General features: G+C 41.4%; 1 non-coding gene across 1 annotated transcript; it reads left to right on the top strand.

The window, feature by feature from the left end:
* The first annotated feature begins 41,100 nt into the window (after nucleotides 1-41,100).
* On the top strand, nucleotides 41,101-41,206 carry LOC115030109 (U6 spliceosomal RNA). The gene has a single exon (XR_003835737.1). It is a non-coding gene; the product is annotated as a U6 spliceosomal RNA (small nuclear RNA).
* The last annotated feature ends 30,883 nt before the right edge of the window (nucleotides 41,207-72,089 follow it).

Raw genomic sequence — 72,089 nt, 5'->3', positions numbered from 1 at the left:
ATCTAGGAATGTGAGTTTCCATTTAATAGCAAGTTGTGAATTGTTTCAGACAATCTGCAGATGGGCTAAAAGATTACATTATTTGGTAAATGAATTTGCATGGCTATCAAGTATATTTGTAGAATCAGAGAGGCAGCTGAAATTGCAACTGATCTATTGTAGCAATAAAGGCTGCAATGCCTAGGATGATCTCACCTATAAATTCCTTAGGTCATAACAGGGAAATAGTAGCCTGTTCCAATGCAAACATAGCAGAAGCTTTACACCAAGGCTGTTAAAAATCTAACAGAGAGCACAAACATAAAGTAGCCAACATACAATGAAGAAAAATAGTGGAGTTCATACAATTCATCAAATAGCATTCTGATAAATGTTATATATAGACCCATATTCAGCAATATTTATATCCCTTGTATCCCCTGGGTATAGAACAACATAAAATTAGAATACAATTAGGTGCATCAGGAACCATGTCCCCAGTGTCTTCTTTTTATGGGGTATCTGACACAGGTGTAGTGCCTGCAGATGTTGGTGGATGTAGTGGGCATGAAGGAAGTGACAGGTCTAGATGTCTCTGCCATGGCATCTATTGAATCCTGTGGAAATATACAAATAGAGATTCTCCTGGAATAAAACATCCAGTATTTTTTATTAACTAAGAAGTAGGTCTTTTATTTTATTAGAGGCTTGAAACATTCAAAAAGGAGGCTTATAATCTGTTCTGTAAAATATGATAAGGAGATGGATAACTATAATTTATTTTGTAATTTAGATGTCTATGTCTTCAAGGTGTGATAGGCTCATTCCATAATAACATGTTTCTGTGAACTATAGGGAATATCAGTGGAGTGTGAGATATTAAAAGTCATCTATCCACTTTTAAAAGCTTCTGAACTACACACAAGAATATTGTCTGTTATTAAAGCCCTTTGTATTTACAAATTTATACTAAAATAAAATAAGTACTATATCATATATTTGAAAGCTTTCCCAGGCATAAATAACAATGAGAAATAAGTGTCCACACAAACAAGAATAAAGGCTAACTTTCCAAAGGACAGGATGTGTGTAACATCTGTCTGCCTTAAATCACAAGGATATAGACTATCAGAGGTTAATTCCCATGAGGAGCCAGCAGTTCTAAAGGAATTCAAGAGCATCTTTGAAAGAGTGCATCAGTGATTTGCATGGCTCGGCTGAGCAGTCTTCATAGAAAAAGCTACAACTTTTGCAAGGTATCAAACTTACCCTTACTTTCATGTAAAGGACCAGGAAGTATAGAATGAACACAAACATGTCCCATAGAAAAAAAAAAATGCAGTTTCCAGTTTGAAGCCGGAGGTGTAACTCTGAAAATGGATCTATGATAGTGGATTAGCTACAAAACAGTGAAGCAGTTTGAAGAGGAGTTGTCTTAGTTTCTAAGAGACAGTAACTGTTGTTATAAACTCTATTTGTTATGTAGAGATTCCTTGTGTGAGGAAAACTTTCTTTGTGGACTTTAATTCTTAAGGTATCCTGTCTGAGTCATAGGCAAATACTGTTGTGAAGGCTGAAACAAGACTAGGTCCTGCACTGCCTGGGGTTGCCAGTTGCAGATGCTGGATATCCCTTCCTTGACAAATGGATTGGTTGTCTCAGGCTGTTGAATTACCCCCATTGTTTACCCCCAGTCCCTCACCCAGTTTCTTTGGGATGGCAGGGTGCTTACAAAATTGGGGTGCAGTAGCATCAGATAAAAGAGTGCCATTTCTATGAAAAGGAGAGTGGCATTCCTTTTGTCAGTGGTATCCTCTAACCTCTTAGTAGGGGCAAAATGAGCAAAGCCTGTTTCAATTTAGACTTTGAGTGGAACTCCCACAGCGATAAGCACACACACACTCACACACACACACACACACACACACACACACACACACACAGAGAGAGAGAGAGAGAGAGAGAGATAGACAGAGACAGAGAGAGACAGAGAGACACAGATATAGACAGACATAGACAGACACAGAGACAGAGAGAATCATTCACATGCTAACTTGTCAGTATAGGCTCAGGAGAAGGAATGGCCTTTCACACACACACACACACACACACACACACACACACACACACACACACACACTGACTTTGTCTTTAACAACACAAGTACACTGTAAGCACAGAATGAGGATAGGAGCATGGGATGGAGGGAACAAATCCAATGCCTCAGAAGGAGGAGATGGAGGAAAGATTGGCCAAGGGAGGAAAAAGGGAAAGAAAGATTGACAGATTTGTAAAATATTTGTGGATTTTCTGGGAATCCCCAAACCCATGAAGAGGGCTTCAAATTCTAAAAGCAGTGTCGGATTCCAGGAAATGGGGGCTGGTTTAGATGAGGGTTCAAAAAGTAATCATGAATACAAGGACCCTGTTGTGCTTATATCTACTTGGGCTGTCTCTGCTTCTGGATGGTGGTAGGAGGATCTGTGGTAGGAGGAACCACAACCAGGTTGCCCACATATCTGCACCACAGCAGCTCACTGCTATCAGAGAGCTCGTCCTCATCCTGACACACATGGCTGCCATAGGAAATACAAGTGTGCACTTTGTGTGTCAGATGTATGTCAGGACGCAGCTCTAGTAGTTACAGGTTTAGCAGAAGAGGAAAAAGAAAGTTACAACTCAGAAGGATGTGAAGTCCTTTAGATAAAGAAAATAAAAAAAATATTCAGTAACCATGAAGGGATGGGATGGGGAGAAGTATTGAATTAAAACAGATCAGGAGTTCCTAATGGGTGCTGAGCAATCCCAAGGAGATCCTTTTGGGTCAGTATCCAGGTCCCAACAGACAGGGAGAAGCAGAGATGCAGTGTTTTTCTTATGATACTTTTCTCTCAAGATAAGGACCATGCATAACCTGTCATTTCAACACATATTTATTGGGGATGTTCCCAGCTGTGCCGTGAGCAAACTTTGAAAGATGGCCTTCAGCTGACATTATGAATCATGTGTAAGTTACATGATGGCAGAGATTGTGGTCTGTGGACAAGATGAACAAAGAGTTTGGGCAATGAATGTCCTCTCTCCTAAGAATCTGAACTCTGAACTGAGAAATTTAAGGCTTCAGAAGTATACACAATGGGATATGTTTTCCTGTATGCCCACCTGGGACCTGCCTTCCACAAGGTTTGGAGCAATTTCTCAGCCTTGGCCTTGAATAATGCAAGTTTCTGTCTCTACATGCATGCCTTTTTCCTTGGCCAGTGATTTCTAAGAACTTGGTTGGGTAGTGGAACCATAGTGTTACCACAATGCTGATAAAATGCCTGCCTTGGGACTTAACTTTTCCTTGGGGTCAACATGATAGCTGAGAGTCCTGGGCCAATGTCCAAATTAGGATGTTTTCATTTCCTGATGAAGCACAATGGAGCTATAGCCCTGCTTCCAGTGTCAATGGTTTTGTTTCTGAGGCTTTTATGCAGGCATTTCAAATCTCTCTGTCCAGAGGAGACCTGCCTTCAGCAAGGTTTGAAGCCATTCCTTGGACTAAGCCCTGATTGATGCAGGTACATGTGTCTGCAGTGGCAGCTTCCTACCTTCTTCTATATGCAGCTTGTTTATAACACAGCTCCATGGTGTCAGCATAACCTTGATAAGACCTGTGGGTCTACCTTGCTGCTGTCAAGACAACAGCCAAAGGTGCTACACCAATCAGGATATTGATGTTGCATAGTGAGAGAAGTGGGCTCAGTATTCATGGTTTTGTGTCTGAGGCATTTGTCCATTCTTTAAACTAAGAGTGATGTTCCTTTTGTTTTATATATATATATTTTCTATGCCTTCATAGTGTCATCACATAACTGCAGTGTCTCAGCCCAGTGGAAATGTGAGCCCAGTGTGGTCTTCAACCTAAAGACCCTGACTCAGTCTGGGAGATACACCTCTGGCCTGAAATGCCTAAAACAGTAGGTTGTCACCGGGATGCCTGGAGGTAGACAACTATTTGGGATGTTTTGCTGAGCCTGGCGGCAGGCAACTATTTGGGATGTTTTGCTGACCCTGGTGGCAGGCAACTATTTGGGATGTTTTGCTGAGCAGAGGGTCCAGGACTGAAGTACAGGGTAGCTTGGCATTCTAGGTGAAATACTACCCGGAAGCATAATTATCTTGAGGAGGCCCTTAATATTTTGCTTTGCTTTCTTTACTATGGCTTGAGAGTGGTAGAGTCTGTGTTCTCTGTTTGGGGCAGGACAAAAGATTCCATCAGTCTTTGAAGTCCAGAGGGAGAGGTAGCTAAGGCCCTACTGACTCTGGCAGCTTGAGCCAGTGCAATCTCCTAAAGCAGACAGGGCTCCGGGGTCTTGGCCTACTAGACACAGGAAGCAGAGTCTCTCAGGTTCATTGGCAGCCATGTGTGGCAGGGAGAGCAAACTCTAGCTGTACAGACATTTATACATGGGACTGGGATTTGAGAATCGGTTGTAGGAAACTTGCTGTGCCTTCCATTCAGTCTTCACAGTAGAAAACAGTGTCTAAGTACACAGAGCTTCGCATAGGATCCCTAACAGCTTCTGGTTTCCCCACTCCCAGCAAAGCTCATTTCTTAGAGCTACAAGCTGGGTATTCCAGTCTCTGCACATGGGATTAGGGAGACAGACCTTCCTCCAAAGATTCCGTTTTTAATTAATTAATTTGTATCAAACACTGACCGCTTCCCATTCCCCCTACACACAGAGACCCTCTGGCCACCCACCCTTCTTTGAGAGGATGGAGTACACCTCTTGTTATCCTTCAAACATGGAACATCAAGTCTTGGTGGAGCTAGGTTGACCCTCTCCCAATGAAGCCAAATAAGGCAGTCCTATTGGGTAAAGGATAACACAGTCAGACTACAGCTTTAAGGAAAGTCTTTGCTCTCCTAGAGTTTTTTTGTTTGTTATTCTTTTGTTGTTGGTTGGGGTTGGTTTTCTGGTTATTTCTTGTTTGTTGTTTTTGTTTTTTGTTTGTTTGCTTGCTTCTAGAGACAGCAATATACTGTGTAACCTTGGCTGCCCTAGAACTCACTCTGTAGAAGAGGCTGGCCTCAAACTTGGAGATCCATTTGCCTCTGTCCCCACATCCTAGGATTAAAGGCATGTGCCACTACAGTCCAGTGTAAAGCTTAATATTTTATTGATGTGTTTATTTATTCAATTTCTATGTAGAAGGCAGCCCTATCCCTCCTCTCTTTCCAGTCCCACCCTTACATATCACTCCCCCATTAAACCCTCCCCTCCTAAGAGAAGCAGAACCTACTCCTTGGGTACCACCACGCTCTGGGACAGCTAGTCCCAGAGGACTAAGCACATCCTCTCCTACTGAGTCCCAACCAAGCAGTCCAGATAGAGGAAAGTGATTTGTTTCAATTTTTGAGATTATGATATAATTATAATGTTTCTCCCTTCTCTTTTCTCCCTTCCCTGCCCTGCCCCCATATATTCTTCCTTGCTCACCAATATGATAGTTTAATCATGATATGAACAAGAGCAAGATATATGGCAAAGTGGACACAGAAAGTCCATGAGGCCTCAGAGCCTACACACACACACACACACACACACATACACACACACACACACACACACAAAACCTACAAGCAACTATGGAGTGCCAAGTAAGAGTGGGAGTAATATCTTTCCCAGGGCTTCCGGTTTCCATCTGCAGGAGGAGCTGATCCTGTGCTCCATACCCAAATATCGGCAGGAGAGAGCTGGTCTCCCAGGAGTGCTGACATGCATGTGAGCACAAGTAAGACCACCACTTCTGCTCTGAGGGACCTGCAGGGAGCCCTCAGGATACAGGAACTGAGGAGCAGCCTGGGACAGGATTCTTCCAATTTCACTCTGCTCTCCAGAGCTGACACTGTGTCACAGCTCTCTATACCAAAATTACTCCTAGGAAGAACTGGTATCCTAGGAGTACTGACACACAGGTTTGCAGGAGGGACAAGCCACAGTCAGAGACAGCAAGACCAGATAACACCAGAGATAACCAGATAGCCAAGAGGCAAGGGCAAGAACACAAGCAACAGAATCCAAGGCTACTTGGCATCTTCAGAACCCAGTTCTTCCACCACAGTGAGGCCTGGATACCCAAACACACAAGAAAAACATGACTCTGATTTAAAATTGCATTTCATGATGATGATAGAGGACTTTAAGAAGGACATAAATAACTCCCTTAAAGAAATCCAGGAGAACAAGGTTAAACAGGTAGAAGCCCTTAAAGTAGGAACACAAAAATTCCTTAAAAGATTACAGGAAAACACAACCAAACAGGTGAAGGAATTGAATAAAACCATCAAGGATCTAAAAGTGGAATAGAAACAATAAAGAAATCACAAAGGGAGACAACCCTGGTGATAGAAAACCTAGGAAAGAGATCAGGAGTCATAGACACAAATATCACCAAGAGACTTACAAGAGATAGAAGAGAGAATCTCAGGTGCAGAAGATATCACGGAAAACATTGACACAACAGTCAACGGGAATGCAAAATGCAAAAAGATGCTAACTCAAAACATCTGAAAAATCCACAAAACAATGAGAAGACCAAACCTAAGGATTATAAGTGTAGAAGAGAGTGAAGATTCCCAACTTAGAGGACCAGAAAATATCTTCAACAAAATTATAGAAGAAAATTTCACTAACCTAAAGAAAGAGGTGCTCACAAACATACAAGGAGCCTACAGAACTCCAAATAGATTGGACCAGAAAAGAAATTCCTCCTGTCATGTATAGTCAAAACACCAAATGCAGAAAACAAATAAAGAGAATTAAAAGCAGGAAGGGATAAAGGTCAAGTAACAAATAAAGGCAGATTTATCAGGATTACACCATACTTCTCACCAGAGACTATAAAAGCAAGAAGATCCTGGGCAGATTTCATATAGAACCTAAGAGAACACAAATGCCAGCCCAGGCTACTATACCCAGCAAAACTCTCAATTACCATAGATGGAGAAACAAAGATATTCCATGACAAAAACAAATTAGCACAATATCTTTCCACAAATCCAGCCCTACAAAGGATAATATATGGGAAAAGCCAACACAAGGAGGAAAACTATATCCTGGAAAAGGCAAGAAAGTAGTCTACTTTCAACAAATCCAAAAAAAGATAGCCACAAAAACATAACAATAACATCAAAAGTAACAGGAAGCAACAATCACTCTTCCTTAATATCTATTAACATCTATGGACTCAATTCCCCAATAAAAAGACATGGACTAAGAGACTGGATATGTAAACAGGATCCAGCATTTTGCTGCATATAGGAAACACACCTCAGGGACAAAGACAGAGACTGCCTCAGAATAAAGGGCAGGAAAACAATTTTCCAAGCAAATGGTCCCAACAAACAAGCTGGAGTAGCCATCATAATATCGAATAAAATCAACTTTCGACCAAAAGTTATCAAAAAGGATAAGGAAGGACACTTATCAAAGGAAAAAAAATCAACAAGATAACCCTCAGTTCTGAACATCTATGCTCCAAATGCAAGGACACTCACATTCATAAAAGAAACTTTACTAAAGCTCAAAGCGCATATTGCACCTCACACAATAATAGTAGGAGACTTCAATACCCCTCTCTCTTCAATGGGCAGATCATGGAAACACAAACAAAACAGAGACACATTGAAATTAACTGAAGTTATGGACCAAATGGATTTAACAGATATCTATAGAACATTTCATCTTAAAACAAAAGAATATACCCTCTTCTCAGCATCTCATGGTACCTTCTCCAAAACTGACCATGTAATCTAATCGGTCACAAAACAGGCCTCAGCAGACACAAAAATTTTGAAATAATCCCATGCATCCTATCAGATCACCAGGGACTAAGGCTGTTCTTCAATTGCAACAAAAACAACAGAAAGCTCACATACAAATGGAAGTTGAACAAAGCCCTAATCAATGATTACTTGATCAAGAGAGAAATAAAGAAAGAAATTAAATACTTTGTAGAATCCAATGAACATAAAGGCACAACATATCCAAATTTATAGGATGCAATGAAAGCAGTGCTAAGAGGAAAATCCATAACTCTGAGTGCCTCCAAAAAGAAACTGGAGAGAGCATTCACTAGCAGATTAACAGCACACCTGAAAGCTCTAGAACAAAAAGAAGCAAATATACACAAGAGGAGTAGATATCAGCAAGTAATCAAACTCAGGGTCTGAAATCAACCAAGTAGAAACAAAAAGATCTATCCAAAGAACCAATAAACCCAGGAGCTGTATCTTTGAGAAAATCAACAAGATAGATAAACCTTTATCCAGGGACACAAGTGGCACAGAGACAGTATCCAAATTAACAAAATCAGAAATGAAAAGGGAGACATAATAATAGAAACTTAGGAAATTTTTAAAAAATCATCAGCTCATACTACAAAAGTCTATATTCAACAACACTGGAAAATCTTGGTGAAATGGACAATTTTCTAGACAGATACCAAATATCTAAGTTAAATCAGGATCAGAAAAATCATCTAAACAGTCCCGTAACCCCTAAAGAAATAGAATCAGGCATTGAAAGTCTCCCAACCAAAAAAAGCCTAGGACCAGATAGTTCTAATGCAGAATTCTATCAAACCTTCAGAGAAGACAAAATTCATTACAGCATTTTCATACATGTGCTTTTAATTGGTTTATTTTATGTGTTTGTGTGTGTAATGGAAATGACCATTGTTGTCTAGGTGATTGCCAAGTTTATTCCCTGGCATGAACACACAACTGGATGCCATGGAAAGACAGAAGACCAAGCCTCATTGAAGATGGCCTAGTCCGCCATCACTGGGAAGAAATGTGGTATTTCTTGGTATTGCAAGGCCCCTTGGTATTGCAAACTTTATATGCCCCAGAACAGGGGAATGCCAGGGCCAAGAAGTGGGAGTGGGTGGGTAAGGGAGCAGGGCAGAGGGAGGGTATAGGGAACTTTCGGGATAGCATTTGAAATGTATATAAAGGAAATATCTAATTAAAAGAAAAAGAAAACCAAATTAATAACATTATGCATTCGGGATGCGAGAAGCTTGCAGCTGGAAGTCAGTTAATTAGTGCCCCAACCTGCAGGACTAAACAGCAAGGGTTTCTAGGGACGAGTGTGAATGGAAGGGAAAGGAGATGCAAAGAATGGGGACAAGACAAAGTCTCATTTATTCTTGGGAAACATAAGGCTTATAAAGCTACAAACCACAAATATGAACATGTGTGAGCATGTGCATTTAGAGTCCACATGTTAATGCTGGTGTCTTTGAATATTCTACACTTTAATTCCTGAAGAAGCGTTTTGAAGTGAAAACTTCTGGTTTCTTTGGAAAGTCAGCTATATCAAATGATGTTTTGCTGAGGCCCACAGATGTAAGGATGTTTTGCTACAGTGGACACATGAAATAATATTTTCCTGAAGCAGACACAGGTGAAAATGTTTTGCTAAAGCAAACACATGAAAAGATGCATGATGTTCAGAAGGAATATAAATATGACCCCATAGACAGTGGGAGCTATTGCACTGGTTTGCTTTGCTCCACCTCACTATTCTTCACTAACAACATGCATGCATGCCTTCACCTTACATTAAATTGCTGAGCTGCCCTTTTGGTGACTCCATAGAGAGAAACTAGCTAAAGAACTTGTTGTGAGGTTCCTGCAGATTCTTGTGTTATTGGGCCAGTTGCTGATTCTGGAGGTTTCTTATGGATTGAAATGCCCTTGTTGGTTCATGTGTGGTGACTGCCAAGTCGACCGTACTGTAGTTGCTAATTCATATTTGCTGTTTTCTACTAGCCTAAGCTGCTGATGTCCTGTTAATGAAGCTTGGACTCACCCCATAAGAATTATTTCAAAACATGTCTACTTCTCCCATGTCCTAGTAACTTTTCTCTTCCACTACCTCTGTTTGATGGTGGGCTAGAGGAGAAGTTGAACCCTTATTAAAGTAGGTTGAAAAAAAATTATGCCTACAGAGTTTGGCTTGTCCAGCTAGTCAGCTTGTCCCTATGATGCCAAGTTCCCCACAGTAGAATCCTAGTCTCCATCTGTCCAGAGTATAGGTGAGCAGGTCCATTTACACACCATTGGGTACTGGAGATCTGAACTCTTGTCCTCACATTTGTGTGGCAAGTGCTTTACCCAGTGAACTATCTCTCAGCCCCTATTATTTTTCTTTAAAAACTCTTATAGGAATTGGCTTTTATTTCCTTTATTTCTTTCTCAGCAAGTTCATTGTTGGTATATAGAAAATCAACTGAATTTAAATGTTGATTTTGTATCATTCAACTTTGCTGAAGGTATTTGTATTTGAGTTTTCTGCTGAAGATTTTTAAGCACAGGATTATATTTTCTGCAAATAGGGATACTTAGACTTCTTCATTTCCTATTCGTGTCCCTGGTTGGATGTAAACTGGCACAGCACTGTGTAAATCAGTACATAGTTTTGGAAAATTTAGATTTATTATATGGCCTAGCTGTCACACTCTTGGACAAACACTCAAAAGCCCCTAAGTCCTGCTACTGACATACTTGCAATTCATGTTTATTGCTGCTATATTCACAATATCTAAGAAATGGAAGCATTTTTCCATTATGAGCTGAATAGATTTTGGAAAAAGAAAATTAACATAGATGTATTGGCTAGTTTTGTGTCAACTTGACACAGCTGGAGTTATCACAGAGAAAGGAGCTTCAGTTGAGGAAATGCCTCCATGAGATACAACTGTCAGGCATTTTCTCAATTAGTGATCAAGGGGGAAAGGCCCCTTGTGGGTGGGACCATCTCTGGGCTGGTAGTCTTGGTTCTATAAGAGAGCAGGCTGAGCAAGCCAGGGAAGGCAAGCCAGTAAAGAACATCCCTCCATGGCCTCTGCATCAGCTCCTGCTTTCTGACCTGCTTGAGTTCCAGTCCTGACTCCCTTTGGTGATGAACAGCAGTATGGAAGTGTAAGCCGAATAAACCCTTTCCTCCCCAACTTGCTTCTTGGTCATGATATTTGTGCAGGAATAGAAACCCCGACTAAGACAATAGATTTTCCCTCCAATGTAGATTTTAATTTTTATATATTTGCATGCATGTGTGTGGTTGGGTCGAGGTAGCTCATTAAACTAGAAAATGAAGCATGAGAGAAGAAAAGAAATCTTCAGGGGAAAAATAGAAAAGCATGATAGAATACATATCATATAAAACATAAAGGAGTGTGTAGCATTTACTGTATTATTGATGAGATAAACCACCATTACCACGGCAACTGATAAAAGGGTGGATTTATTTGGCTTATAACTCTAGAGGGATAAGACTTCATCATGGTAAGGATGTGCCTACGGCAGTGAGCAGCAGGCATGGTCCTCTGAACTCACATCTCAAATGGCAAGCAGGAAGCTGAGAGAGAACACTTGAAATGCTGGAGTCTTATAGCTTTCAAAACATGTTCCTAATGGGCATGCTTCCTTTAGCAAGGCCATACCTCCTAAGATTCCCACAAACAGCCACCAACTGGGAACCAAGTACTAATATGCCTGAGAATAAGGGAGACATCTAATTCAAACCACCACTGGATAACTACTGAAGGAAGAAAAAAAGCCAGTAGGTAGAAATCATGGGATCTGGGATGCTAATACAAGAGGATGAATAGTATGGAAAAAGGGAGGCTCGAGAAATGGCTTAGTAGTTAAAGGAACTGGCTGCTGTTCCAGAGACCTGTGTTCAATTTCCAGATCCACATGCTGTATGCCTAAATTTTTGCAACATACTTTTAATAAGGATTCAACCTTTCCTCTAGCCCACCACCTAGCAGAGGCTGTGGAAGAGAAAAGTTATTAGGATAGAGGGGAAGCAGACCTGTTCAGCAATAGTTCTTTGGAGGGCAAGCTCAATGTTTTGGGGGCAGCAGTTCAGCCCCGTAGTAAACACGGTACTGTTTGCCAAATGTTATTCAACAGCTTCAGACCAGTTCTTTAGGCAGGCAGACACCAGGTATGAACTGGCACCTACAGTCCAGTCCTTTAAGCAAGCAGACAGCAGGCAGCTATAGTTCAATCCTGAGTAAATTGCCAGGCTCACGAACTGGTCTGAGGCAAGGCTGCAGAAGAGGTAAGCTGCCTCAGGAACCATACCAGCAGTTCTTGAACTAGTTTCTCTCAATGTCAGAGCTATCACAAGTTGAGCTAGAAAATGTTATGTAAGGCAAACCATACATGCCTGTTGGTAGCAAAATGTGAAGCGATGCAAACAAAACCAAGACTCATCTCTCATTGTCAATGGGGTCATATTTATATTGCTTCATCAGGTGTCCTTTCACATGTTTTCTATATCCAAACATCCTTTCATCTGTGTCTGCTTCAGGAAAATATTCACTCCTGTGTCTGCTCCAGTAAAACATCTTTTCACCTGTGTCAGCTTCAGAAAAATATTACTTCACCTGCATGCCCCAGCAAAAGATCATTTGGCGAAACTAACTTTCCAAAGAACTAAAATATTCTACTTCAACATAGCTAAGAACTATATGTAACTCCCATCCCAGTGGGAACTGACATCCTCTTCTAAATTTCGTAGGTACAAGGCATATATTTGGTGCACAGATATATGTGCAGGCAGAATACTCCTACACATATAAATAAGTAAATAAGTAAGGAAAGGGGGTGAATTAAAATGGCATAGTGAATCTCTTTGTCATTTTTTGCTAAATTTTAAGCCTAGTGAAGTATATATAATAATCAGTATCTGCATATTTGTGTAGACTCTGTGCTTTTTCTCTTAGTGATTTCTGTTTTTATTCTACTGTAATTCATAAAATAAACTGTTTATTGTTTTGTACCTGTTAAGACTTAATTTGCAAAATCAAATGTATATTTCAGAAGGGATTCCATGGGGTGCCAAGAAGAATATGTATTTCATATCTATTAATAAAATATTCTGTAGGAATCTGTTAAGTCCATTCTATATATGGTCTAGTCTAGCTCTGACGTTTCTTTGTTAGATTTTATTGGATGATGTGATGTTTTATGTGTATTGTCAAAAGGACCCGTAACCTTGAAAGAAAGGATCCTGTGGACATGCCTGAGGGATTATCTAGATTAGGTTAGCCTCTGGATGTGTCTGTTAGGAATTATTTTTCTCTTTTCATTGGTTTAACTGAGGTAGTCAAACTCACCCTAAAAGTTGGAGGCACATTTTATGACCCAGGTTCCTGGACTGAATTAAAGAGGGAAAGGGAGCCCGAAAAGCAACATTGATCTCCCTCTGCTATCTGATTGTAGATGCAGAATTACTAGCTGCCTGAAGCTCCTACTGCAGTGACTTTCTGCTGTGATGAACCATACTCTGGAATGGTGAGTCAATATAAGCTCTTAATATTTTATGTTGCTTTTACCAGGGTACCTTAGTACTGAAATCAAACAAGCAACCAAAAAAAGGGTAACCTAGCTTATGATTAGACATTATTATTACTGATGTTGAATTTACTGATTATTATTATACCAGCACCTACATGACTTTTTCTATAGTGTTTATTATATGAAATTCAGAGCCAAGATACTTAATATCTTTATGTTCATAAAGGTTATATGTTCTTGATAGATTAGCAAAATTTTCTTTTACTAAAATTTAGCTACTCTATGTATTTTCACTAATTTTGATTGGAAGTCTACTTTATCACATATCACAATAGTTATATTGGCTTGTGTTCCATACACACTCACTTGTTAGTCTTCCATCCTTTCACTCTTTGTCTATAAGTGGCTGTGCCAGTCAGTTTTGTTTCTTTCAGACACCAGGACCATTGCTCCTATTTTCAGCCCTGTGAGCTAGTCTTCCTTCCTTCCTTCCTTCCTTCCTTCCTTCCTTCCTTCCTTCCTTCCTTCCTTCCTTCCTTCCTTCCTTCCTTCCTCTCTCTCTCTCTCTCTCTCTCTCTCTCTCTCTCTCTCTCTCTCTCTCTCTTTCTCTCTCTCTCTCTTTCTTTCTTTTTTTGTTTTTTTTTTCGAGACAGGGTTTTTCTGTATAGCCTTGGCTGTCTGGAACTCACTCTGTAGACCAGGCTGGCCTCAAACTCAGAAATCTGCCTGCCTCTGCCTCCCAAGTGCTGGCATTAAAGGTGTGCACCACCACTACCTGGCTTAGTCTTCATTTCTTTACTTGTAAGTAGAAATCATTTGTAAAAGACATCCCAGATTCATGGAGCAGAAGACTTAACTTGGTAGTACTGTTAGACTGGTGCATTTAACTACCAGCACTTGGGAGGCAGAGATAGGTGAATAGCTTGAGTTTGAGATTTTGCCTGGTCTACAAATCAATTTCCAGAACAGCCAAGGTTACACAGAAAAATCCTATCTTAAAAAACAAAACAATCAAGAGAAAAATAAACAACTGTTTGGTTTCAATCCAATCCCTTCAATATCATGTTTGTTTGCTTCCCCATCCCCACCCCCCAGACCATGACAACCTGATTTCATTATTCAGATAGAAATTTAACAAAATAACACATCTTGGGAAAACTGGAGAATTCACCCCTTCTGATTCCTGATTACTGCAAAGCTGTACAAATTAAATATGTTATACTGATGTAAGGGTAGATATGTAGATAAATGAGTTAGACAGAATCGAGTCTAGAAATGTACCATCACGTTTATGGTCAATTGCATTTTTGGCCAGTATGAAGACAGTAATGGGGAAACAAGTCTCAATAAATACTTCTGGAATTTTTTTAAAAAGATGCCATTTATGTTTAAAATTATCATTAAGATATGTTTAAATTATTTTGTGATTTTGTTGATTCTTCTTTACTTTTTTTAGATTATGGTTTGGTGTTTATTTAATCTTTACTGGTATTGCGGGTTTGCAGTTTATCTGTGTTGGACTTAAAGGATTGCTTCATGGTTCTCTGTTCACACAATCCTCCAATGAAACTTAATCTTCTTGTGCTTTCATGACTAAAACTGTCATACTTTGCGCATGTGTCTTGAAATATCATTAATACTTAGGAAATAATAAAGGATATCTCTGTTGGATATTGCAATGATTGTTAATACTCACTCACTTTTAGAACTTTAAAGATGATGTTCTGTGCTTTTCTAGCTATAAGGGGTTCCAGTTAGAGATTTCATGTTACTGTGTTGTTTCTGGCTTGGTATGTCACTATTTTGTCTCACTGCCCTAAATCTCCTATTCTTTCTTTGATTGTGTGTTTGAAATTTTGAGTATACTATACAATGGAAAGTTTCTTCTATATAGAATGCTAAATATCTCTTGACATTTGTATTCAGTTGTCAGGGCCTGGCCAGGAATCATGGGACCTTTCTAATACTGGTGAGTTGACTGGACACAGACTGCTTAGGTTACAGATGTTGCTTGTAAATATTTGCTTTAGTGACCCCACACCATTAGATTGAACCAATGTCCACCCTGTTTACATGCACATCTAATATGATCCTTCTCTGGGGAAAGGAGTTAAGTGTTTTGCCCACTTTGAAAGAGGAAGTAGAAGATCTAAGGCCACATTCCTCAGAGAAACAAGAGATCAGGTAGTATAAGGAGAAGAACCCATCTAGGCAACAATAAATATTCCAAGTTAACCTGTGCAGAGGAGGAATGTATGGGAAATAACACTCCTTTGTTGTTATTATTATTATTATTAATCATTGAATGTTTATATTTCAATTATTATATCCCTTCCCAGTCTCCACTCAATGAATCCTCCAACTTCATCCCCCTCCTCTTTGTCTCAAAGAGGATGATCCCCCAATCCACCTGCTCACAATTGCCTCACCCCTCTAGCATCTCCCTTTTCTGTGGAGTCAAGCATCCACAGGACCCATTCCTTCCACTGATGTCAAAGATGGCAGTCCTCTGCTACATATATGTAGTGACACTGGCCTATGTATATGTGGTTTGTGGTTTAGACTTCTGCATCTCTGAGGGGTCCAGGTTAGTTGATGATGTTGTTCTTCTTCTGGGATTATAGTCCCCTTCAGCTCCTTCCCCTATGTCTTCCATTAGGGTCTCAAAATTCTGTCCAATGGTCAGCTGTGAGCACCTGCATCTGTCTTAGGCTGGTGATGACAGAGCCTTTCAGAGGATAGCCATACCAGACTCCTGTCTACAAGCACATCTCTGCATCAGCAGTAGTGTCAGGTTTGATGTCTGCATATGGAATGGATCACAGAGTGGGGGATATCCTAGTTGGCCTTTCCTTCAGCTTCTGCTTTCTTTTTACCTCTGCATTTCTTTTAGACAGGAACAATTCTTACCCCTACCCTACAATTTCACTTACATTTATCTTAGAAAAGGTTAGATTTATTTTGATAGCTTTTCTTTTTTCTTTTTTTAATTTAATTTTATTTGTAATTCATTTTTATACCCCATATTCCATTGCCTGCCCCTCCCCATCCACCCTCTGACTGCTCCACATCCCACATCTCCACCCCACCCTACCCTTTCTCCATGTGGATGCCCCCACCACCCCACCCCACCTGACCTCTAACCTCCTTGGGACCTCCAGTCTCTTGAGGGTTAGGTGCTTCATCTCTGAATGAACAAAGACCTGGAAGTCCTCTACTGTATGTGTGTTGAGGGCCTCATATCAGCTGGTCTGTTTGGTGGTCTAGTGTTTGAAAGATCTCGAGAGTCCAGATAAATTAAGACTGCTGGTTCTCCTACAAAAGCACGCTTCTCCTCAGCTTCTTTCAGCCTTGCCTAATTCAACAACAGGGGCAGCTGCTTCAGTCCATTGGTTGGGTGCAAATAACTGCATCTGATTCTTTCAGCTGCTTGTTGGGTCTTTCAGGAGGACAGTCATGATAGGTCCTTTTTGTGAGTGTTTCATAGCCTCAGTAATAGTGTCAGGCCTTGGGACCTCCCCTTGAGCTGGATCCCATTTTGGGCCTGTTGGTGGACCTTCTTTTCCTCAGGATCCTCTCCATTTCTATCCCTGTAATTCTTTCAGACAGAAACAATTATGGGTCAGAGGTGTGACTGTAAGATTGCACCCCCATTCCTCTTTTGATGTTCTGTCTTCCTGCTGGAGGTGGGTTCTATAAGTTCCCTCTCCCGACTATGACTCTCAGGCATTTCATCAAAGGTCCCTTTGAGTCCTACGAGTTTCTCACCTCCCAGGTCTCTGGTGCATTCTGGTGTGTGTGTGTGTGTGTGTGTGTAATTGGGAGGTTGCCTGTTTCCATTCTTTCTGCTGGCCCTCAGGGATTCAGCCCCTTTCCCTCATCCAATACCAGATCAGATTCCCCTCTACCCCCCACTACCCGCCACCCTGTCCACTTTCCCTCTCATGTCCCTCTATTCCTCCACATTTGTGATTGCTTTCTTCTCTCTCCCAAGTGGGACTGAGCCTTCCTCACTTGGGCATTCCAGCTTGTTGAGCGTTTCAAATTCTGTGGACTGTATTTTGTGTATTCTGTATGTTTTTTTTCTCTTTTCTTCTTTTTCTTTTTGACTAATATCAACTTATTAGTGAGTACATACCATGCACGTCCTTTTGTGTCTGAGTTACCTCACTCAGGATGATATTTTCTAGTTCCATCCATTTGCCTGCAAAAGTCAGGATGTCCTCATTCTTAATAGCTGAGTAGTATTCCATTGTATAAATGAACCACATTGTCTGTATCCATTCTTCTGTCATGGGATATCTAGGTTGTTTCCAGCTTCTGGCTATCACAAATAATGCCACTATGAACATAGTGGAACAGGTTCCCCTGTGGCATGTGGGGACATCTTTTGGGTATATTTCCAAGAGTTGTATAACTGGGTCTTCAGGAAGCTCTATTTCTGGTTTCTGAGGAAGCTCCAGAATGATTTCCAGAGTGGTTGTACCAGTTTGCAATCCCACCAACAATGGAAAAGTGTTCCTCTTTCACTATATCCTCTCAAACATGTGTTGTCACCTGAGGTTTTGATCTTAGCCATTCTGATTGGCATAAGGTGGAACCTCGGGGTCGTTTTGATTTGCATTTCTCTGATCACTAAGGACTTTGAACATTTCTTTTTTTTTTTTTTTTGTTTTTGTTTTTTTGTTTTTCGAGACAGGGTTTCTCTGTGTAGCCCTGGCTGTCCTGGCACTCACTTTGTAGACCAGGCTGGCCTCGAACTCAGAAATCCACCTGCCTCTGCCTCCCGAGTGCTGGGATTAAAGGCGTGCGCCACCACGCCCGGCTGAACATTTCTTTAGGTGCTTCTCAGCCATTTGACATGCCTCTGTTGTGTATTCTTGGTTTAATTCTATACCCCATTTTTTTGATTGGGTTGTTTGGTTTCTTTGGTGATTAACTTTTTGAGTTCTTTATATATTTTGGATATTAGCCCTCTGTCGGATGTGGGGTTAGTGAAGATTTTTTCCCAATCAGTAGGTTGCCGATTTATCTTATTGACTATGTCCTTTGCCTTACAGAAGCTTTTTAGTTTTATGAGGTGCCATTTATCAATTCTTGATCTTAGAGCATGAGCCATCAGAGTTCTGTTTAGGAAATTTACCCCTGTGCCAATGAGTTCAAGGCTCTTTCCCACTTCCTCTTCTAATAGATTCAGTGTATCTAGTTTTATGTGGAGGTCCTCGATCTACTTGGACTTGAGCTTTGTACAAGGTAACAAATATGGGTCTATTTTCATTCTTCTACATATAAACAGCCAATCAGACCAGCACCATTTCTTTTCTTCCATTGTATATTTTTGGCGTCTTTGTCAAAGATCAAGTGAAATTAAGTGTGTGGTTTTATTTCTGGGTCTTCAATTCTATTCCAGTGATCAACATGTCTGTCTCCGTACCAATACCATGGAGTTTTTATCACTATTGTTCTATAGTAAAGCTTGAGGTCAGGGATGGTGATTCCCCAAGCTGTTCTTTTATTGTTAATAATTGTTTTCACTATTCTTTTTTTTTTTTCCTTTCCAGATAAATCTGAGAATTGCTCTTTCTATGTCTTTGAAGAATTCTATTGAGATTTTGATGGGGATTGCATTGAATCTATAGATTGCCTTTGGAAGGATGGCCATTTTTACCGTTAATTCTGCCAATCCATGAGCATGGGAGATCTCTCCATTTTCTGAGATCTTCTTTGATTTCTTTCTTGAGAGACTTGACGTTCTTGTCATACAGATCTTTCTCTTGTTTTGTTAGAGTTACCCCAAAATATTTTATGCTATTTTGTAGCTATTGTGAAGAGAATTGTTTCCATAATTTCTTTTTCAGCCTGTTTATCCTTTGTATAAAGGAAGGCTACTGATTTGAGTTAATTTTATATCCAGCCACTTTGCTGAAGTTGTTTATCAGCTGGAGAAATTCTCTGGTAGTTTTTTTTTAGGGGGTAGCTTATGCATACTATTATATCATCTGCAAATAGTGATACCTTTATTTCTTCTTTACCAATTTGTACCTCTTGATCTCTTTTTGTTGTCATATTGTTCTAGCTAAAACTTGGAGTGCTATATTGAATAGATATGGGGAGAGTGGGCATCTTTGCCTTGTCCCAGATTTCAGTGGGATTGCTTTAAGTATGTCTCCACTTAATTTGAAATTGGCTGTTGGTTTGTAGTATATTGCTTTTATTATGCTTAGGTACGGGCCTTGAACTCCCGATCTTTCCAATACTTTTAATATGAGGGGGTGTTGTATTTTGTTAAATGCTTTTTCAACATCTAAGGAGATGATCATGTGATTTTTTTCTCTGAGTTTGTTTATATAGTAGATTAGGTTAATAGATTTTCATATATTAACCCAACCTTGTATCCCTGGGATGAAGCCGACTTGATTGTGGTGAATGGTGGTTTTGATGTGTTCTTGAATTCAGGTTGCAAGAATTTTACTGAGTATTTTTGCATTAATGTTCATAAGTGAGATTGGTCTGAAGATCTCTTTTTTTGGTTGGGTCCTTGTGTGGTTTAGGTATCAGAGTAATTGCGGCTTCATAGAATGAGTTAGGTAGTGTTCCTTCTGTTTCTACTTTATGGAATAGTTTGTGGAAAATTGGTTTCAGGTTGTCTTTGAAGGTCTGGTAGAATTCTGCACTAAATCCATCTGTACCTGGGCTTTTTTGGATCGGGTGGTTGACTGCTTCTATTTCCTTGTGTGATATGGGCCTGTTTAGATAGTTTACCTGCTCTTGATTTAACTTTGGTATGTGGCATCTGTCTAGAAAACTATTCATTTCATGTAGATTTTCAATTTTTTAATTTTTTTTTTGAGTATAGGCTTTTATGGTAGGATATGATGATTTTTTGAATTTCCTCCATTTCTGTTGTTATGTCTCCCTTTTCATTTCTGATTTTATATATTTGGATACTGCCTCTTTACCAGTTAGTTAGTTTCACTAGGGATTTATCTGTCTCGTTGATTCTCTCAAAGAACCAGATTTTGGTTTTGCTGATTCTTTATATTGTTTTCTTTGTTTCTATTTGATTGATTTCATCCCTGAAATTGACTATTGCCTGCCTTCTACTCCTCTTGGGTGAGTTTGCTTCTTTTTGTTCTAGGGCTCTCAGGTGTGCTGTTAAGTTGTTAGTGTAAGATCTCTCCAGTTTCTTTTCCAGGGCACTTAGAGTTATGAACTTTCCTCTTAGCACTGCTTTCATTGAGTCCCATAATTTTGGGTATGATGTGTCAACACTTTCATTAAATTCCAGGCAGTCTTTAATTTCTTTCTTTATTTCTTCCCTGACCAAGTTATCACTGAGTAAAGAGTTGGTCAGTTTCCATGTGTATGTGGGCTTTCTGTAGTTTTTGCTATTATTAACGATCAGCCTTAGGCCATGGTGGTCTGATAGGATGTATGCTATTATTTAAATCTTCTTGTATCTGTTGAGGGTTGTTTTGTGACCAATTATATAGTTGATTTTGGAGAAGGTACCATGAGGTGCTGAGAAGAATGATATTCTTTTCTTTTTGGGTGAAATGTTCTGTAGATATCTGTTAAATATATTTGGTTCATAGCCTCTCTTAGTTTTGCTGTGTCTCTGTTTAGTTTCTGTTTCAATGACCTGTCCATTGGTGAGAGTGGGGTGTTAAAATCTCCCGGTATTATTGTGTGGGGTTCAATGTGAGTTTTAAGTTTTAGTAAAGTTTCTTTTATGAATTTGAGCACTCTTGCATTTGGGGCATAGATGTTCAGAATTGAGACTTTCTCTTGGTGGATTTTTCCCTTGATGAATATGAAGTGTCCTTCTTCATCAAGCTTAATAATTTTTTTTGTTGAAAGTCTATTTTATTGGATATTAGGATGACAACTCCTGCTTGTTTCCTTAGACCATTTGCTTGGAAGACATTTTTCCATCCTTTTACTCTGAAATAGTACCTTAGACAGGGTAATTGTGAGTTAAAAAGTTGAGATTGGTAGGTGGCCCCATCCCTTTACCTGGGGTCATGTCTATCTTCTCGAAGAGCTCTCTTTATGTTATATCTATCTCCTGGCTGTTGGATATTTTGGCCAATGTGACCCCCCATTAGGTTCTGGGAGCCACTTACATCTTTGGCATTTGGAGTTTTCTAGTGGTTACCCCCATACACTACTACAATTTGAGTTTCCTAGGTTGAGAATTCTTTGTTTAGCTCTGTATTCCATTTTTTATTGGATTTTCTAGAGTCTAACTTCTTAAGTTCTTTGGATATTTTGGTATTAACCCTCTACCAGATATAAGGTTAGTAAAGATCTTTTCCCAATCTGTAGGTTGCTGTCTGTAATGATGAACATCAACGAAGAAGTGTAAGCCAAATAAGTCCTATCCTCTACAAGGTGCGTTTTGATCATAGGCTTTTGTGACAGCAATAGAAACACGAAGACATTTGACATTAAATAAGTGATGAGCAGTCTACAATCTGCAGATCCACAGAAGTTAGATAAAGATGGAAGGACTAGGGTGGACACATGGAGCCCAATGTATGGTGAAATAGAATAGATTTTAGTGGTGGACCAAAGTGGACAAGAATGAGAAGATCAGGTGGCATGGTGCAGGGAGATGGGGTGGAGGGAGGGAATGCAGGGAGAGATAGTTGGAATAAAGGGGCATTTGATGGATGATATGAAAACTTAGTACAGTGGCCATTTCCTAAATATATTAAGGTGATCCTAAAGAAGTCTCCTAATAACAAGTGAGACTGCATGTCAACTAGCCACCTATAACCTCCTTCAGCCTTGAAGCAGGCCGATCCAGACTTTGACCTAGCTGCCACTAAGAAGGAGATTACCTAGGGTAGAGCCTTCTGACCTTGATGGCTCTATTTGCTCTTCTACAAGACTCTGCTTCTTGCTGAAAGGTCCTTGAGACATTCTGGAGACACACCCTGTAGATCGCCTATGGGCTAGCTCCGGGCACCAAGAATGGGCTGGTGGGGGATGGGCCTACACTCTTTATAAGCACAGACTCTCAGTAAACTTCAGAGGCTTTGAAGAGAAAGGTTTGTCTTGGCCTCATTCTTGGCCGTCTGATCTCTTTCAGCTCCAGCCCTCCTTTCGTGTGGCTACAGGCAGCTACAGCCATCTTTTACGAAATAACACTTTCACTACAGGTACAGATTGTCTTTTTTTTTTTTTTTTTTTTTTTTTTTTTGAGTTTTGGGGCAAAGGAATGCCATAGAAATCCCCAAACAACCAAGCCCATTGCTGAGATAAAGAGTTTCCCTCTATAAACTGACTCTGGAGCTCCACTGCTGAGAAAAATATCAACACAAATCATTAAACATGTAGAAATCAAGCTGGTGCCCACACAGAGCCTTCACACTTACAGTCTAGTTTTCTGAGGCAGGAAGTTAATTTTGAAGCAAACAAAAGATAAATGTAAACATTAACCCAGCCACAAAACCTTTGACATGAATCTGTTCTGCCCTCAAGATATGCTAGGTTAAGGGTGGCAGAGAACTTGTGGGAGTAACCAAGCAGTAACTGATTTCACCCATGGCTCACTCTCGAGATGGAACCCATTATCAAGACTGCTTTGGTGACCAAGAACCTGAAACTAGATAGCCCAGGGACCTAAAGTACAATCAAATAATACTGGTATGAAAAAGAAAAGAACTGTTGTAATGAAATGACTCCTAATGATATTCTCCTATACTCACAGATCATTACCTTATTCAGCCATCATCCCCTTAGAGTTCAGGGAACCCTGGACAATATCAGGCAGAAAGAGTATAAGAACCAGACAAGGATTGAGGCCATCAGGAGAAAAGACCCTGTAAATCTACCAAACTAGGCTCTTATAAACTCAGAGAGACTGAAGTATCAAGCACATGGATTACTCAAGCTATAGTAAGTCCTCTGAATATATATTATAACTTCTAGCTTTAGATTTTTATGAGATTGAGTGTGTGAATGAGTGGGTTTCTGAATCTTGTGCTTGCTCTTGGGGGTCTTTGCCTTCTGTTGGCCTTCCTGGTCCAGCTTCATTGTGATGATTTATCTCTTTTATACTTTATTCTGTCATATTTGGTTGTTGTCTGTTAGAAGCCTGCTCTTCCCTGAGTAATGGATCTGGAGGGTAGGAGAGGTGGGGAAAGATCTGTGAGGAGTATAAGTTGAAGGGATGGTAAGCAGGGTCTATTATATGATAAATTAATTTATTTTCAATTTTACTAGAAAGAAAAATAAGTTAAACATGGTAGAGGGGCTCCCAGGACTGTACATTTACTTCTAAACTACTGGGCTTTGATGGATACTTGGTGAAGTGAGCCATTGAAGTGCACACATTCCATGGGTAACAGGGGCAATAGTGATGATATCATGTACATTTGGGAATACGAGTTTATATAATCCTTTAAGTCAGCATTACAACACAGTATTGGGACTGGTTAGATATATAAGTGGTAACTGTAGCTATGCCAGCTAATCTGTGTTTGATCCTAGAGATGTGTATGGTATAAGGAAAGATAAGGCATTATGACATGTACTTCTGAATTCCATATGTATGTTATACACCTTGCAGTAACATTTTAGATAGATAGATGTTCGGTGCTGTGCAAGAGGAACAGCAAAACCATTAGAATTTATGGAATGTGGCCCAGCACTTAGGCCAAGCACAGTGGGAGTGCCTGAGAGAGGCAGAGCCCCGAGGACTGTATCCTGAGGACTTCATGCTGTTGTGGAGTTTCACTCTGCTTGCTAACCTCACATCACATCCCTCAAAATCTATGGGTTGTAAGGAAACTCTAAGGTGTGGAGAGCCGTGCCACGAGCAATCACCATTATAAGATGGTGCTGGCCTCCACTGTGCCTAACTAGTAAACAAGCCTTGTATGCAGGTGCAAGAGTGAACTCACGCCTAGTCACTGCCTATCTTGGGGCATAGTAATGGGGTTATGGGGAGCAACAAATCAGGAGCTGACATGCCACATCAGGTGCTGAAACGCCATGACTGAGGGCTATATAAGCAATGCCATTTTCTGGGGTCTGGGTCTTCCCTCTTGAAAAAGCAATAAAGCTTTTGCTGCAGAAGAATTCAGTTGTCCAAGTGTGTTCTTGCCAGCAAGAACCATAGCTCGGGTCAAGTGGCGCCGAGGAACCCAGGAACTTTATACCATCACACCCGTGCAAGGGATATCCACCGTTCGCGGGTCAGAATCAGAACTGCAGGACACTAAGGCTCTGTAAGGTATGTACAGTCTTGAAATTTCTCCAGAGTTAGACGCCCTTTTGATTGGTTTCACGGCGATTGTTCCTTCCCTTTCGGTTTCGTTTTGCTTCCACAGCTGGAACTGCTGACTGGTTCTCAGTAGCGGTCAGGCCTGGACAGCGACCAGTATTGCTGACTGGTTCTCAGTAGTGGTCAGGCTTGGACAGCGACCAGTATGGGAATCTCCCACTCTGTAGTAATGGTCTTACGGTTGATCTTGAAGCAGTGTGGCCTGAAAATCGTCACTAAGATTATAGAGGAATTTGTCAGGGAGATAGACCGTGTGGCACCATGGTATGCTTGCTCAGGGTCATTAACTGTCGCCTCATGGAACAAACTGAAAGGAGATCTAGTTAGGGAACAGCAGAACGGCAAATTTAAAGCAGGGATCTTGCCGTTGTGGAAACTGTTAAGATCGTGCTTAACAGACGAGGATTGTCAGCAAATGGTTGAAGCAGGGCAGAAAGTTTTGGATGAAATTCAAGACAGTCTCTCAGAGACAGAGTGGGGAGAGAGATTAAGAGTTGAGAGGAAACAAGGTGCACTGAAGAATAAAGGCCTTTCCACGGGCCTTGAGCCTGAGGAAATGAAATATAAGGGAAAAAATGCCCTGGAAGAGCTTAGAAAAAGGGATGGAATGGGAGAAAAAAAGAGAGATCGAGCTGGGGAGGCACATAAGGAAAGGAGCCTCTACCCACCATTAGATGTGTTCAATGCACTAGCTGTCAGTAGCTCAGAATCGGATAAGGAACTTAGCTCCTCTGAGGAAACAGACTTAGAGGAAGAAGCGGCACGCTATGAGGGAGAAAGATACCAGCCAGACGAAAGGCAAGCTTATCAGTCACAGAATAACATAGAGAAAGCAAAAGCAGCTAGAGACAAATGTCAAATCGCTGTGCAGTCTCCGGGCCCTCGACCTCTGGGTCCTAGTGCACCTCTGCCCTATGAGCAGAGGTATCATTCAGACTGATTCATTTCAAAAGAGGAACAGAGAAAAGTGCAGTAAGCGTTCCCAGTCTTTGAAGGTGCTGATGGCGGACGCGTTCACGCCCCAGTGGAGTATATATAGATTAAAGAACTTGTGCAGTCAGTCCGTAACTATGGAGTCAACACCAATTTTACTTTTTGATTTGCCATAAAAATTCACAGTTATTGCAAGATGCATACCCTATATTAATAAAAACGTTAGGACAATGAGAATTGCAGGTGGCCACCAAAAAGGTGCAAGTTGCTCGAATGGGAGCCTTCCTAGGGTCACTCATTTATCCTGACAAAATTGTTCCTCAAAAATTAGAGATTCGAAAAGATCAACTACATACCTTGAATGATTTCCAAAAATTGCTAGGAGATATTAATTGGCTAAGACCATTTTTGAAAATTCCATCAGCAGAATTAAAGCGCTTATTTGACATATTAGAGGGAGATACCCACATCTCCTCCCACAGAGTACTTACCTCAGCTGCATGTCAAGCTTTACAAACGATAGAAACGGCCTTACAAGATGCTCAATTACAACGCATTGACGAGTCAGAGTCATTTGAATTGTGCATATTAAAAACTGCACAGTTACCAACAGCAGTCTTGTGGCAAAATGGACCCTTATTGTGGGTTCATCCTAACGCTTCTCCTGCAAAAATCATTGAGTGGTATCCTAATGCAGTTGCTCAACTTGCTCTTCGGGGGGATAAAAGCAGCCATTACTCATTTTGGGAAAGAACCTCATATGCTAATTATACCTTATACTTCTGCTCAAGTTCAAACCCTGGCAGCGATAACTAACAATTGGGCAGTCTTGGTTGCCTCCTATTCAGGACAAATTGATAATCATTATCCAAAGCATCCAATTTTACAGTTCGCCTTAAGCCAAGCCATAGTGTTTCCAGTAATAACAGCCAAACACCCACTTCCGGATGGGGTAGTAGTGTATACAGATGGATCCAAATCTGGCATAGGTGCATATGTAGTAAATGACCAAGTAACATCTAAACAATATAATGAGACATCACCCCAGGTTGTAGAGTGTTTGGTAGTTCTAGAGGTCCTTGAAACTTTTCCGGGACTGCTCAATATTGTATCTGATTCCTTATATGTGATTAATGCAGTTAATACACTTGAAGTTGCTGGCTTAATTATACCCTCTAGCAAGCTTGCTCACATTTTTTAGCAAATTCAGTCAACCCTGTTACATAGAAGACATCTTGTGTATATTACTCATGTTAGGGCTCATTCTGGCCTTCCTGGCTCCATGTCTCATGGAAATGACTTGGCAGACAAAGCCACTAGAATCGTGGCTGCTGCTCTGTTCTCGCAGGCAGAGGCTCCAAGGGAGTTTCATAAACGCTTCCACATGACGGCTGAAACATTACGCCGCCGTTTCACTTTAACCAGGAAGGAAGCTCGAAACATTGCCACCCAATGTCAACACTGTTGTCAATTTCTGCCTACTCCTCATATAGGGGTAAACCCCCGAGGCATCAGGCCATTACAGGTCTGGCAAATGGATGTCACTCATATTTCCTCCTTTGGAAGAAATCAATATTTACATGTTTCCATTGACACCTGCTCTGGTGTTATGTTTGCTACACCTTTAATAGGTGAGAAAGCCTCTCATGTTATACAGCACTGTTTAGAAGCATGGAGTGCTTGGGGCAAGCCCACAATTCTTAAAACTGATAATGGGCCAGCATATACCTCTAATAAATTTCAGCAATTTTGTCATCAAATGGATGTCACTCACCTGACTGGCCTTCCTTATAATCCTCAAGGACAAGGCATTGTGGAACGTGCCCATCGTACACTCACATCTTATTTTATAAAACAAAAGGGGGGAGTTGATGAGACTCTGCCCTCAGTGCCAAGAGTAGCTGTATCCATGGCACTCTTTACACTTAATTTTTTGAATCTTGACGAGCAAGGTCACTCTGCAGCTGATCGACATAGCTCAGACCCTGATAGACCAAAAGAAATGGTGAAATGGAAGGATGTCTTAACTGGTCTGTGGAAAGGCCTGGATCCTACTTCGATAAGATCCAGGGGAGCTGTTTGTGTTTTTCCACTGAGTGAAGACAACCCATTTTGGCCATAGTGGCCCGGATCCCACGTTGGATCCCTGTTCCGGTGGAAACACCATCCACCTTATCCCTGTTTCGACAAAAAAGAGATTTTGGCATTACTGCTGCCGTGATCATAGCAATTTCAGCCAGTGCAGCTGCTGCTACAGGTGCAGGGTACACTATGGCTAGTACGGTTCAATTAGGCACAAAATTAAATCAGCTTTCAGCAGATCTGACTGATGCCATCACTATCCAAACTTCTGCTAGTACCAAGTTAAAGGGAGGGCTGATGATTTTGAATCAGCACCTTGACCTGGTGGAGAAACAGATAGGCGTCCTATACCAGATGGCCCAGTTGGGTTGTGAAAGAAAATTGGGCGCTCTGTGTATTACCAGTGTCCAATATGAAAATTTTACTCATGCAGCTAATCTGTCTAGACAGCTTTCCTTTTATCTTGCAGGAAATTGGTTTGAGGGATTCGATGAGACTCTTGAGGCCCTGAGGGTGGCAATTCTAAAGATCAACTCAACACGAGTGTACCTGTCATTGACAGAGGGCCTCTCCTCCTGGATTTCATCTGCATTTTCTTATTTTAAGGAATGGGTGGGGTAGGTTTATTTGGTGTTGCCACCTGCTGTGGACTTGTGTTCATGCTCTGGTTGGTTTGCAAGCTCAGAACCCAACAAACAAATGACAAGGTTGTGATAGCTCAAGCACCTGCTGCCATTGAGCAAGGGGCCTCCCCTGAAATCTGGCTATTTATGCTCAAGAATTAGTTGACATTGGTGGCTGGCCTCTTTTGTAGAGTTCGCCCTAGGTCATTTAGTAGTTACTGTCACATAGCACTGCGGTATCCAGGGACGTGCAACTTTCCTCATGCACAGATCAACCTAAGACATGGGGCCCAGTGGCGATAGGGTTACCCTATGACAGGAAAGGCTCAGACATTAGAAACGACCTAAGACAGGAGCCACAGCAGATGGACATAATTACACAGACCTAGTCCAGCCTCATTTTAATAAAATAAAATGGGGGAGATGTGGAGAGCTGTGACGTGAGCAATCGCCATTATAAGATGGCACTGGCCTCCGCTGTGCCTAACTAGTAAACAAGCCTTGTACGCAGGTGCAAGAGTGAACTCACGCCTAGTCACTGCTCATCTCGGGGCGTAGTAATGGTGTGATGGGTGAGCAACAAATCAGGAGCTGACATGTCACATCAGGTGCTGAAACTCCATGGCTGAGGGCTATATAAGCAATGCCATTTTCCGGGATCTGGGTCTTCCCTCTTGAAAAAGCAATAAAGCTTTTGCTGCAGAAGAATCCAGTTGTCCGAGTGTGTTCTTGCCGGCGAGAACCATAGCTCGGGACACTAAGGGGGGGGGGTTCCAGCCCCTCACTTGGGTAATGTTATTGTCACCCAGTGTTAGTTAGATTGAACTTTTTCAAGCACTGCTGCTGGGGCAGATTAATGATTCAACCACCACTCTCGGAAAGAATTACTATGAAAAAAGCATGCCTTTTTTTTTTTTTTCAAAAGCGAGGCTGGTGATCAGGTGATGATTAATTCCTTGTACGCACTCCCCCCACCCCCAGATTCCTGATATGATTTACTAAAAACATGTTTAATGAAAAGTAGCATGTTTGGTTGGGTAGAGTTTAAATTTGCATACTCTTTCCTTGATATTGGATCAAAGTCCCAGTCTACCTCATGCAGTGGAGCACATTCCAGGTACTGCCTTAGCAGCTAGCAACTCATCATCAGAGACTAGAGCATCTGTCCACTGTTGTAAATGTGGTGCTGGGTCAGGCAGCACTCTGAGCATTCATAAAAAAAACCTGGTTGACAGTCCCACACTGATTTTCCTTCTTAAGAATATGTTCATCTGGTAGATCTAGGTGTGAAACGTGGGGAAAACATCATTGTAGTTTCTGCCTTGAGGCAATGAGCTTTTGTTCTGGGCTGTACTTGCTAAGCTTGGGTTCTGGAACTTTAAGCCTGGGTGGTCTAGAGTTCCCTTCTAGTGGATTGAAATATTATAGGTCCTAAAGATAGAGTGGGGAATGTCTGAGGACCCTAAATCAGAGGATGACAATGCAAGGTCCTCTTTGGTCAGAAAGGCATATTTGAAGACAGTTTGGGTAAAGTGAAATCTGAGGTTCTCTGGTAAATCAGAGGCAGTAGATTAGAATCCCTTTGGTCGCAAAAGAAGGATCTGAGGCCCGAATAAATAGACTTAGTAAGACCACTCCCACCAGACAATATTTAGAACATCTAAGAACCCTTTGGATATTGGTAGTCTGTAGCTCTCTATTGGGACCAACAAGTCTGAGATTCTATTCTTAAGAAGCAAAATAATTGAGGTATAATTAGGGATAGGGGATAGTCTAAAATCCAATGCTATAAAAGAGGATACTCAGATTTCCTTGTGTCTGTGGAGACATATCAAATATCCCTGTTTGCAGAAGAGGAATGGTATCTGACCCTCTGAAACAGGTGATAGATCTAAGATGCTCTAATGTAGAATAATGAGAGAATATCTCCCCAGGATTGTATGGAAGTGGCTCCACATTTCTTACTCTTATTTCTGCAGCACTATTGAGTAGAAGTTGAAGGCTGATTGATACCTTGAGAATTATAGAATGTTCCAGCCACTTGCTTCTTCAACAACTCCAAACATGAAATCACAATGTAGAATACATATCATCTGAATGTCCATGGTAGGCATGACAGCAATCTTAGAAGTCTTCTAAGAGGGTGCAATGCAGTAGTCTCAGGGTTAGTGTCTTCCTCAAATATATGTTCGACCACACATTCCTCTGCATAGAGGGCAGGAAGTCTATGTCTAAGGGAACACAACGAAGACAGTAATCTGATTTACCCTTGCCTTGATACTCTTCTGTTTGGGATATCAGTCCAGAATGCTCTGAAATCTCTTAGGTCAGAACAGTGCTTCCCAGGCCATGGAAATTAGAAGTGTAGGTAGGAGATAGGCTGGGAAGATGGGGGATCTGATGGGTTTCCATGATCACACAGGCCAGGTCTGGAGCACTCTCTGTTGTGAATGTCTAAATTTCCCTATGTAAGATGGGGGAGGAGCTTGGGCATCTTTGCACAAAAGTAGGACTGTTTGTGCCCTTCACCAAAGAGGTAATGTGGAAAACTTCATGGGAATAAGGGAGGTAAAGCACCCTGATCATAATCAGGATTTCTGAGAAACTCTGTGCAAAGGTGAAATTCTATATCTACTTGTCAGAGGGGTAAAATCTCTGGCAGTTTTCAATAAACCAAGAAAGACTATTTCACATTGGAGAATATATAAATATCTTGTAGAGCATATTAAGTTCCAGATCAGCTAAAAATGCTTTTTAGTATTTAGAATATCCATATATTTTGTGTGCTGTGTGGACAGCAGGCAGCAATTGTTCCAGTATTCCAACAGGTTGCATAGTTATCTTTGGGCTATGAAGCCTTTAGTCAGAAGAGATAAGTTCAAGACCCCTTTCTCCAGTGGAGGAATGTCTCAGAATATATGTAGCAGGAAGAAGTTTGGAAGTAATCCTAGACAGTTGGGATGTAGCAGGCACACAATGTCAATAGAAAAACATCTATAGACACGTTACAAGAGAGGGTAGGCATGAGTCCCCCTTGGGCAAAAGGAAATATATCAGGCCAATGTAGGAATTAGGATAAGGCTTTGCTGCCCACTAGTCATAAGGGAAAGAGGAAATATTTATGAGTATATGTGGATTATCTGAGGCTCCCATAGGCAGAGGGAGAGGCGCTGAAGCCCTGGTATGACCTGATGATATTTACAGACCTCTTGGACAGAGGGTGTGAATTTGAGGACCTCTGGAACAAAAGGAGTCATTCTGATGTCTCTTTCAGATGAAGAGTTGGATGTGAGACACAGTTAAGTAGAAAGTTTGTGCCATCCTTTATCAGGAAGAGAATGGTTTGGAATTATTCTTGATCAGAGAGGGTAGACATTGAGGACTTTTTGGCTGGAAGTGAAGTTTGGGGCCTGGGGCATGTAGAGATGATCTCAGGCCCTGTCAGTCTTACAAGATAGATATTGGACCCTCTTATATACAGAGAGTGAATTTGATATATAATGGACAGAAATTGGTGGTCTAAGCATTGATGTTTAGGAGTAGAAGATTAAAGCAGAATTAGAGTCTGCTTAAAGTCTCAAACCTCTTTATGGATAAGAGAGTATCCTAGTCCTCCTTGAGAAGGGAGGTAGGACTACTTCACAGATTAGAAGATCCCCATCTTCAGATACACCATGGTAGGCCTGGCAGCAATACAAGCATTATACATCAGTCATGATTGTCAGTCTCTAAGTGCTCTTGAAGCTTATCATCAGTTATATGGGTGTGAGCATGAAGGTTGGTATGAAGGATGGATGACCTAAGTTTCAGTATCTGTTAACACAGAGCAGAACTAAATGACGTTCCTTTGGTCACATATATATTTTCCTAGAGGCCATGGTTAGAGGTAAATGATCTAAAGCTCACAATTGGAGGGATTTGTTTGAAGCCCATGTGTAGGTGGAGGATGCTCTGAGAACACTTTGATTTTGGTTCCCTTAGGAAAAATGAAAATTCTGAGATCCCAATAGTAAAGTACAGTCATTCTTATAACAGACGTTTGACAGAGGAGGAAGGTTTGGAGTATTATTTATAACAACAGAAAGGCCTGAAAGACACCTATCCTAAGTAAAGTGTTGATAACCCTTCATCCAAAGTGAATGATATGAGATGCCTAGAGAATAGGTGCAGTTTGAGTAGCCTGTATTCATAACTGCAACTTCTTGTGTTATCCTGAAATGTTTTGCTTAAAAAGAAAGTGCCTGGGGCTGGAGAGATGGCTCAGTGTTTAAGAGCACTGAATGATCTTCCAGAGGTCCTGAATTCAATTTCCAGCAAGCACATGGTGCTCACAGCCATCTGTAATGGTATCTGGTGCCCTCTTCTGTGTGCAGGCATACATGCATAAATAAATAAATATTTAGGGAAGGAAGGAAGGGAGGGAAGGAGAGAGAGAGAGAGGGAGGGATGGAGGGAGAGAGGGGGAGGAAGGGGGGAGGGAGGAAGGAAGGAAGGAAGGAAGGAAGGAAGGAAGGAAGTCAGTCAGTCAGTCAGTCAGTCAGTCAGTCCCTGGCCATGTTTAACCAAATAGCAGGATCAAGTCACCACACTGTGCAGAAGGGGAAAATCTAGCTTACCTTGGGTAGTGGGAGAACAGAATGGTACTGCATCATTTGTTTCCATCTCTTCTTCCCAGTTTCCACTATCTATATATTGTATATATACTGTTTGGGAACAGTACAAGAAGCAATCAGCACACTATTCCAACAGGGTGAGTGGTTGTCTGAACTCTGAGACACCCTCAAGGTTGTATTAGTCTGTAGATATCCATAAATTAGAGATGGGAACACTCAGTTCTGACAACAACCTCTAAGAAGATCACATGCAAGTTAGTTTTATCTTTCTATAATCTGCCCATTGTCCTACACCCAGAAATTTGTGAGGTTCCACTATGAGGTTGCAATTGTGTTTGCCTGGCAATCTTGGTCACAGAGATTGGCACTAAAGTATTATGGGTTTAATGTCAAGTGTAAGGTGCCTTTGGAATGACGTGATGCTCTTGGACATCCTATGGATAGAGGCTATATTTGAAGTTCTTATGACTATAGATGGAATAAATGAGACCCACTTGGCCATAGGAGCCAAAACTGAGGTTTCTGCCATCATTGTTCCATGGGACATACACCCTTGGCCAAGAACTGAATGTCTATAGACCTGTGGTTGAAGGAGGAAATCATAGCAACCTTTGGCACTACAATAAGTTGCATGTGAGTGGATTTTATTTTACCTTCTACACAGGGAATGACATGAGGCTTACTTGCTCTGGAGCATCTATTGTTACAAGAGAAATGACTTAGTCCTAATTCCTTTGTCTTTTCTCTTTTAATAATTTTTTTTATTTATTAGGTATTTTCTTCATTTACATTTCCAATGTTATCCCCCAAATCTCTCATACCCTCCCCCCCAATCCACTACCCACCCACTCACACTTCTTGGCCCTGGCATTCCCCTGTACTGAGGCATATAAAGTTTGTAAGATGAATGGGCCTTTTTTTCCATGATGGCCAGCACCATTTGTAGAAAATGCTGTCTTTTTTCCACTGGATGCTTTGAGCTCCCTTGTCAAAGATCAAGTGATCATAGGAGTGTGGGATCATTTCTGGGTCTTCAATTCTATTCCATTGTTCTACTTGTCTGTCTCTAAACCAGTACCATGCAGGTTTTATCACAATTGCTCTGTAGTACAGATTTAGTTCAGGCAAGGTGATTCCATCAGAGGTTCTTTTATCATTGAGAAGAGATTATGTTATCCTAGGTTTTTTTGTTATTCCAGAGGAATTTGTAGATTGCCCTTTCTAATTCCTTGAAGAATTGAGTTTGAATTTTGATGGGGATTGCATTGAATCTGTAGATTGCTTTTGGTAAGATAGCCATTTTTACTATATTGATCCTGCCAATTCATAAGCATGGGAGATCTTTCAATCTTCTGAGATCATCTTTAATTTCTTTCTTCAGAGACTTGAAGATCTTATCATACAGATCTTTCACTTCCTTAGTTAGAGTCACACCAAGGTATTTTATATTATTTGTGACTGTTATGAAGGGTGTTGTTTCCCTAATATCTTTCTCAGCCTGTTTATCCTTTGTGTACAGAAAGGCCATTAACTTGTTTGAGTTAATTTTATATCCAGCTACTTCACTGAAGCTGTTTATCAGGTTTAGAAGTTCGCTGGTGGAATGTTTAGGGTCACTTATATATACTATCATATCATATGCAAAAAGTGATATATAGACTTCTTCTTTTACAATTTGTATCCCCTTGATCTCCTTTTGTTTTTGAATTGTTCTGGCTAGGACTACAAGTACTATGTTGAATAGGTAGGGAGAAAGTGGGCAGCCTTGTATAGTCCATAATTTTAGTGGGATTGCCTCCAGCTTCTCACCATTTACTTTGATGTTGGCTACTGGTTTGCTGTAGATTGCTTTTATCGTGTTTAGGTATGGCCCTCAAATTCCTGATCTTTCCAATTCTTTTATCATGAATGGGTGTTGGATATTGTCAAATGCTTTTTCAGCATCTAACGAGATGATCATGTGGTTTTTGTCTTTGAGTTTGTTTATATAGTGGATTACGTTGATGGATTTCCGTATATTAAACCATCCCTGTATTACTGGAAAGAAACCTACTTGGTCAGGAAGGATGATTGTTTTGATTTGTTCTTGAGAATTTTATTGAGTATTTTTGCATCAATATTCATAAGGGAAATTGGTCTGAAGTTCTCTATCTTCGTTGGGTTTTTCTGTGGTTTATGTATCAGAGTAATTGTGGCTTCATAGAATGAATAGGGCAGAGTACCTTCTGTTTCTATTTTGTGGAATAGTTTGTGAAGAACTGGGATTAGATCTTCTTTGAAGGTCTGATAGAACTCTGCACTAAACCCATCTGGTCCTGGGCTTTTTTTTTTTTTTTGGCTGGGAGACTATTAATGACTGCTTCTATTTCTTAGGAGATACAGGACTGTTTAGATCATTAACCTGATCCTGATATAACTTTGGTACCTGGTATTTGTCTAGAAATTTGTCCATTTCATCCAGGTTTTCCAGTTTTGATGAGTATAGCCTTTTGTAGAAGGATCTGATGGTGTTTGGATTTCTTCAGGATCTGTTGTTATGTTTCCTTTTTCATTTCTGATTTTGTTAATTAGGATGCTGTCCCTGTGCCCTCTAGTGAGTCTGGCTAAGGGTTTATCTATCTTGTTTATTTTCTCAAAGAACCAGCTCCTTGCTTGGTTGATTCTTTGAATAGTTCTTCTTGTTTTCACTTGGTTGATTTCGCCCCTGAGTTTGATAATTTCCTGCCCTCTACTCCTCCTGGGTGAATTTTCTTCCTTTTGTTCTAGAGCTTTTGGGTGTGGTGTCAAGCTGCTATTGTGTGCTCTCTCTAGTTTCTTTTTGGAGGCACTCAGAACTATGAGTTTTCCTTTTAGAAATTATTTCATTGTGTCCCATAAGTTTGGGTATGTTGTGGCTTCATTTTCATTGAACTCTAAAAAGGCTTTAATTTCTTTCTTTATTCCTTCCTTGACAAATTATATCAATGATAATTGAGAAGAGTGTTGTTTAGTTTTCACATGAGTGTTGGCTTTCTATTATTTATTTTGTTATTGAAGATCAGCCTTAGGCCATGGTGATCTGATAGGATGCATGGGACAATTTCAATATTTTTCTATCTGTTGAGGCCTGTTTAGTGACCAATTATATGGTCAATTTTGGAGAAGGTACCATCAGGTGCTGAGAAGAGGTATATCCTTTTGTTTTAGGCTAAAATGTTCTGTAGATATCTGTTAAATCAATTTGTTTCATAATTTCTGTTAGTTTCACTGTGTCCCTTTTTACTTTCTGTTTCTATGATCTGTCCATTGATAAAAGTGGTGTGTCGAAGTCTCCCACTATTATTGTGTGAGGTGCAATGTGTGCTTTGAGCTTTACTAAAGTTTCTTTAATGAATGTGGTTGCCCTTGCATTTGGAGCATAGATATTCAGAATTTAGAGTTCCTCTTGGAGGATTATACCTTTGATGAGTATGAAGTGCCTCTCCTTGTCTTTTTTGATAACTTTGGGTTGGAAGTCGATTTTATTCGATACTAGAATGGCTACTCCAGCTTGTTTCTTCATACCATTTGCTTGGGAAATTGTTTTCCAGCCTTTCATTCTGAGGTAGTGTCTGTCTTTTTCCCTGAGATGTGTTTCCTGTAAGCAGCAAAATGTTGGGTCCTTTTTGTGTAGACAGTCTGTTAGTCTATGTCTTTTTATTAGAGAATTGAATCCATTCATATTAAGAGATAGTAAGGAAAAGTAATTGTTGCTTCCTATTATTTTTGTTGTTAAGAGTTAGCATTCTGTTCTTGTGGCTGTCTCCTTTTAGGTCTGTTGAAGGATTACTTTCTTGCTTTTTCTAAGGCGTGGTTTCCATTCTTGTATTGGTTTTCTTCTGTTATTATCCTTTGAATGTTGGATTCTTGGAAAGATAATGTGTCAATTTGGTTTTTTAATGGAATACTTTGTTTTGTCCATCTATGGTAATTGAAAATTTGGCTGGGTATAGTAGCCTGTGCTAGCATTTGTGTTCTCTTAGTGTCTGTATAACATCTGTCCAGGATCTTCTGGCTTTCACATTCTCTGGTGAATAATCTGGTGTAATTCTGATAGGCCTGCCTTTATATGTTACTGGACATTTTTCCCTTACTGCTTTTTTATATTCTATTTTTATTTAGTGTATTTGTTGTTCTGATTATTATGTGTTGGGAGGAATTTCTTTTCTGGTCCAGTCTTTACACTTCCTGTATGTTCATGGGTATCTCTTTCTTTAGGTTTGGGAAGTTTTCTTCTATAATTTTGTTGAAGATATTTGCTGGCCTTTTGGGTTGAAAATCTTCATTCTCATCAACTCCTATTATCTGTAGATTTGGTCTTTTCATTTTGTCCTGGATTTCCTGGATGTTTTGAGTTAGGATCTTTTTGCATTTTGCCTTTTCTTTGATTGTTGTGCAGATGTTCTTTATGGAATCTTTCTGCACCTGAGATTCTCTCTTCCATCTCTTGTATTCTGTTGCTGATACATCTATGGTTTCTGATTTCTTTCCTATGGTTTCCATCTCCAGTTTTGCCTCACTTTGGGTTTTTTTTTTTTTTTTGCTGTGTCTACTTCCCTTTTTAGGTCTAGTATGGTTTTGTTCATTTCCATCACCTGTTCGGATGTGCTTTCCTGTTTTTCTTTAAGGACTTCTTCCTGCTTGGTTGTGTTTTCCTGTTTTTCTTTAAGGACATGTAACTCTTTAGCAGTGTTCTCCTGTATTTCTTTAAGTGAGTTATTAAATTCCTTCTTGATGTCCTCTACCATCATCATGAGATATGCTTTTAAATCATGGTCTTTTCAGGTGTATTGGGGTTCCCAGGACTGGATGAAGTGGGAGTGCTGGGTTCTCATGATGGTGAGTGGTCTTGATTTCTGTTAGTAAGATTCTTACATTTGCCCTTTGCCATCTGGTAATCTCTGAAGTTAGTTTTTATAGTTGTCTCTGGTTAGAGCTTGTTCCTCTCATGATTCTGTTAGCCTCTATCAGCAGACCTGGGAGACTAGCTCTCTCCTGAGTTTCAGTGGTCAGAATACTCTCTGCTCACAAGCTCTCCTCTTGCAGGGGAGGTGCACAGATATCTGGCATTTGGACCTGCCTCCTAGCAGAAGATGAAGGCCCGAAACTGGGTCTGCCACAGGAGCTATGTGGCTTCTGCTTGTCCCAGAAGCTGTTAGCTTCTGTAGTCGACACTCTAACCTGTGCAGACTAGTCTAGGAGGGGTAGTCCCACTTTCAAAGAAACATAAAGTCTGAGGTTATTTCCACTAAATGAGTATTTTAGACCACATTGGGCCAATGGGGATGGTCTGCAATAGGATTTGTCAGAGGAAGCAATTCTGACATTCTTTTCAATGAAGTAAAAGAACTGAGTTAACTTGGGAAGAGAGGAAGTACTGGCCCTTATGAGAAAGGGAAAATGATGAGAACTGGTTGTACAAAGTTATGCATTAGAAAAACCCTTGTAGAGGGGGTGAGTGCCATGCAATATCCTGTTACCCATGAATGTCCCTGATACCTTATTCAGTAAAGGAAGTCCCTCCACTGCTCTTCAGCTTCCAACACTTCCTTAGTTGGTAGAATTTCCACATCTTGTGTTTAGTCTTGGGAAGTTCAAGCAACAACCTAGACTTTAAAAACAGCCTGGATGTCTGTCCCTGGCTAGGTTGCCTCCTTCAGTTTATCTTAATATGTCCACATATGGGCAGCAACAATTTGATTGTATTGCAGAACATAACATAGGATCCTGTCAATAATTCTACACATAGGACCTGAGACCACACACCAGAGGGGAACAATATATTTCCCCTGCCATTCTGATAAAAGATGAAAGGTTTGAATCTCCCTTATTTAGAGAATGTATATTCAAGGTAGTTCAAAGTCATAAGAGAATTCTTGAGAATACAAGGCACCATGCACTATTATTCAAAAGAGCATATCTAATGTCACCTTTGGAATAAAGGAAAGTGTGACCTTCCTTTGGTCAAACACAATGGTTAACATCCCCTCTTGTGGAGGTGTGCAAGATCCGAGGCCACATTGCTGGGGAAGGGAAGGACAAAGACACAGTTCTCTCGGGTACAATGTGGAGTATCTGGCTAACACAGGAGTTCTGAGAACCCCTTCTCAGAATGGGAAATTCTTAGACCACCTTCAACAGAGGAGAAATCCTGAATGTCTTGGTTCCTAAAGTAGAGGTCCCCAGTCATATTTTGCAGGACAGAAATATCCAGTTCACTCATGGTCAGCAGGGAAAGGTTCTAGGCTCCATTGGGTACTGAGGAATGTTTAGACTCTGCCTCACTAGCTTACAAGTATTTTCCCCATATGTATACCCTGTGTGACATCTTTGAGAGTCCAGGCAATGGTCACAAAAATCATCCAACAGGATAAGTACTTATGCCAGCATTGACATTTCCTCAAGGCTGTGTTCAGCTGCACACATCTGTGAATAAACGATAAGAATGGTACATTTTGATGACCAACTTTGAGGCACAGGATGTGAGAGACAATTTCAGATTTTTCTCTTCTGTCCTATGATCTAAAAGGACAGAATTGTGAGGTATTACTGGTTGCAAATGTGTTGTATGAATATCTTAGTCAGAGGAGTTTTCTTTGAAGCAAACTTAGTTAATAGCGGCATTTGTGAGGAATGGGCAAAAATCAGGCTCTGGTGGTTGGTGGCAGAGTGGGACCTGAAGTCCACTAGTGTAGAGGGTAGAGGTCTGAAAAACTCCTTTGACACAGGAGCAAATTCTGAGAGTCCTTTCAGTAGATTTTGATTTCCAAGGGCCCCCTTTGCAGAAACTAAATGTCTAAAATCCACTTGGTGAATCGAAGTAAACAATAGGCCCACAGTCCTACTGGGAAAACAGGGGATGATAGATGCTCTTTAATGTAGAATGAGTTGTATAAGTCTCTCATGGTCTGACATCCCTTTAAGGCAAAAAGACTCAAAGCTACTTGGTAGGAATAGGGATAGTCCATGAAAGGCATAATACATGTTTTAGGCCACATTTAGCCAATAGGGTCTAGGGCAATGTTAGTCCTAGGATAGTTCTGACATTATATTCAGTGTAGTGAGAAGGAGTAAGTTAACATTGGGAATTGTGAGCCTCATGTAAGAGAGAAAAACCCCAAGGCTCTACTGAAAGAGGAGGGCAGAATCTTCTTGAGGCAGAGTGTGAAGGTGCTATATACACTTCTGTCAAAGGTAAATGTCCCTGGTACCTGATACAGTGAAGAAAGTTTACAGCAGTAATCGTAAGTGTCCAGTTTTTATTCAGAGTTTTGTATTATCGTGGTTTGTGTTCATTCAGGAGAGACACGGCAGCAACTTATTTCTTCTTCCAAAGGCTTTGGATGACTGTTGCTGGCTAGGTTACTTCTTCCACTTTGTTCAGCTATCCAGGTCTAGGCAGAATTAATGAAGTTATTACATTTCTATTGACTTGCCTGAAGGCAGATGGCACAGGTTCTTTGCTCTGATTTGAAACTTGGATTATGGGACCTCAAATCAGAGTGGACTAGGGTACCTTGTTTACAGAAGGAATCACTTTTGGAATTATGCCTGATCAGTTTGGTATAAGACTACTTTGACTATATGTGGGAGTGTCATGGGCCCCATTTTTGAGAAAGAGAATATGTTGGGAGGATAAGGAAGAGCAGGAAGGTCACAGAATCCCTCAGGCAAAAGGTTACCTTGGGAATTGGAAGAAGGTGCAGAAAATACCTTACAGTTGCAATTGTCCTCACAGTCTGGAATACCCATGTGTTCTGAGACTCTGAGGTAGCTTGCCAACAATCAGAGCATTTTTCTTAAAAATTGGTTGGTAATCTCTGGCTCTAGGTTCTCCAAAAGCTGTACAGCAGCATCCCAGACATGGGAAACAAAGATGGAACTGCTCCATTTCAAGTGACAGGCTTACTGATAGAAGTTACATTAGGGCTTAGATTTTACTGTCATGTTTCAGGACATCATTTCAGAGTGGTTTGCCATCTCTTGGGTCATTTGGACATGTCTGGCCACCCAGATCAGAAGGGAAACATTAGGACCTGCTAGAAGAATATGATCCTATGGATAGAAGTGGATTCTCTGAGGAAAGCATTGTCAGAGGGTGTTGATTTAAAGTTTCCTTGAGAAAAAAAATCTGTGTGAGTTTTCATGTCATTGGCGTCTCTGTAGGGTCCATAAACAGAAGAATTTGTGCTCGCTTCAGCAGCACATATACTAAAATTGGAAAGATACAGAGAAGATTAGCATGGCCCCTGTGAAGGATGACACACAAATTCGTGAAGCGTTCCATATTTTTAAGAGATGCCCATGAACATACAAGAAGCCTACAGAACTCCAAATAGACTGGACCAGAAAAGAAATACCTCCCAACACATAATAATCAGAACAACAAATGCTCTAAATAACGATAGAATACTAAAAGCAGTAAGAGAAAAAGGCCAAGTAACATATAAAGGCAAGCCTATCAGAATTACACCAGATTTTTCTCCAGAGACTATGAAAGCCAGAAGATCCTGGACGGATGTTATACAGACACTAAAAGAACATAAATTCCAGCCCAGGCTACTATACCCAGCCAAACTCTCAATTAACATAGATGGAGAAACCAAAGTATTCCACGACAAAACCAAATTCACACATTATCTCTCCACGAATCCAGCCCTTCAAAGGATAATAACAGAAAAAAACCAATACAAGGACAGGAACCACGCCCTACAAACAACAAGAAGGTAATCCCTCAACAAACCTAAAAGAAGACAGCCACAAGAACAGAATGCCAACTTTAACAACAAAAATAACAGGAAACAACAATTACTTTTCCTTAATATCTCTTAATATCAATGGACTCAACTCCCCGATAAAAAGACATAGACTAACAAACTGGCGACACAAACAAGACCCAACATTTTGCTGCTTAAAGGAAACTCATCTCAGAGAAAAAGATAGACACTACCTCAGAATGAAAGGCTGGAAAACAATTTTCCAAGCAAATGGTATGAAGAAACAAGCTGGAGTAGCCATTCTAATATCTGATAAGATTGACTTCCAACCCAAAGTCATTAAAAAAGACAGGGAGGGACACTTCATACTCATCAAAGGTAAAATCCTCCAAGAGGAACTATCAATCCTGAATATCTATGCTCCAAATACAAAGGCAGCCACATTCATTAAAGAAACTTTAGTAAATCTCAAAGCACACATTGCACCTCATACAATAATAGTGGGAGACTTCAACACACCACTTTCACCAATTGACAGATCATGGAAACAGAAACTAAACAGGGACACAGAGAAACTAAGAGAAATTATGAATCAAATGGATCTGGCAGATATCTACAGAACATTCTATCCTAAAACAAAAGGATATACCTTCTTCTCAGCACCTCATGGTACCTTCTCCAAAATTGACCACATAATTGGTCACAAAACAGGCCTCAACAGATACAAAAATATTGAAATTGTCCCATGCATCCTATCAGATCACCATGGACTAAGGCTGATCTTCAATAACAAAATAAATAATAGAAAGCCAACCTTCACGTGGAAACTGAACAACACTCTTCTCAATGATACCTTGGTCAAGGAAGGAATAAAGAAAGAAATTAAGGACTTTTTAGAGTTCAATGAAAATGAAGCCACAACATACCCAAACTTATGGGACGCAATGAAAGCATTTCTAAGAGGAAAACTCATAGCTCTGAGTGCCTCCAAAAGGAAACTAGAGAGAGCACACATTAGCAGCTTGACAACATACCTAAAAGCACTAGAACAAAAGGAAGCAAATTCACCCAAGAGGAGTAGACAGCAGGAAATAATCAAACTCATGGGCGAAATCAACCAAGTGGAAACAAGAAAAACTATTCAAAGAATCAACCAAGCAAGGAGCTGGTTCTTTGAGAAAATCAACAAGATAGATAAACCCTTATCCAGACTCACTAGAGGGCACAGGGAAAGCATCCTAATTAACAAAATCAGAAATGAAAAAGGAAACATAACAACAGATCCTGAAGACATCCAAAACACCATCAGATCCTTTTACCAAAGGCTATACTCAACAAAACTGGAGAACCTGGATGAAATGGAGAAGTTCCTAGACAGATACCAGGTACCAAAGTTGAATCAAGGTCAGGTTAATGATCTAAACAGCCCTATATCCCCCAAAGAAATAGAAGCAGTCATTAATAGTCTCCCAACTAAAAAAAGCCCAGGACCAGATGGGTTTAGTGCAGAGTTCTATCAGACCTTCAAAGAAGATCTAATCCCAGTTCTTCACAAACTATTCCACAAAATAGAAACAGAAGGTACTCTACCCAACTCATTCTATGAAGCCACAATTACTCTGATACCTAAACCACAAAAAGACCCAACAAAGATAGAAAACTTCAGACCAATATCCCTTATGAATATTGATGCAAAAATCCTCAATAAAGTTCTTGCTAACCGAATCCAAGAACACATCAAAACAATCATCCATCCTGACCAAGTAGGTTTCATCCCAGGGATGCAGGGATGGTTCAATATACGGAAATCCATCAACGTAATCCAGTATATAAACAAACTCAAAGACAAAAACCACATGGTCATCTCGTTAGATGCGGAAAAAGCATTTGACAAGATCCAACACCCATTCATGATAAAAGTCTTGGAAAAATCAGGAATTCAAGGCCCATACCTAAACATGATAAAAGCAATCTACAGCAAACCATTAGCCAACATCAAAGTAAATGGTGAGAAGCTTGAAGCAATCCCTCTAAAATCAGGGACTAGACAAGGCTGTCCACTTTCTCCATACCTATTCAACATTGTACTTGAAGTCCTAGCCAGAGCAATTCGACAACAAAAGGAGATCAAAGGGATACAAATTGGAAAAGATGAAGTCAAAATATCACTTTTTTGCAGATGATATGATAGTATATATAAGTGACCCTAAAAATTCCACCAGAGAACTCCTAAGCCTGATAAACAGCTTCGGTGAAGTAGCTGGATATAAAATTAACTCAAACAAATCAATGGCCTTTCTCTACACAAAGAATAAACAGGCTGAGAAAGAAATTAGGGAAACAACACCCTTCTCAATAGTCACAAATAATATTAAATATCTTGGCGTGACTCTAACTAAGGAAGTGAAAGATTTGTATAATAAAAACTTCAAGTCTCTGAAGAAAGAAATTATAGAAGATCTCAGAAGATGGAAAGATCTCCCATGCTCATGGATTGGCAGGATCAACATTGTAAAAATGGCTATCTTGCCAAAAGCAATCTACAGATTCAATGCAATCCCCATCAAAATTCCAAATCAATTCTTCAACGAATTAGAAAGTGCAATCTGCAAATTCATCTGGAATAACAAAAATCCTAGGATAGCAAAAACTCTTCTCAAGGATAAAAGAACCTCTGGTGGAATCACCATGCCGGACCTAAAGCTCTACTACAGAGCAATTGTGAAAAAAACTGCATGGTACTGGTATAGTGACAGACAAATAGACCAATGGAATAGAATTGAAGACCCAGAAATGAACCCACACACCTACGGTCACTTGATCTTCGACAAGGGAGCTAAAAACATCCAGTGGAAGAAAGACAGCATTTTCAACAAATGGTGCTGGTACAACTGGTTGTTAACATGTAGAAGAATGCAAATCGATCCATTCCTATCTCCTTGTACTAAGGTCAAGTCTAAGTGGATCAAGGAACTTCACATAAAACCAGAGACACTGAAACTTATAGAGGAGAAAGTGGGGAAAAGCCTTGAAGATATGGGCACAGGGGAAAAATTCCTGGATAGAACAGTAATGGCTTGTGCTGTAAGATCGAGAATTGACAAGTGGGACCTCATGAAACTACAAAGCTTCTGCAAGGCTAAAGACACCATCAATAAGACAAAAAAACCACCAACAGATTGGGAAAGGATCTTCACCTATCCTAAATCAGATAAGGGAATAATATCCAATATATATAAAGAACTCAAGAAGGTGGACTCCAGAAAGTCAAATAACCCCATTAAAAAATGGGGCTCAGAACTGAACAAAGAATTCTCACCTGAGGAATACCGAATGGCAGAGAAGCACCTGAAAAAATGTTCAACATCCTTAATCATCAGGGAAATGCAACTCAAAACAACCCTGATATTCCACCTCACACCAGTCAGAATGGCTAAGATCAAAAATTCAGGTGACAGCAGATGCTGGCGAGGATGTGGAGAAAGAGGAACACTCCTCCATTGTTGGTGGGATTGCAAGCTTGTACAACCACTCTGGAAATCAGTCTGGCGGTTCCTCAGAAAATTGGACATAGTACTACCGGAGGATCCAGCAATACCTCTCCTGGGCATATATCCAGAAGATGTCCCAACCGGTAAAAAGGACACATGCTCCACTATGTTCATAGCAGCCCTATTTATAATAGCCAGAAGCTGGAAAGAACCCAGATGTCCCTCAACAGAGGAATGGATACAGAAATTATGGTACATTTACACAATGGAGTACTACTCAGCTATTAAAAAGAATGAATTTATGAAATTCCTAGCCAAATGGATGGACCTGGAGGGCATCATCTTGAGTGAAGTAACACAATCACAAAAGAACTCACACAATATGTATTCATTGATAAGTGGATATTAGCCCAAAACTTAGGATACCCAAGATATAAGATACAATTTGATAAACGCATGAAACTCAAGAAGAATGAAGACCAAAGTGTGGACACTGTGCACCTTCTTAGAATTGGGAACAAAACACCCAGGGAAGGAGTTACAGAGACAAAGTTCGTAGCTGTGATGAAAGGATGGACCATTTAGAGACTGCTGTATCCAGGGATCCGTCCCATAATCAGCTTCTAAACGCTGACACCATTGCATACACTAGCAAGATTTTGCTGAAAGGACCCTGATATAGCTGTCTCTTGTGAGACGATGCTGGGGCCTAGCAAACACAGAAGTGGATGCTCACTGTCAGCTATTGGATGTATCACAGGGCTCCCAATGGAGAAGCTTGAGAAAGTACCCAAGGAGCTAAAGGGATCTGCAACCCTATTGTTGGAACAACATGATGTACTAACCAGAACCCCGGAGCTCTTGTCTCTAGCTGCATATGTATCAAAAGATGACCTAGTTGGCCATCAATGGAAAGAGAGGCCCATTGGACTTGCAAACTTTATATGCCCCAATATAGGGGAATGCCAGGGCCAAAAGAATGGGAATGGGTGGGTAGGGAAGTGGGGGGCCCTATTGGGGACTTTTGGGATAGCATTGGAAATGTAATTGAGGAAAATATGTAATAAAAATATTAAAAATTTTAAAAAAAGCCAAATACTGGAAAGAAAAAAAAAACAGAAGAATTTGTATTAAGGACACTTCAAATTTAAGGGTGTGTGTAGATTTCCCTAATTCAAAGAAGATAAAATGTTTGGTTTTTTCCTTGACAGAGTATTTATGTCAAAGAGTCTTCATTGCATCATTTTTGAACCTAAAGTTTACCTTGAACTGAAGGGAAAATCTGGGAAACATTAGGAAAAATATCTGAGGTTCAGTCCATAATATCAGGATGTTGTGTTGGATTCCGGCACCTAAAGGAATGTCTAAGCTGCCTTTGGACAAACTGGAATGGTCTGAGGCTAGTTTTACTTCAGTGGGAAGATATGATGCCTCTTTAAACAAAGGTAGAAGGAGTGAGTAGCCCTGGGAAGAAAGGAAGTGCTGATATCCTTGTAAAAGGAAAGATAGATGATCAGATTTTATAAAGTCCCATAATATTTTGAGCAAAATTTAAATTGCTTAGCAAGAGAAAGAACGAATATTCCAGCCCAACCTGCAACCATGACTACCAGGCCCCCAGTTCAAAGGTCCTACTAAGTAAGCATCACCAGGTGACCAAGGAACCAGGTAACTAGAGAACCATTAGGAGCTAATTCCAGCTCCCCCATAGTCTCTCTCCTCTTCCTAATCCTCCACCACACCCCCACTACACCCCAGCCCTTCACCCACCAGCAGACAGCACTGGAGGTGGAAGGGGGACACTACAATGCTCTCTCCTTCCTTCCTTCAAAGTCCCCAAGTCACTCTCACACATGGATCCTTCTATCTGTGTCCCTCTACACACCCACCTATCTACCTGTGCTGGAGCTAGGCATGAATGCAACTCAGAGCTCTCTGAAGACATTCAAGTGGACTGCAGATGACAGGTACCTAGACACAAAGCACAATGACCAAAGCCCACATATCCCAACAGGATGCCTGAAGCACATCTGCTCCCCTGACCACCTCCAAGGTCCTCTGACCAGCCCCATTGCAAATTCTCAAGCCACCTTCAAACCTTCTCTCCACATGCTCACTAACAGAGGGAAATAACAAATGGCTGGCAACCTACCTACCTACCTAACTACCTACTTATTACCTGCTTCTTGATCACCAATATATACAGTTCCAGGCACAGTTTCCAGGGCAGATGGGCTCTTTGGTTCCCCTTGATGTATACCATGGCCATGTGGGAAATGCTTTCACGACTCACCAGCAAGCTTTCCTTTTATGAGCACCGAGAGTCTCCAGAGGTCCACCCCTGCACTGCTGAGATCTTAGCTCACAGCTGGTGGAAGAAGACTCCTCTAACAGGCTGCAGGAGACAAGTATGACATTGCCTCCCAATTCTCCTTCTCCACCAAGCTTCCGGGAGGCATCTGCTCTGATACAACCATGAGAGCTCTCTCTACCCAGGCAGGCCTACTCTGAGTTCTCAGAGGTGCAAGGCCTGCAACCCCAAGGAAGGACAGATCCAGCCACCCTCCATATTATTTGTTATGCAGTTGTGTAATCCACCCAAGCAGAAGTATCATCAGGAACAACTCCCCTGCCTTAGCCCTGATGCCTTTATGCACCTCCTGCACACCTTAGCTATGGCCTGGGGATACATGAAGCTTTGAGGGTTTCCCCTACAGCCAAACCTGTCCTTCTCACACAATACTGAGCTCAACACTATAAGAACTGCTATACCCTTAACCAAAATGGACCTCCTTCTGGGCCCTCAGGGTCCTAGGCTCCTGACCAGGGGACACACACTGAATATATACAGACACACACACAGAGAGAGAGAGAGAGAGAGAGAGAGAGAGAGAGAGAGAGAGAGAGAGAGAGAGAGAGAGAGAGAGAGAGAGAGAGAGAGAAAGAGAGAAAGAGAAAGAGAAAGAGAAAGAGAAAGAGAAAGAGAAAGAGAAAGAGAAAGAGAAAGAGAAAGAGAAAGAGAAAGAGAAAGAGAAAGAGAAAGAGAAAGAGAAAGAGAAAGAGAAAGAAACTCTGGTCTCCAAGTCTTCTAGGATCCTAGACCACTGCATCTGTTAATTCCAACACCATCTCTGTTCACCCAGAAATCCCTGGCTACGACAGAGAAGGCCAGGTTTCTTTTGACTCTTCATCCTGCCTTATCTTCCTGGATGTAAGGGAAGGGAAGGTAGTCAGGAGAAGCTCCAAGTAGGCTGCCTGCTTGAATGTTAGTCATCACAGCAAGGAGGCTTTCAAGGGCCCAGCCTGGATGCTACCCTGGCAGCTTGGACATCCTTGGGACTACAGCATACCCTGGCTGTTTCTAAGCTGTTTCTCCTCAGTTTCACCGGGAGCCACTACACTGTTTAGGCTCCTGGCCCACTTGGGACTCACAGTGAGGTTGCTTACATAGGGTGATGGTAGAACCTCCTGCACCACTGTTTTGTTTTGTTTTGGGTATCAGGTCATTTCTTTAGCATTCTAGACTCTAGGGGAAGCTTACATTTCCCTACATATGATTTAAAACTCAGCAAAAACATGTATTGAATTTGAATGTAGTTATTGTGGTAAATAGGAACTATATCTGTCACTTCATTACTTCTCCTTCTGTATGAATAACAAGAAATACAAGGATACACTTTCACACAAATGCAGATGTTCCTGTAAATACATAGCATCTGACTTACTTTTAAAATAGGACTTGCTCGACTTAGGCACATTTTGTATTATTATAGAACTTGGTATCTCAAATCATTTCTTTTTTTTTTAATTTCCAAGTTTAATTATTCCTTTACTATTGCAGGGAACATATGATTCTGCAGCAGAGTGACTTTCCATGCATGCACAAGGCTTTGGTATCTACAGTCAGTGTTGCAATATGCATGCACAGGGCTTTGGTATCTACAGTCAGTGTTGCAATAATCATGAGAACGATAATTTCCTACCTGCCCAGGTCCACAAGTCAGAGTCCAGAGCAATGAAGATGTACATGAAGCTGGGTGTGGTGGCGCACGCCTTTAATCCCAGCATTTGGGAGGCAGGGGCAGGCAAATTTCTGAGTTTGAGGCCAGCCTGGTCTACAAAGTGAGTTCCAGGACAGCCAGGGCTACACAGAGAAACCCTGTCTCGAAAAACCAAAAACCAAAAAAAAAAAAAAAAAAAAATAGGATGTACATGGGCACCAGGCAGTGGCGACCCACGTCTTTAGTTCCAGCACTTGGGAGGCAGAATGCAGTGGCATCTCCTCCATGAGTTTGAGGCCAGCTTGGTCTACAGAGTATGTTCCAGGACAGCCAGAACTACACACAGAGACCATGCCTCGGAAAACAAAAACAAACAAACAAACAAACAAAACCAAAACCAAAATAGAAATAGAAAACGAAAAACAGAAAGAAAGGCCCTAATTATTTTGTGAGAACTTGCCAATGCACACTCACAAATGCAGAGGTTTTGCTGCTTTTGTTTGTAGGTCCGTCTGTCTGTCTACATGTCTGTCTGTTTGAAACATTTGTAATAGTAAAAGCTCTTAGTGGTTAAGTCTGGGGAGTCGAAGCAGCCATCCACAGGGCAGGGCATGCTTTACCAATTATACAGTTCAAACCACCACATCACCTGCACCTCCCTAGCCAAGGGTAGGTGAGCTCTGCTTAGGGTGAAGGTCCCTGAAACCTCTCAGCCTTTGCAGCATTCTGTTCCAGGGAAGTGCTTCCCCATGAGGCTCTTCCACCAAGGCTCTCCAGATGCTGCCCAGAGAAAAAACTCACTATCCCTAAACTCAACAAGGCCAACCCACGTGGTGTTCCCTCCTCTGCCCAGAGGGATCCTGGTGTGCTCTAAAGCCCAAGGCTCCCAGCACAGGGTTACACACTCAGAGGGTAGAGCAGATGCCCAAAGACTGCTCTAGCCACCAACTCCTCCCGCATCTCAGAAGGAATCAGAGGGTAGGGATAAACTTACTTGGTCCAGGGCAGGCTATCCTGTGATCGAATCTCCTACCTTTGGAGGGCTGCAATGGCCAGCAGCATTTCCCTCTGTGCCATCTCCCTGACTCTGCATTCTTAGTTGGGAGCGAAGCAGAAAAGGGAGAAGAGCTATCCTTTCTTAATGAGTGCTGGCTCCGCCCTGCAGATGTGAGACAACATAGATCAGCCCCAGTGTCTCACAGAGGTGGATCAATGGGTCTGGGAAAGCAACAGGGGTCTTGGAACAGCTCTTTTCTCTAGTCTCTCAGATGATGTTTGGCTGTTAAGTACTGAAGGAATCATACGACCAGAAAAGTAGCCATCCAAGATTCTCACTTTTGAGAGATACTTTTACTTACAGAAAAATCAGCTTAAATAAGGTTTAATAAGCATTAGGTTCTGCTCCACCAGGCCATTATGGATGTTTTGCCCGCATGTCTGTGTACTGTCCCATCCAGCAGGACTTAGTTATTCCGTGGATCGAGGAGGACCGGGGCCTGCAAGAGAAATGAGCAGAGAAAGGGAAGCGAGACCAAGCAGAGAATTGTCAAGGTCTGTTTAATGAAGGCTAAGAGCCAGGTTATAAGCACACAATGAGAAAAAACAGGGAGGGGTCGAGGGGGTATAATAAAATACAGAGAAAAGGGATGGACATCTGGGGCGGATGCTGATTGCAGGCTTCTTGCAGCTTATCTTGGAATGTCGGCCCTAAAACAGTCCCGGCAGCATTCAAACATTCTGCAGTTTATCTTGGAGTGTCATAAACTGTCCCAGGCACCAAACGGAGACATGGAGGAGGAGGTGAAGCTGCCTTAATCTAAGCAGTTCTAGGCGCCAAGTGAAGGAGGGGGTGAAGCTGGCAGTCTCAGGCGCCAGGTGGAGGCAATGAAGGAGGGGGTGACATAACTCCCTTCAAAGGGTCAGTTGGATCTTCAGGGTGAGAGTTACTGAGGGACTATTTTCCCACAGTTTGGTCTCTCACAGTGTACCACATGTATTCCTAGTGCCTGAAATGTCCAGAATAGTACCAGAGAGAGAAGGCACTAAACCCCTTGGAACTGGAGTTGTAGAAACAGATGGACGTGAGCTGCTATGTAAGTGCTGGGAATTGTATCTGGGCCCTCTGGAAGAGCAGTGAGACCTCTTAACTACTGAATTATTTCTCCAGCCCAGTACTAGGGTCATATCCTCAAGCTCTGGCAGGCAACCAGACCGATGGTAATACCGTTGAATTGTTTGGGGGAAATCTCTTAGACCATAAAACCACAAAATTCACAGGGAGGTTTCAGACACTTGGCACCAGATTTTTTTTTTTTTTAATTTATTAGTGAGAGAGGGTTTCTCTGTGCTACATTGGCTATCCGCAAACTCCCTTTGTAGACCAGATGGCCTCGAGCTCACAGAGATCCCACATGAATTTGCCTCCTGAGTCCCAAGATTAAGGTGTGTGTGTGTGTGTATATATATATATATATACACACACACCTGTGGTTATAGATAGGTAGGTAGGTAGATGGATGGATGGATAAATTGATTTAAGAAAGCTTATAAATAATAGGTGTGCTTATGGCTTTTTCAAACATCCATAGTATTATTTATCCCTTTTGGTTTTTGTGCTCTACACTTTACCCTCCCATAACCCTCCCCATTTAAGTACTTAAGTCTAACCCCCATTTTCCCTCCTGTCTTCATAGCATCTGCATTCTATTTTGCAGCCAAGAAAATCAAAACAGATATTGTGTGTGTGTGTGTGTGTGTGTGTGTATGCACTGTTCTTGAAACTTTTTTAAAGTTAGCAGACAAAATAATGGCCTCCATCTCAACACTTTCATAGGTGTGTGCCATTTTACTTCATTCATCCATCTCCCACACCCCTGACACCCCCTTTTAGTCTTGTTGGTCCCCTACCTCCACTCATATAGTCCCCTCTCCCATTTGGTTGAAAGCAGCCCACTTTACTAAAAACTCCTTCCACGAAGTTCTTGAAATTGTTATTGATACGACCCAAAGTGTGAACCAGCCTACATGCCCTTTGCCTGATGAGTGTTTATTCAAAATTCTTAGTCTGTACTGTGTCTCTATTTTGTTGTTTGGGATACAAGGCCTTACAGTGTAGCTTAAACTCGCTGAACTTAAAAAAAAATCCTTCTCCCTCCCTGTGCCACCCTGCCCAGACTTAAGCAAAATATAGGTAGGAAAGTTTACAATGCACTTGAGAGAAGAGAGACTATTGCAAACCACAGATCAATCTTGGCAGCATCGGAAGGACAGTGTACAATGTGTTCTGATGCAATTAGAGTAAAACCCTTAATGGCAACGTGTTCACATTGAAACAATGAAGCTCGATATTTCAAATGATCTTTTAAGGCATCAGAGTATCGTTGTATTAACTTAGCCTAACCTGAAACTTACAAGTGTTTCTGTTTCCCAAGTGCTGGGACTGAATGCATGTGCTGCCACAGCATACCCAGCTCTCCATTTGTGTGACTTTTTTTTTCCATGAGTGAGATGGGATTGTTTATATTTGGTTAGGGGCATTTTTTCCTATCACTGCCACATTCATCACTAACACATTAACCCACCCCAAACAAATGCTTTCTTGTTACAAAAATAGTCGTGACAGGCAGTTCATGAAGGAAAGAGTGATTTCTTTGTTTCCTAAATGATATTATTTAAGTATTTGCTGGAACTATATAAATAAATGTATACTTTTAAGTATAAATATCATGGCATTCACTGCAGGTGAATGAAATAATCAAAGCCCACTCGTAAGCTCAAGCGCAGAGTGGAAAACCTAAGGAATAAAAGTACATAGAACTTGGAGTAGAACACAAGATATGAGTGGTATCAGGTCACACTGAGTGCCTTGAGAGAAATCTTACCTTGTCAGTCAGTTGAGAGAGGAAACATAGACACACAAACACCCCAGCCAGGCATCCTTTTTTGGCAAATTCTCATTTTACCTTAAATAAATCCGTGTGTCTCATCTGCCAACACAATAAATTATTTCCTGTGTGGAAATGAGTCAGACATTAGTTTCTCAAAGTGTGTGTCTTGTACACACAAGTAAAACTGTTGGGAAGGGATCATTTTTTTTTGTGATTGTGATAATTATTAAATTCATAATATTTCTTTCCAAGCAAAAGTTAACAATACGCATGGTGATCCCTTGGATTTGGTGCCTAACATCACTAAAAAATGATTATAATGACTTTTAATGATCTGTACATTTGTTTTTTTTTGATTTTTAATATTTTTATTACATATTTTCCTCAATTACATTTCCAATGCTATCCCAAAAGTCCCCCATAGCGCCCCCCACTTCCCTACCCACCCATTCCCATTCTTTTGGCCCTGGCATTCCCCTATATTGGGGCATATAAAGTTTGCAAGTCCAATGGGCCTCTCTTTCCAGTGACGGCCGACTAGGCCATCTTTCCATACATATGCAGCTAGAGACAAGAGCTCCGGGGTTCTGGTTAGTACATCATGTTGTTCCAACAATAGGGTTGCAGATCCCTTTAGCTCCTTGGGTACTTTCTCTAGCTTCTCCATTGGGAGCCCTGTGATACATCCAATAGCTGACTGTGAACATCCACTCCTGTGTTTGCTAGGCCCCTGCATAGTCTCACAAGAGACAGCTATATTTGGGTCCTTTCAGCAAAATGTTGCTAGTGTATGCAATGGTGTCAGCGTTTAGAAGCTGATTATGGGACGGATCCCTGGATACAGCAGTCTCTAAATGGTCCATCCTTTCATCACAGCTATGAACTTTGTCTCTGTAACTCCTTCCCTGGGTGTTTTGTTCCCAATTCTAAGAAGGTGCACAGTGTCCACACTTTGGTCTTCATTCTTCTTGAGTTTCATGCGTTAAGCAAATTGTATCTTATATCTTGGGTATCCTAAGTTTTGGGCTAATATCCACTTATCAGTGAATACATAGTGTGTGAGTTCTTTTGTGATTGTGTTACTTCACTCAAGATGATGCCCTCCAGGTCCATCCATTTGGCTAGGAATTTCATAAATTCATTCTTTTTAATAGCTGAGTAGTACTCCATTGTGTAAATGTACCATAATTTCTGTATCCATTCCTCTGTTGAGGGACATCTGGGTTCTTTCCAGCTTCTGGCTATTATAAATAGGGCTGCTATGAACATAGTGGAGCATGTGTCCTTTTTACCGGTTGGGACATCTCCTGGATATATGCCCATGAGAGGTATTGCTGGATCCTCCGGTAGTACTATGTCCAATTTTCTGAGGAACCGCCAGACTGATTTCCAGAGTGGTTGTACAAGCTTGCAATCCCACCAACAATGGAGGAGTGTTCCTCTTTCTCCACATCCTCGCCAGCATCTGCTGTCACCTGAATTTTTGATCTTAGCCATTCTGACTGGTGTGAGGTGGAATCTCAGGGTTGTTTTGATTTGCATTTCCCTGATGATTAAGGATGTTGAACATTTTTTCAGGTGTTTCTCTGCCATTCGGTATTCCTCAGGTGAGAATTCTTTGTTCAGTTCTAAGCCCCATTTTTTAATGGGGTTATTTGACTTTCTGGAGTCCACCTTCTTGAGTTCTTTATATATATTGGATATTAGTCCCTTATCTGATTTAGGATAGGTGAATATCCTTTCCCAATCTGTTGGTGGTTTTTTTGTCTTATTGATGGTGTCTTTAGCCTTGCAGAAGCTTTGTAGTTTCATGAGGTCCCACTTGTCAATTCTCGATCTTACAGCACAAGCCATTACTGTTCTATTCAGGAATTTTTCCCCTGTGCCCATATCTTCAAGGCTTTTCCCCACTTTCTCCTCTATAAATTTCAGTGTCTCTGGTTTTATGTGAAGTTCCTTGATCCACTTAGACTTGATCTTAGTACAAGGAGATAGGAATGGATCGTTTCGCATTCTTCTACATGTTAACAACCAGTTGTGCCAGCACCATTTGTTGAAAATGCTGTCTTTCTTCCACTGGATGTTTTTAGCTCCCTTGTCGAAGATCAAGTGACCGTAGGTGTGTGGGTTCATTTCTGGGTCTTCAATTCTATTCCATTGGTCTATTTGTCTGTCACTATACCAGTACCATGCAGTTTTTATCACAATTGCTCTGTAGTAGAGCTTTAGGTCCGGCATGGTGATTCCACCAGAGGTTCTTTTATCCTTGAGAAGAGTTTTTGCTATCCTAGGTTTTTTGTTATTCCAGATGAATTTTCAGATTGCACTTTCTAATTCGTTGAAGAATTGATTTGGAATTTTGATGGGGATTGCATTGAATCTGTAGATTGCTTTTGGCAAGATAGCCATTTTTACAATGTTGATCCTGCCAATCCATGAGCATGGGAGATCTTTCCATCTTCTGAGATCTTCTATAATTTCTTTCTTCAGAGACTTGAAGTTTTTATTATACAGATCTTTCACTTCCTTAGTTAGAGTCACGCCAAGATATTTTATATTATTTGTGACTATTGAGAAGGGTGTTGTTTCCCTAATTTCTTTCTCAGCCTGTTTATTCTTTGTATAGAGAAAGGCCATTGATTTGTTTGAGTTAATTTTATATCCAGCTACTTCACCGAAGCTGTTTATCAGGCTTAGGAGTTCTCTGGTGGAATTTTTAGGGTCACTTATATATACTATCATATCATCTGCAAAAAGTGATATTTTGACTTCATCTTTTCCAATTTGTATCCCTTTGATCTCCTTTTGTTGTCGAATTGCTCTGGCTAGGACTTCAAGTACAATGTTGAATAGGTATGGAGAAAGTGGACAGCCTTGTCTAGTCCCTGATTTTAGAGGGATTGCTTCAAGCTTCTCACCATTTACTTTGATGTTGGCTACTGGTTTGCTGTAGATTGCTTTTATCATGTTTAGGTATGGGCCTTGAATTCCTGATCTTTCCAAGACTTTTATCATGAATGGGGGTTGGATCTTGTCAAATGCTTTTTCCGCATCTAAGGAGATGACCATGTGGTTTTTGTCTTTGAGTTTGTTTATATACTGGATTACGTTGATGGCTTTCCGTATATTGAACCATCCCTGCATCCCTGGGATGAAACCTACTTGGTCAGGATGGATGATTGTTTTGATGTGTTCTTGGATTCGGTTAGCAAGAACTTTATTGAGGATTTTTGCATCAATATTCATAAGGGATATTGGTCTGAAGTTTTCTATCTTTGTTGGGTCTTTTTGTGGTTTAGGTATCAGAGTAATTGTGGCTTCATAGAATGAGTTGGGTAGAGTACCTTCTGTTTCTATTTTGTGGAATAGTTTGTGAAGAACTGGGATTAGATCTTCTTTGAAGGTCTGATAGAACTCTGCACTAAACCCATCTGGTCCTGGGCTTTTTTTAGTTGGGAGACTATTAATGACTGCTTCTATTTCTTTGGGGGATATAGGGCTGTTTAGATCATTAACCTGATCTTGATTCAACTTTGGTACCTGTTATCTGTCTAGGAACTTCTCCATTTCATCCAGGTTCTCCAGTTTTGTCGAGTGTAGCCTTTGGTAGAAGGATCTGATGGTGTTTTGGATGTCTTCAGGATCTGTTGTTATGTTTCCTTTTTCATTTCTGATTTTGTTAATTAGGATGCTTTCCCTGTGCCCTCTAGTGAGTCTGGCTAAGGGTTTATCTATCTTGTTGATTTTCTCAAAGAACCAGCTCCTTGATTGGTTGATTCTTTGAATAGTTTTTCTTGTTTCCACTTGGTTGATTTCGCCCCTGAGTTTGATTATTTCCTGCCGTCTACTCCTCTTGGGTGAATTTGCTTCCTTTTGTTCTAGTGCTTTTAGGTGTGTTGTCAAGCTGCTAATGTGTGCTCTCTCTAGTTTCCTTTTGGAGGCACTCAGAGCTATGAGTTTTCCACTTAGAAATGCTTTCATTGCGTCCCATAAGTTTGGGTATGTTGTGGCTTCATTTTCATTGAACTCTAAAAAGTCCTTAATTTCTTTCTTTATTCCTTCCTTGACCAAGGTATCATTGAGAAGAGTGTTGTTCAGTTTCCACGTGAAGGTTGGCTTTCTATTATTTATTTTGTTATTGAAGATCAGCCTTAGTCCATGGTGATCTGATAGGATGCATGGGACAATTTCAATATTTTTGTATCTGTTGAGGCCTGTTTTGTGACCAATTATGTGGTCAATTTTGGAGAAGGTACCATGAGGTGCTGAGAAGAAGGTATATCCTTTTGTTTTAGGATAGAATGTTCTGTAGATATCTGCCAGATCCATTTGATTCATAATTTCTCTTAGTTTCTCTGTGTCCCTGTTTAGTTTCTGTTTCCATGATCTGTCCATTGGTGAAAGTGATGTGTTGAAGTCTCCCACTATTATTGTATGAGGTGCAATGTGTGCTTTGAGCTTTACTAAAGTTTCTTTAATGAATGTGGCTGCCTTTGTATTTGGAGCATAGATATTCAGGATTGATAGTTCCTCTTGGAGGATTTTACCTTTGATGAGTATGAAGTGTCCCTCCCTGTCTTTTTTAATGACTTTGGGTTGGAAGTCAATCTTATCAGATATTAGAATGGCTACTCCAGCTTGTTTCTTCATGCCATTTGCTTGGAAAATTGTTTTCCAGCCTTTCATTCTGAGGTAGTGTCTATCCTTTTCTCTGAGATGAGTTTCCTGTAAGCAGCAAAATGTTGGGTCTTGTTTGTGTCGCCAGTTTGTTAGTCTATGTCTTTTTATCGGGGAGTTGAGTCCATTGATATTAAGAGATATTAAGGAAAAGTAATTGTTGTTTCCTGTTATTTTTGTTGTTAAAGTTGGCATTCTGTTCTTGTGGCTGTCTTCTTTTAGGTTTGTTGAGGGATTACCTTCTTGTTGTTTGTAGGGCGTGGTTCCTGTCCTTGTATTGGTTTTTTTCTGTTATTATCCTTTGAAGGGCTGGATTCGTGGAGAGATAATGTGTGAATTTGGTTTTGTCGTGGAATACTTTGGTTTCTCCATCTATGTTAATTGAGAGTTTGGCTGGGTATAGTAGCCTGGGCTGGAATTTGTGTTCTTTTAGTGTCTGTATAACATCCGTCCAGGATCTTCTGGCTTTCATAGTCTCTGGTGAAAAATCTGGTGTAATTCTGATAGGCTTGCCTTTATATGTTACTTGGCCTTTTTCTCTTACTGCTTTTAGTATTCTATCTTTATTTAGAGCATTTGTTGTTCTGATTATTATGTGTCTATTATTTCTTTTCTGGTCCAGTATATTTGGAGTTCTGTAGGCTTCTTGTATGTTCATGGGCATCTCTTTCTTTAGATTTGGGAAGTTTTCTTCTATAATTTTGTTGAAGATGTTTGCTGGTCCTTTGAGTTGAAAATCTTCATTCTCATCCACTCCTATTATCCGTAGGTTTGGTCTTCTCATTGTGTCCTGTATTTCTTGGATGTTTTGAGTTAGGATCTTTTTGCATTTTACATTTTCCTTGATTGTTGTGCCGATGTTCTCTATGGAATCTTCTGCACCTGAGATTCTCTCTTCCATCTCTTGTATTCTGTTGCTGATGCTCGTATCTATTGTTCCAGATTTCTTTCCTAGGATTTCTATCTCCAGTGTTGCCTCATTTTGGGTTTTCTTTATTGTGTCTACTTCCCTTTTTAGGTCTAGTATGGTTTTGTTCATTTCCATCATCTGTTTGGATGTGTTTTCCTGTTTTTCTGTAAGGACTTCTACCTGTTTGATTAGGTTATCCTGTTTTTCTTTAAGGATTTGTAACTCTTTAGCAGTGTTCTCCTGCAATTCTTTAAGGGATTTTTGTGCTTCCTCTTTAGTGTCTTCTGCCTGTTTAGCATTGTTCTCCTGCATTTCTTTAAGTGTGTTATTAAAGTCCTTCTTGAAGTCCTCTATCATCATCAGGAGATATGCTTTTAGATCCGTGTCTAGCTTTTCCGGTGTGTTTGGGTGCCCTGGATTGGGCGAAGTGGGGGTGCTGGGTTCTGATGATGGTGAGTGGTCTTGGTTTCTGTTAGTAAGATTATTACGTTTACCTTTCGCCATCTGGTAATCTCTGGGGTTAGTTGTTATCGTTGTCACTGTTTAAAGATTGGAGCAGAAGCTGTGTTCCACTCACCAGCAGTCCCAAAATCCTGTTGCGGGGGTCGTGGGTAGCTGGCGGTTGTCAGGCAACCCTGCGCTCCAGCTACCCCTGCGCTGATCCGGCTGGATGAGGCCTGTGGCCCTACTCAGGCCGGTTTCTGCTTCCCTAACTAATGCAGTCTCAGGTCCCGCGCGCAATTGGATTGGAGCAGAAGCTGTGTTCCACTCACCAGAAGTCTTAAGATCCTGTGGCGGGTGTTGTGGGTAGCTGGCGAGTGTCAGCCGACCCTGCGCCCCAGCTGCCCCGGTGCTTTTCTGACCGGATGAGGCTTGTGGCCCTATGTAGGCCGGATTTCTCTCTCCCCAACCAGAGCAGTCTCAGGTCCCGCGTGATTGGACTGGAGCAGAAGCTGTGTTCCACTCACCAGCAGTCCCAAAATCCTGCGGCGGGGGTCGTGGGTAGCTGGTGGGTGTCAGGCAACCTTGCGCTCCAGCTACCCCGGCGCTGATCCGGCCGGATCGATCTGTACATTTGTGTAAATCTTAACTAATATTTGTTCTAAAGCTGGGCAATGGTGGACCATGCCTTTAATCCAAGCACTAAATAGAGAGACAGGCATGGTCTAAAAAGCTAGTTCCAGGACAGACAGAGTTACACAGAGAAACCTTGTTACACAGAGTGGAGCAGAGCTGGGCAGTGGTGGTGCATGCCTGTAATCTCAGCACTTTGGGAGGCAGAGGCAGGTGGATTTCTGAGTTTGAGGCCAGCCTGGTCTACAGAGGCTCTCCTGGCCTCTGGCTTTCCCCCTCTACTCCCTGATGCCAGTGCTAAGTGCTAATTGGCTGGCCTACCTGTCATCCCTCACTGAGACCATCAGATCAGACGAGCCCAGTTTCTGCACAGTGGAATCAGACTGAGCGTGAGGGAGAATTGCTGGGACCAGAGCCTGGGGTTCCTCAGCTCCTCAATCCTTATATGTTAACATTAATTTTCCTGAGGCTTTTCCTGCACAAGAAGCTTGGACATTCTGCCATCTTGGCCATATCTGATGAGGCTCATGACCTCTAAAACTCAGACCCCTCACAGGACTGCCATGTTCTACCCAGCTTCTTTCCCCAGGAACATTGTCACATTCTACTGCCAACATTGTAATTTGCCTCCCCCCCCCCATTTGGGGCCAAAAGTCCAGGAAACTGTAAGTGTCAATAAAAGAAAGACTCTGCAGTCAAAAATAAATAAATAAATAAATAAATAAATAAATAAATAAATAAATCTTTTTTTAAAAAGTGTGTTGGAGACCGACACTGAACCATAAGCCAAAGTTCCCCTCCCTTCTTGAGAAACTTCTCACCTTTTGAAAGGACAGCTGACAGAACATCAAGATCAGATAATAGTATCCTCAAACTTCCTGAGAAAAACCACAGAATGTGAGTAGAGTAGATAGCACCTTCCTGGGCAGTTATGCAGAACCACCCCCCGCCACAGGGCTGAGGCACAGGCAAGTTTCTCCCTTTACTTCCTTCCTCCTTCTTACCTCTTCTATTCTGTAACCTTGCTCACAATAAACAGACCTTGACAATCATTTCTTGGTCTCGCTCCTTCTTTCCTGCCCGTTTTTCTTTCAGGCATGGTGCCCCTTGGACCCCCTGAGTAACGAGTCCTGTGGGTCTGGACAAAAGTGTTTGCTCCTTTTTAATGGTCTCTCCTAGTTTGGGTACCAAAAGCTACAATGAGATGCTCACAACCACCTATAACTCCAGCTCCACAGCATCTAGTTGACTCTGTTGGTCTTCCTGTGCAGTTCCTATCTTATTCTCCCCCTTAATGTCCTGCCTCCAGGCAACTCCTCCATAAGAGTTCCCAAGCTCCATCCACTGTTTGACTGTGAGTGTCTGTATCTGATTCAGCTGCTGGGTGGAGCTTCTCAGAGAACAAGGTGCTCCTTTCTCCAAGCATAACAGAGTATCAGTAGTGTCAGGGATTGGTGTTTTTCCCTGGGGTGGGGTTCAAGTTGGGCCGTTTATTGGCTGGCCGTTCCCTCAGTCTCTGCACCATACCCAGTCCTTGCATTTATTATAGACAGTATAAATAAATTTTGGGTTGAAAGTTATATGGGTGGGTTGGTGTATCTACCACTCAACTAAGGTTCCCATCTGGCTACAGGAGTTGGCCTCCATATCCCCAGTATAGTGAGTCACAGGTAAGGTCACCCCCCATTGATTCTTGGGTACTTCCCTTATCCCAAGTCTCTATCATATCCTAGAAATTCTCCTCTACTTCCACACTCCCATCAATTGCAGATTTCCATTACTTCTCATGGCCATCTGGCCATCTCTCCTGTCCCTTTCCACACCTTATCCTCAATCCCTCCCATTCTCCTCCACATCCCTTCTCCCTCCCAGCTCCCTACCTCCATCTGCTACCTATGACTATTTTATTGCACTTTCTGAGAGAGATTCAAGCATCCTTGCTTGGGCCTTCTTTCTTGTTTGTCCTCTTTGGATCTGTGGAGTATAGTATGGGTATCATGTATTTTATGGCTAGTACCCAATTATAAGTGAGTGCATACCATGCATGGATTACCTTACTCAGGATGGTATTCTCAAGTTCCATCCATTTGCACGCAAAATTTGTAATATCTTATATATACATATATATATACATATATATATATATATTATTACGTATTTTCCTCAATTACATTTCCAATGCTATCCCAAAAGTCCCCCATACCCTCCCCCCCACTCCCCTACCCACCCACTCCCACTTTTTGGCCCTGGCATTCCCTTGTACTGGGGCATATAAAGTTTGCATGTCCAATGGGCCTCTCTTTCCAGTAATGACTTATTAGGCCATCTTTTGATACATATCCAGCTAAAGTCAAGAGCTCCAGGGTACTGGTTAGTTCATAATGTTGTTGCACCTACAGGGTTGCAGATCTCTCTCTCTTTTTTTTTCCGACTAGTATTCCATTGTGTAGATGTTCTACATTTTCTTTATCCATTCTTTCGTTGAGAGACATCTAGGTCATTTCAGCTTCTGTCTGTTATGAGTAAATCTGGTGTGCACATAGTTGAGGAGGTGTCCCTGTGGTATAGTGGGGGCATCTTTTGGGTATATGGCCAGCTTGGTCTTGAGGTAGAACTATTCCCAGTTTTCTAAGAAACTGCCAAATTGACTTCCAAAAAGTTGTATAAGTTTGCAGTCCCACCATCAATAGAGGAGTGTTCCCCTTGCTCCACATCCTCACCAGAGTATCCTATCTCTAGAATTTTTGATCATACTCATTCTGATGGGTGTAAGGTGAAATCTCAGAGTCATTTTTGATTTGCATTTCTTTTTGAGACAGGGTTTCACAGTGTAGACCTGGCTATTCTGGATCTTGCTCTTCAGACTAGGATGGCCTGGAACTCAGAGATGCCTGCCTGTGCCTTCCTTCCAAGTGCTGAGATTAAAGGCATATATGTTTTCTCTCTGTGTCTCTCCCTCTCTCTGTCTCCCTTTCATTCTCTAGCCCCAGTCCCTCCCCCATCTTTCTCCTGATTTGGAGGTAAAACTTATTACAGTCTCAGTTGTCACTTAATGATGTTGTTGGCCTTTGCCTTTGTGAAAGGTCTGTTAGTTCATTGTAATAGGATTTTGCTCTTGACTGCAGGGATGTTAGTTTCAACAGAGAGGTGGTAAATTGGTGGCTCTTCATTGGCTAAAGATAGCCTAAGACAATTTGTCTCAAGACTTATAACACTCCTATTCATCACAACCACCAGAGAAGTTCTAACTAGATAATTAGCTTCATAGAATTTTTAACATAGGTTTGCACACGCACATGCACACACCACACACACACACACACACACACACACACACACACACACACACACTGTCCAATGTTTGGAAGTTCAGTTCATGTCAAAATTTATAGTCATAATACAGGAGTTACATAGTACCACTGCATGGAGGACAGGCACCTTGATTTGACACAGGGACTCAAGGATTTCTGGCATATACCCACCCTATTTGTACAGCTGTGTTTATAAATGGACCCAATAGCTTCCAGAAAGTCTGATATAGGGCCCCCACTGGAGCAAATATGGCAGCTGTGATTGTTCTTCCAACCCTTCACATACATGTTTGTATTTGCTGCATGATGAGGGTTTCTTACTCTACCCATAACCAGGGGAGTGCTGATGCTCTATGCCCTGTGCTCTTGTCTTGGATTCTGTGTTGTTTGAAGAAGTAGACATTAGTTCAGTTACTCCAGTGGTGTATGGTTTGAATCATCTGTCCATACACTCCTACTTTATTTGTCAGATGAGTAGCTGTCTAGGTGTTTGAAACCATTAATGTCCTTATAGATAAAGCTGATATGTTTTGTAATGTGGTGGCATGATGCCTCGGGAGGCATGATGCTGTTGTCTTAGTGCACCCATGCTAAGACAGCCTTCCCTCCCCCACCCTGCCACAAGGTACCAATATAAATGAAGTTTATTTGGGGAATGCAAAGGAGATGAGTAGGGAGTGGAAAGAGAGAAAAGAAAAGGGACAGAGAAGGACAGAAAGGGAAAGGAGAGAGAAAGAAGGGAAGAGGCTGGCTGGGAACATGTGGAGAGAGAGGTGGGAGAACAGAGAGGGAGAGATACAGGTCAAAGAGAGTCAAAGAGAGAGAAAGGCGAGAGAGGAGAGAGAGAGAGAGAGAGAGAGAGAGAGAGAGAGAGAGAGAGAGAGAGAGAGAGAGAGAGAGAGCGCAAACAGCCCATTTATAGCAAGCTGGGTTGTTTCTAGGTAACTGTTGGACGGAACCTAGATGAAATGCTATCAAAATCTATCAAAGGCTATGTACCAGGAGATCTGATGACCCACATCTGTGACCCTGTTCTCAGAAGGCAGAGACAGCCTAATGCCATCTCAAAATGGAAGTAAACAAACAAAAAAATTCTCCAGGGGCACATGGGGTAATATGTGTGGCTGGAGTACTTGCCCAGCATGCAGGAGGCCCTGGGTTCCATCCCAACACTGCCAATCAAAACCAAACAGAATTTGTCTGTTAGGTCTGGATGCATGATTTCAAGGAATGATCAAAAAGTGAAAATCATTAAAACTTCCTCCTAGACAATCTGACAGGCAAGAAGTACAGAAGTATGAGGACTTTACTCTTGTCCTGTCTTTTGCCTCATGATTTTTTTAATTAAACATAGCCAGCTAAGGTATAAAGAATTCTTAGCATGGGCAAGGTCTTGGGTTCTAGTTCAAGCCCCTCAACCCCTTGATTAACTTCAAAAGGTTCATCTTCCTGCTTCCACTTTTAAACTGCTGGAATCACAGGCACACATTCTTTCTTGAGGTAGTCTATTCTCTTGGGGGTACAGTAAGACCAATAGTTCATGGGATGGCAAGGTTTGAGAATAAAGTTTGTGCTTCACAGGTCCTAAGAAAGAAACCACCACACTGACAATAGGGTAGGAGGTTGTAGAAAAAGGCTTTTGTTGTGGTCCCCATAGGTAGAAAAGTGGCAAGGCCTTGTAAGCAGGTTGAAGATTGGGTAATTTGGATGATTTCCAGGAGTGAGTCCTGATTTTTCTAGTCATTGGCCCTGGAGAGGTTAGGGCTGGAAAGTACTGGTGAAAGGGTGGGACAGGGGAGAGTGAGATGGCTACTAGTTAGTTTTCAGGTGAAAGACAATAAATAGCCCAAGCAGTTGTTTACTATCTTTAGGCCTTAGATAGGGCATTGTGTCTGGGATCAGCCAAACTGCATGAGGTCAAAGCATCAGAATTATAACAGAAAAAGCCCTGGTCAATAAGGGCTTCTGTGAAATAATGTATTTTTCCTTTCTGATTTCTGATTCAGGAGTATCCTTTTGAAACCAAATCCACTATAGAAAATAAAAGAGTAAAGGAATTTAAACCCCAAGCCAGGCATGGCTTCAAATGGTTTTCTTTACCCAGAGCTAGGGATAGAACCCAGGGCCACAAACATGCCTAGCAGGACTTGCTTTATCCTGGCCAAGCCTGAGGCTTTGCATTTCAGGTCAGCAGGACCTCTCCTAAAATTTCCATTGCCTTATCCCAGTGAGGAACCCTTGGGGGAGAGGAAAAGGGTGGGGCCACAGTTTCACCTCTTTGAAAGTTTAAGGAAGATTCCCAGGTGAAGTTTCCCATGGAATCAGCTGTGGGGATTACAGCTCCTTAGAATCCCTGTCCTGTTTTCCTTCTCTTTCACTTTAAGGTGTAATGGGCATTCAAAAGTCAAAAGCCAATTTTCTTTTGGGGGGTTGGGTGGGAGAGGTTGTGAAAGACCTCCATGGGGATGCCCCCACCCGAGTCACGTGATAGCTCACATCCAAAGAATCACGAGAGACCATCTTGATGCAATCACACGAGGTAGTTTAATGATGAAGCTCCAGGCCTACACAAATCTCATGCAGGAGACAGAGGTGTCAACCACGAGGCTCAAAAGTTAGGTGTTTTTATAGGAAAAGAGTGGGGGTAGGGGGAGAATTGGCACAGCTTCACATAATTGGACAGTTTAAACATCAGCAAACTGTACGTGCAGATCGAGGTAACAGCAGAGCATCTGGTTAACATTTAACCCATGTCAGAAGGGTGGGAGATAGGGAGGCGCCGGGCCAATCTGGACATTCTTGTATGTCTTCCCTATCTTTATGGCTAGTTGGTTCCTGGGATGACTTTACAGCCTTTGTTCTTTGCTCTAGGCCCAAAAAGCCCTCTTAACTAGCAAGTCATGGACCTTTAATTTTAATTTTCTTTCAGATGTTGCAAGAATCCTTTGAAGCCTCTCATTCTCAACTATGAGCTTAGAGTAGTCAATACCTCTAGACAAGATTTCATCTTATAGAATCATTAAAAATAATGATAAAGATACTGACATGTGTAGCTCTTCATAGTTGATGGCTTCTAGAGGGGCTGTGGGGAGACTAAGTTATCTTTTTTGTTTGTTTGCTTTTTGAAGACAGGGTTTCTCTGTGTATCCATGGCTGTCCTGGAACTCACTTTGTAGACCAGGCTGGCCTCAAGCTCAGAAATCTGCCTGCCTCTGCCTCCCAAGTGCTGGGATTAAAGGCCTGTGCCACCACTGCCCGGCTTGACTCAGTTATCTTTAAGGGGCTGGCCACTGGGAGTTTGACCGAGCTCCAGTCAAACACAACATAAATTGCATTTGGTGTATTTTAAAAAAATAATTTTTTGGAGGGGGAGAACACAAGTGTGGAAGTTGGAGTTGAGGGGAATGGAAAGTATGATCAGGGCACATTGTGTGAAATTCCCAAAGTATAAAAAGTATTATGTTTGAAAAAAAGTCAAACGCCTTTACTCCTCTGCAGGTTTCCTGGCCTGACATACACTAAATGATTTTGCCAAAGTGAGTCTCCTGGAGCACAAATCCTTTGCTCTCTCCTTGCCATGAAGGAGTGTTCAGGAGAGCTGGCGAGATGGCTCAGCAATACAGACCACTGACTGTTCTTCAGTTCAATTCCCACTAATAACACTGTGGCCCCAAACCATCTGTTCCTCCTGTTCTAGGGAACTGGACATCCATTTTGTCCTTGAGTGTGCCAGCTTTACTGATATATATGCAGACACTACCCCAATATACAATAAGGGTGTGTGTGGGGGCTGTGACTGTGCTGAGAGAATGCTTAGGGCTGGGAGTTTTGTGGAATTGCTACAAAGCATGAACATAGAGCCTTGGGTTTTGTTCCCAGATGGAAGATCAACGTTCAGATGGCCACCAATGAGTTAGACATCAGCCTAGGATATTAAAAAACTTATCTAAATAATGAATTATAAATAATGTTTATGTAGGGGCCACGGTCTGGAGAGATGGCTCAGTGGTTAAGAGCTTAGGCTGCAGCCAGGCAGTAGTGGCACATGCCTTTAATCCCTGCACTTGGGAGGCAGAGGCAGACATATTTCTGAGTTCATGGCCTGCCTGGTCTACAGAGTGAGTTTCAGGATAGCCAGTGCTATACAGAAAAACCCCGTCTCAAAAACCAAAAAAAAAAAAAAAAAAGAAAAAAAGAAAAGCTTGGCCAAAGGACCAAGGTTTTCTTTACAATATCCCAATACCTACAATGTGGCTCACAGTTGTCTGTAACTCTAGTCCTAGGAGATCTGACCTTTGTCTAATGGCTGATGTGGGTATCAGGCATATATACCACCTTCAGATATAAATGTAAGTAAAGCACTCATGCACATAAAGATGTGTGTGTGTGATTTTTAAAGTTTTTTTTGTATGTTTTGAAATTATTTATTTTATGAGTTTGAATATTTTGATAACATGTATGTAAGTACACCACAAACATGCAGTTCTCACAGAGGCCAGAAGAGGGCATCATATCCACCAGGCCTGGAGCTTTAAGCCTTTATTAGCTGCCATTTGTGTGCTGGTAAAGGAACTTTGGTCCTCTGTAAGAGAGGTAAGGGCTTTTAACTGCTGAGCCCTCTATCCAGCTGGTAAAACAGCCTGTCTCTATCTTATTCTTTTAATCCTTCCTATGGTAAAGACAAACTAGGTTCATTACTGTTTGTGATTAAACCTGTGTCTCACAAGGATTGGACCTTGCCCCACCTATAACCATAACTACAGATGTTGCTGTACTTCCTGTTCCAGGAAACAGCAACCATGGCTGGTTTTAAAAGGTTAATATAACCATCTGCTTTTATATTTGTGCATATGTGTCCCTTAGGACTACCTTGCAACCATGTCTTCGTTTTCATGAGGTTATGAGCAACTCAACCGATATGCTTATATAACCCTACCTGTTTGCCCCCATTTGGAAACCCTCTACCCCTGAACTACAATAGCCTTATTTTTTCCTTAATGTTGAGTAGTGACCTCTCGAAAGAGAAGCAGCCTGTGTACATGAAACAAAAAGCTTGCTTTAATTAATTTGGCCATGACGATTTGGGTCTGTGTTTTTTTGGTTTTTTGTTTGTTTGTTTGTTTGTTTGTTTGTTTTCCTCTCAAAACTTTGGGATTGACACCGCCTATCAGTTTTCTGAATGTATAAAACACATCTATTGTGTCATTAGTGTGACCCTGTCTTAACAAAACTAAAAAACTAAACAGAATGAAAAAGTTTAGTTTTTCTCGACAAGTACACCCAACCAGGATGAAGAGTTCACTCTGAAGGCTGCCAAAATCTGTATGCCTCTGCATCTCAAACTGTGGAAAAGACAAAGCCATGGAAGCAGCTCCCTGGCAACAGTGGGATGTAAATGCACAGAGGAGTTCACAATCCTGAAACTATTCTGTCATCCATGATCATATTACGTATGTATCATTATGTGTTTGTCTAAACCCATAGAATGTACTTCTATGGAGTGAGGCCTGAGGATGCTGCTCAGTGGTAAAGTGTTGACCAGCATGCCTGAGGGTCTGGTTTTCATCTCAGGCATAGCCAAAAAACAAAACCAAATAAACTATCTCTAATGTAAACTAGATCATCGTTTGACAATGGATTTGTTACAAGCTATTTGATTGATGTACATAGAAAACCTGATTCTTAGCAAAATATACAAGCTTAAATAGATACTACATTTGTCCCATGCAGTTAGTTGGGTCCTGGAGAGATGTAATTTGTGTGTGTCTCTCAAAGCCTCCTTAGATAAGAATTCTAAAAATGGAAAGTTCCTGCCTATTTTAAGGCTAGTTGCTTGATAGGGGTCTTGTGGCCTTTGGTTTATGACCTGAGGGAAAGTCAGCTGGGCAGCCTTGAGCTACCATAGCATGTAGTAACTTGATCCAACCTACCAATAGGAGTGGAGCTAGAAACCTCTTCTTATAAGCAATTGGAATTTTTTAGGGCTCTGTCTCTTTTGGCTTGGAAGAACCTTTATGGAAAAAGCTCTGGGTAAGAGATAGGCTTGCAGGAATAACAGAGAAGCATCTGGCAGTAGGGAGGTATTTGAGGGAAGAGCAAATAAGCCCTCTAGGGTTTGGAGGAGCTCAAGAGAAAGGTTCACTAGATCAGTAAGATGACACAGATAGGTATCCCGGGTCCCTCAGAGACCAGTCTGCACAGAAGAAAGTGTGGGCTGCAGAAGCAACATAGCTTCTGGGACAGGGGCCCTTTTGGGCCTTGGTCTTCAACCAGGAGACAGAACTGAGCTCCAGACCTCTGTGCACTTTCCCTGCCAGAGGAGAGGTGGCCTCCAGGGAGGTCTCTGACAGCAGGAGAAAGTGAGAGCACCATCTTGTATCCCTGGTCCCTAAGAGACAGTCTGTTCAGGAGAGCTCACAGGAGGCAGAAGCAACAAAGCTTCTGGGACAGGGTGACTTTCAGGCCTTCATCTTCAGCCAGGAGGCAGAGTTGAGCTACAGACCTCTGTGCATCTTCCCTGCAAAAGGAGAGCTTTCCTGCAGAGAGTACTCTGACCACTGAGACTCAGAAGAGAGTTAGACTCCCAGGAGTGCTGACAGAGGCTAAAAGAATCACAGGAGGAGCAAGCTCTAGCCAGAGAAAGCTATAAAAATTCATGCCAGAGATTACCATATGGCAAAAGGCAAGCATAAGAATCTTAATAACAGAAACCAAGACCGCTCACCATCATCAGAATCCAGAACTCCCATCACAATGTATCCTGGATACCCCAACACACCCGAAAAGCAAGATTCAGATTTAAAATCTTATCTCATGATGCTGGTAGAGGGTTTTAAGAAGGACATTAATAACTCACTTAAAGAAATACAGGAGAACACTGCTAAACAGGTAAAAGGGCTTAAAGAGGAAGAACAAAAAAATCTCTTAAAGAATTACAGGAAAACACTGCTAAGACAGGTAGAAGGTCTTAAAAAGGACACACAAAAATCCCTTAAAGAATTGCAGGACAACACAACCAAACCGGTGATGGAATTGAACAAAACCATACAAGATCTAAAAGTGGAAGTAGAAACAATAAAGAAAACCCAAAGGGAGACAATTCTGGAGATAGAAACCCTAGGAAAGAAATCAGGAACCATAGATGCGAGCATCGGCAACAGAACACAAAAGATGGAAGAGAGAATCTCAGGTGCAGAAGATTCTATAGAGAACATAGACCAAACAATCAAAGAAAAGGTAAAATGCAAAAAGATCCTAATTCAAAACATCCAGGAAGTCCAGGACACAATGAGAAGAACAAACCTACAGATAATAGGAGTAGGTGAGGATGAAGATTTTCAACTTAAAGGGCCAGCAAATATCTTCAACAAAATTATAGAAGAAAACTTCCCTAACCTAAAGAAAGAGATGCCCATGAACATACAAGAAGCCTACAGAACTCCAAATAGACTGGACCAGAAAAGAAATTCCTTCCTACATATAATAATCAGAACAACAAATGCAGTAAATAAAGATAGAATATAAAAAGCAGTTAGGGAAAAGGGTCAAGTAATATATAAAGGCAGACCTATTAGTGTAACCTCCCCCTCAGCCTGAAGCAGGCTGAGCCAGACCTTGACTTTGCTGCCATGAAGGAGATTACCTAAGGTGAAGCCTTCCTCCCTAGATCACTCTATTGTTCAGCCACTGTTGCTCGCTGTTCCTCTTCAAGTCACTGCTACCCGATGAGAGGCCCCTGAGCTATTCCAAAGACTGCACCCTATCCTGCATGTTGTCACCTGCAGCTGGTTCCAGGCTCCAAGAATGAACTGGTGGGGTATGGGACTCCCCCTCTTCTTTATAAGCACAATCCCCATTAAACCTGTGAGCCTTGAACAGACTAGCTTGTCTTGGTTTCCATTATTTCTCGACCCTCCTAGGTTCCCTCTTCTCTTTCACCTCCGGTTGCCTCCCAGGCTCAAACTTAGACATGAGAGCCACAGGCCAGTCCCAACAATTTGGCGTACCAATGCGGGGCCTGGGAATGGCAGAAGACGCTGGAAGAAACACTGCTGGTATGGAGCTCCACAGATAGGAAAGAATTAGAAATTTCGTACCGGGGCATGGTGAAAAGGTTGCTAGGGGTGTAGTACGGTCAAAGCTGGAACAGCACTGGATTCACTTAGGTTCAGTAGTGATATCAGGATCTAGGAATGCAGCAGTCTGCTGCAGCTTTCAGAAGCTGCTTTTTAGGCGAGAGAAATATAAGGGTGTAAATCAATGGAACAGGTAGGTGCCCGCAGTTGGGAACTGCATCAGATGGGAGGAAAGTGGATTTTGAAACTCTCCCAGAGACAGAGAGAAAATCGGGGGCATCCCCTTTTGTGTGCGTGCTGGCCGGTGTCTTTGTTCTGAGTGTCTGTCTTATGTTTTCTGAAATGAACATGTGCTCGTTGTAATGGTTTGTTGAATGTGTTTTGTCCCATGTCTCTAAAGCATGGCATAGTCTGAGTTTGGATCTGCCTGAGTTTGGTTTCTCTGGTTTTTGTAGACGATGGGGTTCTCTGAAATGTGCGCTTGGTATTTGCAGCTGTCCCTTCAGGCCGTAAGGACCAGAGGACTGTGGTCAGCAGATGTGATAAGAAGACTGCTGCCACCCCAGGGGACACCCTGGGAAGCGGGGAGAGCCAGGGATGCCGGGTAGTCTCTGGAGATCAGTTGGTCAGAGAGACAGAGTTCTGAAGTGGAAGCTTACCCTTCCAAAATCGCCTAATTCTTTTGCCTGCTTGTGGAGGATGAGAAAGTGTCACATGTGTCTGATCTGTTGGTCTCTGTTTTGTGTACTTTTCTGTATGTTTTTATAGCTATGTGAAAATCTAGAGAAATGAAGGTAATTCTCACAGGTGCCTTATGCCCTGACTAGGGAAGGTTTACACATGAGAGAATGGGCTTAAGATAAGCAGTACTCTCCAACTATCTGGGGATAATTTGGTGAAAGAGAAAAAGAAAAAAATAAATAAACAGTATCAATTGGCCTTTGGAGTCCTGCACCTGTAGTTAGAAGACTAGTGTGGCTGGAGAAGCCCCTGCTAGGAACTGATGGCTGTTTTTCCTACAAAAATCTCTGTG

This window comes from Mus caroli, unplaced genomic scaffold (genome assembly GCF_978045245.1).
Source record: "Mus caroli unplaced genomic scaffold, Mus_caroli_1 scaffold_5, whole genome shotgun sequence".
NCBI classification, from domain to species: Eukaryota; Metazoa; Chordata; class Mammalia; order Rodentia; family Muridae; genus Mus; species Mus caroli.
This window is presented reverse-complemented; position numbering and strand designations above follow the sequence as displayed.